At 34.1% G+C, this 72,089-nt stretch overlaps 4 protein-coding genes across 4 annotated transcripts; 2 read left to right on the top strand and 2 right to left on the bottom strand.

Annotated features, from left to right (window-relative positions):
* Positions 1-16,391: 16,391 nt before the first annotated feature.
* Positions 16,392-22,446, bottom strand: LOC108484171 (potassium channel AKT1-like). Its single transcript, XM_017787863.2, has 11 exons — positions 21,892-22,446; positions 20,678-21,043; positions 20,522-20,579; positions 20,109-20,429; positions 19,700-19,945; positions 19,498-19,596; positions 19,346-19,378; positions 19,075-19,260; positions 18,693-18,887; positions 18,524-18,599; positions 16,392-17,569 (listed from the first exon to the last, which is right to left on the bottom strand). The coding sequence occupies exons 1-11, from the start codon at positions 22,080-22,082 to the stop codon at positions 16,701-16,703; spliced, it is 2,640 nt and encodes an 879-aa protein (XP_017643352.1). The 5' UTR covers positions 22,083-22,446; the 3' UTR covers positions 16,392-16,700.
* Positions 22,447-28,413: 5,967 nt separating this feature from the next.
* On the top strand, positions 28,414-29,144 carry LOC108484111 (uncharacterized). The gene has a single exon (XM_017787777.2). It carries the CDS (start codon positions 28,568-28,570, stop codon positions 28,946-28,948), a length of 381 nt encoding a protein of 126 aa, XP_017643266.1. The 5' UTR covers positions 28,414-28,567; the 3' UTR covers positions 28,949-29,144.
* A 964-nt stretch (positions 29,145-30,108) lies between these two features.
* LOC108484112 (uncharacterized) lies at positions 30,109-32,674 on the bottom strand. Its single transcript, XM_017787780.2, has 4 exons — positions 32,454-32,674; positions 32,242-32,324; positions 32,040-32,130; positions 30,109-30,366 (listed from the first exon to the last, which is right to left on the bottom strand). Exons 1-4 carry the CDS (start codon positions 32,480-32,482, stop codon positions 30,336-30,338), a joined length of 234 nt encoding a protein of 77 aa, XP_017643269.1. The 5' UTR covers positions 32,483-32,674; the 3' UTR covers positions 30,109-30,335.
* A 21,174-nt stretch (positions 32,675-53,848) lies between these two features.
* On the top strand, positions 53,849-56,321 carry LOC108486138 (GTP-binding nuclear protein Ran-3). Its single transcript, XM_017789981.2, has 8 exons — positions 53,849-54,244; positions 54,357-54,426; positions 54,778-54,834; positions 54,939-55,056; positions 55,347-55,436; positions 55,517-55,696; positions 55,790-55,867; positions 55,964-56,321. The coding sequence occupies exons 1-8, from the start codon at positions 54,242-54,244 to the stop codon at positions 56,031-56,033; spliced, it is 666 nt and encodes a 221-aa protein (XP_017645470.1). The 5' UTR covers positions 53,849-54,241; the 3' UTR covers positions 56,034-56,321.
* The last annotated feature ends 15,768 nt before the right edge of the window (positions 56,322-72,089 follow it).

Here is a 72,089-nt window from a genome sequence, read left to right on the forward strand (position 1 = left end):
TAACTGTCCTCATCGAAACATCCGTATTGGCCAATCTTCACAGTTTGGAAGAAATTGAATGTTGTACTCGATTTTTTTTATGGTATTATGGAATTAAAATTTGTAATCATGCTTGGTACTTTGAAAATGAATTGTTTTCTTTAAGTTTAATTCAAAACTATTAGTGTTTAATGTTAGTTAAAGTCTTTAGTGTTAAGTTTGTATTTAAAATTGGCTTATATTTTTAAATAATTGTAAACACATATACAACTTTCAATATTTTAAAAGGATATTATAAGTTATACAGAAAAATCAATAAGTTGAACGAATGTGGAGTTATAAATTAATTCAACAAATATGATATAACACTTAAAATTTATAGGTATCAAAATTGGAATGAACCAAGAGTGGTATCGTCATTCGAGGTGTAACGGTTTATGGGCCTTCGTTGGCGGCGTAGATGTTGGGCTGTATTGAACACATCAAGAAGATCAGGCATCGAATCGAATGTGGCCAGAGGCAGGGTGGACTACATAGTATCATCGATAAGTGTCAATCCAAACATATCAAACATCATTGGTGATTGTGATTGATAGTAATTTGAACTGCAACTGCTCATCTCCAAATGATATGTGTTGCTGTAGGACCCTTCCCCAAAAGCGTCAACCCATTGATCCGATGAAATGTGTGGGTTCGGAGGTTGGATCTTAGGATCGAGCTCCACAATAGGTTGATTCCCTCATCTATACCCATGATCTGTTACTATCATTAGTTCCCCACCATATATAAAAAGCGCCATTTGGCCATGTACCAATGTATGTACTCTTCTAAAGGACTAAAGTCAAACATACAAGAGTGTATCTGAGGTCGCCTCTTGAATCGAGTGTTCCATAGTACTATATATAGTTGATGTTCCACAGCCCAATCCGCTCCGTCTTTTCCCTTATTGGTCTTACCGTGGACATCATCAAATCGTTGTGAAATGTCCGGCACAAATTGTATTTATTAACTACTTTTAATATAATACATGCACATCAAAATATATAGTTTACATACCTTAATCGTATTTATTAATTTCGAATTTCAAATAACACCAACTAAAACAAACACAACAAACTTAGATTAGAACTAATAAAAAAATTAATTTGCTTTTCATCCTTTCTTCTATTTGAAATTTTAGTTCTAAAATATGGCGGACCAAACCAAGGGCCCATCCCCCTTTTATATCTAATAAGGAGCTAAGGGAAGGAGGCAACCTCAAGCTAGATAAGTGCGTTTTCCTAAACATTAAAAGCCAAGTTGACCTCCAGACTTGCCACATCACTGATGTTACTTACGCGGCTAATGTGGTGGACCAGTCAGACATCTTTATCCATTTATTTATTTTTTGGTCCTTTTTTTTATTTTTTAAAAATCTCCCTTATTTTTTATTTTATGCGTAAATACCATTTTTCATTCTTTTTTTTCAGCCAACTCCTATTACCACTTTTTTTTTCTTTCTCATTTTTCCCAAACTTTCATTTTTCCTTTATCCTTTTTAGTTCTGCCCTTATATTTCTATTTTTTTAGTTACACACCTTGTCAAACAGTTATTCACATTGCAAAAATAATTTAAATGAAAATTATTTTATATTGCCAACATTTAAAATAACTATTAATATATATAATTCAAAAATTATATGTAACACCTCAAACCCAGCCTAGAAGTTAATACCAAATCTAGATGAGTTACATCAACACATCGAAAACTAATTCAGTAATTATCCAGAAAACATTCAAAACTTCACTTAATTCGTGGTAGAAAATATTTTTGGAGTTTAACATTGAAAACCAAAATCCGTTTTGTCGACTTGAGTGATCCTGTAGTTGTGCATTAAAAATTATTAACTACTGACAAATTTAGCAAAAATTAAGACGAGCTCAAAAGCATATTTCCAACCCTGAAGATTAGGAATATTTTTACATTATTGTAAAATAATTTGAGCTCTCATACACCATCCGGTCCTAAGTCAGAGGCTTACCTGAAGACACAAAGATAAACCAAGGGTGAGCTATAAAGCCTATTGTATAACCAACATCAATTACAATTAACAAAACATAATACATAAATCAGAGTAACACGGAGAATATAATAACGACTATAAGAACAGAACGAAACAAATCAGGTATCCCAGAGATTTCCATAATGCTAATGTAATAGAACAATACAAACCAACCAGAACAGGACAGAGCAGAACATAACAGAGAATAATTGAACAGAGCTACGCAGAGTATGTATGTTCATGTAGATGCAGTATTTTTCAAACAGATCAAAATACAGATTTATCAAAAAAAAAACATCCTAACCAACTCTGTTACACACCAAAATAGAGTTCCATCAGAACTCTCCCAGCCAAATCATACCAACAGATAATTGTGGACAGTGTCACCAGAATATTTGCAGTTAAAACTGCCAGATCAGATATATGTGGTCAAGCCACTATATTGCAGCCAAGCTATCAGAACAAAACTGTGGATAAACCACCAGATAATACAGACCATTAAGCAATCAGAAACTTCCTTCCTTCACAACATCCCAAGTCCCATGCAATGTGTTATGGCATGCATATATATAAGCAGTGAGATGAGCATGTAAGTCATACTATCTTACAGTAATAGAGTCAATAGGCATAGGAGTTCATGCGTTATAAACAGATTTTCAAACTTAACAAAATATCATATTTGCCATAAAGTCACATGCATAGTTATAAATCAGAATCAGTACCAACAACTTAACAGAATATAGATCATACATGGATAACTCGCATACATTATACAATAGCACTTTATGTTCTGACAAATCCTACGTTCTTAGGTTCAACATAACAGACATACGTACAGTTCACAAGTTGTTCATCATCAGATCATCAGATATCAAGTTGTATAGTCTAATTCAGATCGTACGGACCCTACAGTAGGCTTGCATTCATCTCAAATGAAGCTTGTGGCGCTAGAGTAAAATTCCAATAATGGTCCACACGCCCGTGTGCTTTCCCGTGTGTCCCACACAACTTGACACACACCCATGTCACTTGCCCATGTGGTTCTAATTCACAAACATTGAGTTATACGGCCTGAACACACACCCGTGTCACTGGCCCATGTAAACCCTGCACATCTCATAACCACACACGGTCTGAGCATATTCCCATGTGCCTTTAATTTTTATGAACAATGAGTTACACGGCCTAACACACGTGTGGCTCACATGGCCTACCACATGGCCTGACGCATGGCCATGTGGCGTCGACAATTTGTTTTCCGACAACTAAACTTAAAACAAAAGTTGGCCTTTTGGTACCCATCTGATACGAATTCGAAGCAGAAGCAACAAGGATAAGTTCTTGTCCCTAAACGACAAGCAATTTTCCAACAAATGATTAAGTCGCAATCAAATCACTAAAAGTTAACATTCCAAAATCGAAGTTATGTCAAAAAATTTTCGACACCAAAACTTTAAATCGAACTTACCTGCCAATGAACTAAACTAGAAGGAGAAGTCAAACTCTGTACAAAATTAGTTCGACATAACATAGTAAAAAGAAGGTAGTTTGAAGAGAAGAACCAAAACGAAGAAAAATAAATAAAGAACGGAGGAATGACATAAAATAGAAATGAAAAGTAAAAAAGAAAACAAAATAATTTCATCAACCCATGAGGTTTAATTAAGCACCCGAAACTGACTACCACACAAAGAAATTCAAAAAACAATTCCCTACTGCTTCCACAACGATTTGAAAACCAGACCACAGAGTACACAAAAACTTAACCATCAAACTAGCAGGCTCATTCTTGTCATCAATTGGCTGAATTTAACTAATAACTGACATGTCCAAAGATAAAGATTTAATCAAAAGTAGCAAAATTTCAAGAGGTAGGATTCGAACCCAGAACCTTACACATATAACCAAAACACTTAACCACTGAACCAAATCAATTCACTTGTCAAAAATTTTCCAAAATCTAAACTCAAAATCGAAAGATGACCACTCTTTGTTTCCAACTTAATTTCTTCTAACTCGGTTTCTAAGATGTTACATTATATTTTACAAAATATAATTTTACATTGGCAACATTCCAAAATAATTTCATACAACTTACTTTGTACATGATTTACATTTTCCTACATTTAAAAAAAATGTTGAAATTTGAAGCGTAAAAATTACGAAGGAACATAAACGACCAATTTTAACGACAACATGAGCAACTTTCTTAATACTAATAAAACATAATCAAATGATGATTTCAATTTTGTTTAAGACTAACCTATTATTGATAATCTCACCCGTTGATTGTATAACCAATTTGAACCTGTTATCATTCTACTACAGCCAACAAAAAGACTTACATAAACAATTTGAACTCGTTACCGAATAAATCACTGGCAACCGAGGCCCTTATTTTTACTTGAAATTGTCACCGCATATGAAATTAAATAATCAAATATACACTTTCGAAAAGGATCATTAAATTTGTAGGTGTTGGAGCTTCTCTAGATTATCGTTAAATAAAACATACCTTCAAATTATAAATTTTCTAAATAAACAGAAACACAAAAACATAAAAATCAGCTTTGATCTCCTTCCCATTCATTCTCTAACTTAATAATATTTTAAAAGAATTTCTTTACCTTAACTGAACTTCATTGGTGTATATATAGTCATTTGGTCACGCCAAAAAATTATGGCTCGACCAAAATAAAAAATTCATTTTTTACTAATTTTAAAACAAAACTAAAAAAAAATTAATTGCAGCATGGTAGTCACGCCATCTATGACTCCACCAAATAAATTAACACTTTTAGTTTTAAAATAAGTTAGCCCATATCATTGCCAGAACAAGTCTCAGAAAGAAGGAAGAGATTTAACTGCTTGGTGCGGTTCCGGGTATGCCACACACCAACCGGAACTGGACCGACCACGAGAGCCAGACTGACATGAAGCGCCGGATCGCAGAGAACGAGGGTGTTGAGAGTCCCTTCATAAAAAAACGTTCTTATTTTCTCTCCTGCTTTACCTCCGTTGAAATTGAATCGACATTTTGGAAAAGGGAAGGTGGGGGACAGGCCATTTACAACTGATGAGGATATCAAAGTTTTCAGGCGTTTTTATTTTTTAGTCCTAGAGTATTCTATTTGTTTTTTAGTCTATTTTTATTCATTTTTTAGATGTTTACTTTTTAAAGTTAATAAATATCCCTGGTTGCATTAAAAAAAATCACTTTAAAAAAAAATTCTAACATAATAAAGGTGTTGGTGCCACCTTATTATCTATTTGGCTCCACCACTATTATTTATTTTTTGGCCTTCGAAATATTCAAAAGTACTGGTATTGGAGTAGTATTTATACAGGTCATGCCAAATAGATGGGCTCCACCCAAAAAATTGATTTTTTAATTCTAGCAACCAATGATTGGCTGACGTGGCAAGTGAGTGGCTCCAATCACTTTGGCTCTACCAACTTTCATTATTCATTTCAGGTCATTTACGTACATAATAAAAGAAAATGGATTTTTTTTTATAATTAATAAAAAAGTCAGATTATTTTTATAAAAAAGCCAAGTCCAGTTCTCTCTGATAGTTTCATACTATTGATATGAATGTATGATTCTCTCATTGAATTGCAATTCATTAAATTTTTAGAGGATAGTGGAATAAATTTTTTATAAGCGGGATGTTTTACTTGTATTTATAAAAATAAATTTATGCATGATAATATCTTAAAGTTACTTGTAATTTTTTTATTTCATTAGTAATTTATAAAATAATTATAGTTTTATTAAAATTATTAAAATTAATAATATTAATTTGATCCCAAAATTATGTTTTAGCTAATCATATATTATTTCATTAAGGTGTTTTTCTTTTATAATTTTATCTCATCTCGAAGGTACATTTATCTTAAACTATAACAAAATAATAATAATAACAACTTGTTATACCATTTTCTCATGTCCCCTACACGTGTCCTTAACAGGTGATCTACATACCATGCATATGTCTCCATTAGACAAATCTTATGTCCATTGAACCTTAAGTATTAATCAACTTCGTAGCAAACCCTTCCTAAACCACCTTCGCAAGGTGCACATGGGGTCTCAAGTTCATTAATTATCCAACTATCCTAAGATGTCATATCATCGACCTAAAATGTCATATCATTTCCACTGCAATGAGACAAGATATAAATTTGTTGTCAGCAAGTCCAAAAACGCATAAAATCCTTTGTCTCTCATATATAAATCCAACCACAAAACTTGATAGAAGACTGAGAAGAAAATAGTTAGAACCTTCTTCCCCTTACCAACCTAAACCAATCCCTCTAATTATTTTCTAATTCACCAAGAACAACAACTCTCAGCCCCAATCCAGGGTGAACCGCCTCTATCATAGCCTTCTCCTCCTTATTGGTTCTACCTATCAACAATTTGGTGTTGTAATACCCCATACCCGACTCGATCATCGGGGCTGAGCTACGGGATGCTATATTTGTAGTTAGAACAACTATGACTAAATTTAAAAAAAATTCATCATTAACCATTTAGTTAAAGTATTACCAACTTAAAACTCAATATATAATCATTTTCGGTTCATATACAAGCTTATGAAAGCTTAATACCAACCCAAGATTGAATTAAATCTAAATTGAAAAGTTTCCAAAGTATTTTAAGTGGCTGTCGTGACTTTCACGACATAGTGTCGCGAATTGAAAATAGTAGTCAAACTTCCCAACTTGAGGACCAAATTGTAGAGTTTTCAAAATAAAACAAGGCCAACATTGTAACTTCAAGCTAAGGACGTCACGACATGATGGCTTGATGTCACAACGTTCAAGATGTGAAGTCGCAACATCTATAGCAAACTACTAATCCTTTGTTTTTCAAGGTTTTCCACCTAACAAGTTTAATAACATTTGGCCTTAATACCCCAATTCTCCCAATCAACATAATTGACATGTATAAAATACCATTTCAAGCCATTAATATCAATTCCATACATGACCAAAACCATTATATATATTCAGAACTTAGGAACATTTAGGTGACCATCTCAAAAGTTAGACCAAGAATTTCCTAAGTACATGTCATTGATATAATAAAAAAGTTATACAAACCTAAGTTGAGTTTATTGTGGCAGTCTGGATGCTAACTTTACTTTCCTTAGGCTTCGAGAATACATGTACCTACGCATGGAATAAACAAATCGTACACTGAGCAATAAGGCTCAATGGTACATTCATGATTCAAGATATATATAACAAAAGAATTAACAGTGTGGTTCATGATAAAATATGCATATATGCATCTAATATCCAACCAATTCATGTTCTAAAGTGTCAAGCCTTTTCAATCATCAATTTGTATATGTAGCATACTTATATCAATACAAAAAAGAAAAAACAAAAAAAAACTATTGAATATTGTAACATATATAACCAACTCCAACTTGTTTAACAGTTAACAATCATTCAATACATATAAATTCTATATCAATCGAAAATCAAGCATTCATTTATGCATCTTTACGATATGTCTTTAACATCAAATCATTCATGTTCCATGAAACTTGTTTCTTTTACTTTAATTTCATACCATTTAACTCATTTCTAGAGTCTATCAAATTATTTGTATTCACTTCTGTCCCAGGGCTCGTTTTCACTTGATTTGCTTAATCAACAATATAATTCTAGTATTCCAATCACATTTATACATAAATCAGCCCAATAGCATCAATTGATATCACATTCATATTGTTTACCAATTGTATATTTTACAAACCCTATTAACTCGGATGGATACTTGGATTATCCAACCAACACACCAAACTGGCACCAAAGTGCATCATTAGATAAATCAAAGTAGGGTAACTGTCACGTAATGTGCATATTGGCACACAAAGTGCATACTAGCACACGAAGTACATTCTTGGCACACAATGTGCATCTTGGTGCACGAAGTGCATATTGGTACATGAAGTGCATCTTGGTGCATAAGCGCATAACCTATACACAAACCAGTCCTATAGCATGCCAACTATATTTGACTCAACCCGACTAGTTAATAGGGTACTAATGTTCACTTCTATTTATAATCTAGTACATATATCATTTCTCAATCAAATTCACTATCACAATCCAATTTATTAACATGTCACATATATCTCATATCATTCAATACATTTCCACTTCATAACATATATCATATTTCAAGCAGTTCATGTTATTTTACATTTTATTCATTTTAATCCTCTATCTTGGCAATTCACATTCAATCTCAATCTAATAGTTCAATTTATCACTGTATACTCACCTTAACATTCCTATATACAAATAACATGAAAATGCAATCAATTGATATGACCATAAACCATAAATGTACAAACCAGAGTTTTTGGTTACTCGTTGACCACTTTCGCTTTTCTTTTCCCTCTTGAAGGTTCCACATCAACCTATCTCGAACATCATCATGACAGGAAAAGACCTATAATGTCATGACGAGACAAGAAACCCAGTCATCTCGACGAGGCCAACACAGTAAGTGACGTTACGACGTCGAGGATGAACGCTTCATTTAATCAAAATTGTAATAAATATTTAATCAAAATTGTACATTTAACCTTATTTAAAGTAAGTGACATATCCTATAATAAACATTTAATCAAAATTGTACCTTTTTTATTTGGCTAGGATGAATGCTTCAATCAAGTAGTCTTCTTCGCTATCTTTAAGCTCACATTTGCTGATTATGGGCTCGCTTCGAATTAGAAAATTTTTCACAAAATTACCAGTAGGGCAATTTCGCAAATTCTCTATACTTCTAGGTCAAGTTGTAAATAACAAAAAAAAATCTCTAGAAATCTTCTAAAATGATCTCTTTAAAGAATTTTGTCTCTACAACTTTCTTTTAAATTCAAATATGCAAAAAAAATGACTATTGACTCTCTTTTTATATGGAAAGTTTAGAGAGTTCAACTATAATTAAACTTAATCACTTTAATATTAAATTAAATTTAATATTAAAATTATTAAAATAATATTATTTTTGGAATAGTTAATCTAAAATCAAACTATCCAATAAAGTCTCAGTAAGAGTGTAATTCTTCTACTGCTCAACTGTTGAAGGACCACTTGTTGGCCATCGAAATGCTGTCATTGTTCCCACCAACACCGTCGTGTCTGGTGATGCCATCACAGGTGCGACACTTTCACGACACCACAAGCCAATTCAATCTGAGCTAATGACGACTCAACTAGTCCGGTCTAGCCATCGATTGGACCGTTGACCCAATTTTACATACCAAGCCTAGTTCAATCAATTTTTAGGTCTCAGTCTCGATTTTGGGTTTTCGGGCTCAATTTTCATTCTCAAGTTTAATTTTCAAGTTTAATTACCCATTATGCCAATTGTCTGACTTGAAAATTAATTTTTAAAAATATCATATTTATTTAAATTTATTTGATTAATTTAATTTTACTTTATCAAAATTAATTTTCATTACTAATATTTTGTAAATTAATTTTTTAAGAAATTTCTTTATCCAAATTTTCAAGTCGAACAATTCCCACGACTGCTTAATTTAATTCCACATTGAATAAATCGACTCAATTAAATTATTTCTAAAGTCGTAGAATTTTCTTCTAATTCAAATGCATTCCGATTGAGCTTTTGTTAAGCTAGCGGAAGGATCAATCGAACATATACAATTAGGCTCTAGTAATTGCAATTATGTCTAGAAGCATCGTTTTGATAATTTACAATTTACTTAATCATGGAGTCAGTCCACAAAAAGTATCATGATTGAAAACTCCTTACTGTATATTCTTTACGAAAGTAATTCATCCAACTACTTTTTCCAATGACCTCGTCATGTGTGTTACCCTCATATGATATCCTTGATTCCTTTGAGTTAAATTCGTTCACTCAATACAATCATATTTTATCACAATCATATTTTATCGCATGGTCACCATTGTGTCTTCTTAATAATTAATATGATCATTGTCAACAAATAATTGTGATAAATTGTTTGTTCGAGAACAAGCAACCCGTGTCTGTCGCGTGTGAAATGATATGCGAATTATGTAAGTATACACATCGAATCAAGTAATAAAGTGATAATTAAGACCGTCTCCACAGGGATTGGTTAGGTATAAAATGGTTGAGTTATTATAATGAAATATGATTAATATTATGACAAAAATAGTGATAAGAATGTAGCGGTAATTTGAAGGAATAATGATGTGTGTAATATGAATAACTAATAAATAATGGAAATGCTATGACAAAACAAGAATAAGAATGCAATGGCAAATTCGAGAATAATCACGTGAATAATACGTAAGAGTAAACAACTAAAAATGCTATAGTGAAGATACTATGGCAAAGGATAGAGGGTTTATGATATTGTTTAGAAGGTCGGGATTACTAAGAATATACCCTTACTAACAATAATGCCTCGACAAAATCATACGTAATATACTGTCTAGAAGAGTTCTAAAATGGTATGCTTCTTTCGAGAACAAGACCTTAAGTTACCTTGCCTTAAGCGATATATGTATATAGGCCTTCACACGGTACCTTAAACTGTATTATTTTCTTTTTGTATAAACGTTGCTCTATGTCTAGAGGCTTCTACAAGTATTCGATCGAACACTTGCTCATATCATTCAATTTCAATCTCATTAACCTAACCTTATCAGAATTAGATTAATGTAATGAACATGTTGTACATCCATCTATGTCTAGAGTTTGTAAACATGCAATTTAGTAAAGAACCATTGAATGAAACAGTGTATTAAAGCAGATCTAGGCTTCAGTAATTAAAGAAAATAAGAATTTCATCAAGTAATCTCAACCCTATAAGATTTAGCTCATGTGTTGGCAATTAAAATTCAAATCCAAAATATTATTCAACATCGTTTTCATTAAATCAATTTACGAAGAGTAATCTAGAAATAAAAGAAAAACGTCAGGAAGATAGCTTCATCTTATCCAGCCCACACTCCAGCAATGCAGTGTCCTGTGGTGGATGAAAGGGATTGCATTCGTCTTCCTCTTCTCGTCTCTAATCAGCTGCTACCTTTTATTTTTCTGCCTCAGGATCTTCTTTTTGTTTTTTCGCCTCCTTTAGGTTTTCCTCCTTTGGATTTTATAATCGTTTTCCCTAGGTAAATCCAACAGTCCCTGATTTTCTTCCCTCTTTTTCAGGGAGTTATATCTGGTACAAGTTCAACTGGAAAGATCGATTAGCTTTAAATGTTGACTAGACATCTTCCCAGCATTGTCATGGCATTCATGTTGACAAACTGTCCAACCTTTTGCCCTGGCAAACCTTCACTCATTTATTTCTTTTTCCTCATGCTGCACCTACCAATCCACTATCACACACAACCCTTCTATAAGCAATTAAAAAGAACTAATATTTAAGTACAATTCAAGCTCCTAGTGTAAGTTTAAAACAAGAAAAATACTAATAGACTGTCTTAAAATGCAATTAAAAGTACCTAAGCACAGATAATTAGCTAGATCTAAAGGTATAAAATATAACTCTTTTCAAGAGTTATCAGTGTCCACGTTTCATATTTATCAATCCACTTAATGTCAATGAGAGGATATTGTTAACTCTTTAATCGAGCTATGAATTCTATTGTTGTTAGTAAAGCCATGCCATACACAAGTCATGTACCTAATATACTGTGTAACACCCCAAACTTGGCCAAGTAAGTTCAATCTGAATCTAGTGTGACATATTAGCCACTAGAGTGACTATCTGTTAACTCCCAACCTAACCTCCAACACACTACTGATTCACAACATGGAAGTTGTGCTAAGTTTCACACATTATAGCGAAATGCCATAACATCATGCATATAACATAAATCATGCAAGCTTATTGAACAAATAGAGGAAGTGCTTGCATGTCAGCCTGCAACATTTTAAACGTTCACAAACATCACTCAGTAATAAGTTCACATAGCAACTTTCAACGTAAGTTCGCATCACACAGAAAGTATGAGTTCACACATCATCCTAAATTCGCATACAGTAATATAGGTTTGTTAAGTAAAAAAACTTTGCAACAAAGGAATCGTGCATGCATAGGTTGTCATACTATAATAGGGTTCACATAAACATATGGGTTCGCACAATTTACCTGGGTTCTCTAAGTAGTAAAGCTATTGTTAATAAGGGTACGCATGTAATTTTGTTCAAGTTTGCAAACATACAAGGGTCACAAAAAACAGTACCTAGCAATAAATTTGACTCGCATATTTTGATAAGAGTTACAGTAATACAACGTAACACTTATGCATGAAAAACATCAACTTTATTCATAATGAAAAGATAATTAAATATTTTAAGACATGGTTTGCAAAAGCAAAATAAACTTATAGAATTTAAAGAAATTGTTCCATTAACTGAATTAAATCGTAATAAGTTTAAACTCATATAAATAAAACCCCATTGCCTATTTTTCTAGGTTCACCAATATCTATTCAGGTATGAGTCTCGCCAAGTCATCTACCTCGCCATTGCCCTCCACGACCTACTTGCCTACAAAGTAAGAGAAGAGTGAGTGAGTTCATTGCGAACTTAGTGAATTATTAGGAATTAGCAGAGTATGCTTAAAACACAGAGTTTAAAATAAAAAGAGGACTTAGTCTGAAAATCATGTCACAAGCTGGGTTCATCTTAACGATGCGAGAACTAGTTCTCCGTTTTGCCTGCTTGTCAGAAAAACATATAAGTTTGTGAAAATAGTTTCATTTGTTCTTATAGAAAATCATACTTGAAAACTTAGCTTGTTTGAAAATGAATCTTGTATAACATGAAATATGTTCACATACTTGTCTTATCAGAATGATAAAGGAACATAAGATATGTCATCGCCCATATTTGTCTTATCAGAATCTGTTGGATAATGTGGATCTTCTTATAACACCTCAGAATGACTCAAAGAGTTTTAAACATGTCTCTTAAGTGTAGCATCAGCTAAACACTCTTCTGTACGCTAACATGTCTCATTGAATAGAGCATAGCTCGACATTCCCTTATTTTCACATGTCCCAAGGCTTCAACGCCCAAATCATAGAAAAATTATGGTGAGTACTCACAATTCTATGGCATGTCATTATATCCAACATAAGGGCTCGAAAAGGAGCACGCACAAAATACTATCACATAGAGCTCGCATAAAGAGCTTGCTTGAAAACACTTGCTCATAGAGCTCGCACCAAAGTGAGTAAAAACACAATTTATAAAACTGCATGTTAAAAATACATCTCAAAACATAAGCTCTTATAGGAGCACGTGTAAAACTTATTTTTAAAACATAGCTTTAAAAACATGACTTCAAGCCATATTTTAAAAACAAAGTGTCTGAACTTAAAAACAAAGTTTCAGAAAAACTTATTCTTGGAGCTTAGTTTGGAAACCTTAAAAATTTCAAAAAAAAAAAAAGAAATATAACAGTTTGCACACACATGGTAATTCTAAACCACTCAGCAAAAAAAAAGCTTGAGAATTTAAACGAGTTTAGCTTTGCCTTTATCATTGTTGATTGATGGTCCGACTGGTTCACAACACATATAGACACACAAATTACTTAAACAGGCAAAGCTTATAGAATTCACATATGCAGGCGAGCTTAGTTTTCTATACAAACAACCCTAACAGGATAAAAGCTTACCTTGGTTGCTATGAACTTAATTCGAAACAGAGACTTGACAAATAATATCGATGAGAGAATTCTCATGGAATAAGGGTCGTAGTTATAGCATTAAGTCTCTTAGAAATCTTAGGATGCCCTACTTGCTTAGGAAATGTGTTACTTGCACAAAAAGTATTCCTAGATACATCATATATTTATTTCCTAATTTGAGTCTAACTTCGACTTTGACTAGCGAACCCCTAGTTCATAACTTACCTGGCGAACCCTGGTTCACCAAACAGATTGGCAAACTCCAGCTTACCAAACAAACTAGCGAACATGATTTCAATGAATCTGGAAAAATCCCATTGTATCTTTTAGCATATATTGCTTACTGATTCTTACTAAAACTCTTTTATCAAACTTCTTACTGATCCTTCTGACGAGCATCAGTTCACCAAAACACTGTTGAACTTTTTTGCTGGAATTTGTTTGGGAAACTCTTAGTTCGCCGAAGCATCAACGAACTCTCACTAGTGTGGCTAAAACTTTCAAGCCTTATCTTGGGATGTTACATACCAGCTATGGGTTTGATCATCTTTAAAGTATAAGCTTCCACTTATATCCAAGCACATGAGTTACATACACATGGTCAGTGACTAATTCAGGATTTAGGTAAATCACACCATGAACGTCACAAGTGAATTAATTTACAAATGGATTCAGAATTAATTCATCTTAGGTCTAGTCCAATGTATCATTCTTCTAATGAATACATCTATGTCTCTACCTGTAGAATCAACTGCTCCGGTAGCCAAGACTAGTCATACCCCCAATTGGAACTATAGATGACATAATAATCCTTCTACGTATTTGAATCAAATGCTCACTTTAATTCTTTTACGGGATTACGAACTCATTTAGATTATCTAGTGAAGTAAGTTATCTTTTTCGTAATGTAAACGTTCTTATAGTGCCACTTATCATCAGTATGAACTTAGACAATCAATGAGCTAATATTTGTTTATCACAATTTCGCTATGCATGCAAAACATGAAAGACAGAAACACAAAAGACGTAATAGTGAAATGTGAAATTAACTTTATCTATTCATTCATTGTTCAAAAATATAGAAAATAATTAAACGTTTACTACAATGTGGGCACATTTCCCAACATTATTCCCCCCAGAATTCGTATAATTATTCTTTCTTCAATTCTTACATTTACTCTTCCAAAAGGGTGTCATTATCACAGAGACCTCTGCCTTGAGAACCTATCAGGAAAACATTGTCATCAGAGGGTCATCGAGTTACCTTTGACCCTGTTGTCTGTAGAGAATGAATTAGGCAGTTTCTTCCTCCTAAGGTTGGTGTCATGTCTGGTTGGGTCCCTACCTGCATTAAACTCTTTAATTAGCTGTCTATTTTAAGCATTTTTCAAGTCTAACAGGTGTTGACGCTCCTGTTATTCTTGATATAGGCATTGCTACTCAAATAGATAAGCCTCAGGGCACTGCATCTCCTCTTGCATCTTAGTGAACTGTTGTTGAGAACTGAAGTTAGGGTGTGGAGAGGTTTGGTCCACAAAAGTGGTGGTGGAATTGCCTTAAGGAGGTTGAGTATACCACCAAAGTGAAAAAGGAAACTAGTTAGTAGGGTAGATAACAGTAAATATCTCAAGGGAGAATGGAGGAGGTTCCTGGTAAAGGTTGAGAGTGGTGTTAGGCATTTAGTTAAGGTTAAAAAGTGGTTCTTTGGTGATTTGAACATGTGGTTGAGTTTGCGCTTGGGATGGAAGGAGCTTTGGGTTAAGGTTTTCTTGACTAACAAGTGTATCAGCTGAAGAATGAGCCATGGTTTTCGGTCCATGCTTATCATACCAATTGTATATAAAGTGAATTAAAAGTAGAGGAAACAATGAGGAGGAAATGGAGGTTGTAATGAAGCTGGTTCACTTGTGATAGGCGAAGAGCCAGAGGAGAGAACTAAGAAAGGAGGAGGATGAGAAAGGAGAAAGGAGTGGGGAAGATTGAAGAACACTGAGTTATTAGGTGGGAATGCTTGGACGAAGATCCTTGATATCTTGTATGTAGAGGTATATATAGGGGGTCCCTTTGTCTAGTAGTTACATGTCACCGACAATACAAATGATAGGTTACTTGGGTGGTCGACTAGGTGGCAAGACCATTACATGTCAGTTGTCGTCAAGCGTAGTACTATATGGTCCTATCTTGACATTCTCCTTGCTATAGTAGTACGAGATTGTTATGTATTGGTGGTCCTTCAATGGTCCCTTTGGAGGATAAAAGCAAGTGGCCTATTGGAGACCCAAAGTGAGTGGCTAATCATGTATGACCAATCGGACAATCATCACCGAGGGCCAACTAGATGGTCACTACTAAAGATACAAGGTGATGGGTCATTCCACATGCTGTCATGTATCCAAGCTAGAGCACGAATATAACAAAATGAAAGTTTGTGAGAGATATTTGAACCTTCTAAATAATTCTGCGTACAAGGAAAATATATATAAAAAGCTTCTGGATTAGCATTAGCATTAGCATCCAAGAATGTACAACCTGAAAATGTAAAATAATTGTTCAAATAATGTAATGGAGGCTGAACCAAGCTGGACATCTTGACATAGCATGGATATGTTTACAAATTACAAAACCTTATTCAGTGCACGCACCAAGGATAAGCTCAGATTTTTCAGATTCTAAATTTGAAAAATGTAAAATGTTTATAAATATTATTGCAAAGTAGCGCTCAAGCTCCGCCCAGTGGAACCCCCTGTTTCCTGATTTTTCATTTTTTCCCCTCAAGTACTTGTATCCCTCACTTGGATTATTTTAATACATGTTAGGACATGGTATGAGAGGATAATCCTTTGAATATATGAAAAGAACATGCAAAATTTTGAATATACCCCTGTTGGACAAACATATATCCGGTACTCAAACTCAACCAGGATAATATAAGATGGAACTTGGAAGAAGAAAGTGCAGCTATGGTCTCTGAAAACGCATCGTATTAGGAGCTTTGGTTGTTGGTCTCTTGTAGCATTTCACCATCATTAACAAAAACAAGATGGTCACCATCTCTAATCACCTCAACATCACCAATTTCAGCTCCTTTGCACATAATTTTAGCACCAAAGATCCCAAATTTCTTAGCACCAATGTCAAGTAGCTCCTGAAAGCTCCCCGGAAGTAGAATGAGTTTTCCGGTGGTTTCTCCCTTTTCCGGGCAACTAATTACCACTCTAGCAGAGTTAACAACAGAATGCTTCACAGCCTTGGGTTGATTAACTGACAGCAATAAATCACTCTCCACGTTGTGTGCAGATGACATTACCCCAAACAGAGAGTTGTGGAAGTTACTAGTCCTACGCCTCGGACGGGATTGGCTCCAGGATCCATCTGTTTCCGTGGTTGCTGCAGGCAGAATGACCGGCTCGCTCGTAAACCTCCCAAGATAACGTGTTTGCTGCTTCTCTGGAACCGACATGACAGATTGGGGTTTCTTTTCTTTACTTGGTTCAAATATCATCTTTATTTCTTCATGTCCTTGTTGCTCAGCTAAATCCCTTGGGGTCCAATGATGAACATCAGGTTGGTCGATATCAGCACCTTGTTCCAAAAGGAACTTGACTATTTCAATGTTGTCTTCACAAACAGCAACATGAAGAGCTGTGTAACCATTGTTCCTCGGGCATGTGACGTCGCCCCCATAACGAACAATTTCCTTGAGCAAGTTTAAGTTATTCTGCTCGGCAGCAGTGCACGCAAAGTGGCCTACGTCTCCAGCATTGATGTTTCCCCCGTTATCCTTCAGCAGTTGGGCAACTTTATCATGGCGAGCTAACATTGCTTCCCATAGTGGGACACTTCCTTCCGAATCTGCATAAAAATCAAACAAATCAGTGGAATCATAAAGTAAAACTCAAAGCATTTCCTATTGCTCGAAGAAACGGTTGACCGAGTATCTTGAAAGGTTCAAACCAAATAAGTATTTTGGCTGTTCTATCTAATGACGAGTGCAAATTTATATCATGAAGTAACAAACATGAATTCCTACACCCATAGATTCATAAACAGTGACATGTTATAAAACAGAAAAGTCAACTATAAAAACACTTGACAAGATAATCTTGTTTGACATTTTTGGGCTCTTTGTTTATATTTATATATATATATGACTTCATGTTAGAACAATAACCATGTTAGAACAATAACCGACTTAAAAAAATGAGGATGATATCAAACAGTTGTTGGGCAATATTAAAACCAGAAGAGCAGAATTCTGAGCTTAGCTCAATTGGTTTATACAATTGTCTTTGAAAGGTGACATCCAACAGGTTTGGGGTTCAAATCCCAACATCCGCAATTGCAGCTCTTCCCCTATCTCAAGTTGCAGTTTCATTTGTACAAAAGATGAAAAAAAAACCCAAAAGGTATTTGTACCAGACATTATAAAGCAAAGTAAAACATTTCTTTTAACTCCTTAGTTATTTTAGGAAACCGGCATCAAAGTAGAAGAGCTTTTCAGTTTTGGAGGTGAAATGTGGGTTAATAAATCAACATATGGGGTTTGTTTATTTGTTTGGATAGGTAATATGATTATTTTCCCCCTAGCATGTGCAGAAGTCAACACTTAACACCATTATTCATCTAAATTATACAAATAAATAAATGTTAAAATGAATTGACAAGTAACTGATGTGCATGCAATGATTTAATATTTGTTAAGAATTTCCACATTAGCTATCAAGGGTACCTGTGAGAGTAATGAACTAAGAACCGCAAGAATTGCCTAGAGGAAAACAAAATTCAACAAGACAGACTGGAGAGTACCTTTGCCGTTAGGATCTGCACCATAATCCAGCAAAAGAAGAACACAGTTCTCACTTCCTTTCGATGCTGCTATATGCTAATTTTATAGAAAATAAAATAAGATTAGCGCTGCTGCAGTACTAAAGAATTGAGGAGATGACCAAATCAATAGCTGAAGAGTGTAACAAACCAGAGCTGTTCTTCCGCTGTTGTCTGACTCATTAGGGTCAAGCCCCCTTTTCAACAGCTGATGCAACAACAGATCATCTCCCCGGAGTGCCGCGAAGCAAAGATTGAGAGGTAGATCCATTCTCCCACGAGCTAGCATGTTTTCCGTTTCGATTAAGACTCCTTGCATAATTGGATCATTCATGTCTTTCAAATGCTGCCCAAAAAAGAATTTCAATAGTTCGGAACATGTAAAAAGCTTTTTCTTCATGAGGCCTTCCCCATTCCATCATAATGGAACAATATTTGATAATTTACTGCTTACATTGTTCAATGACATTAAGATTAAAGCAATTTATTGGATTATTTTAGTCAGGTTATATCATTAAGTACATGAGGTATACCTGAAGGAGATTATTCATGATTATGGTCCCATCTCCAACATTGGCCTGAATGATATTAAGGAATGTAGTACGGTTTAGACGTAGTAGTTGGCACAATCGTTTTGTGCGTATCGTGAAGAGCTGCGGTCTATAACAAAGTACACCTATCTCACCACAGATATCACCTGTATTTGCCTCTCCAACAACCTGAAACCAGTTGGCATTTGATTCAGTTGGCATCCATTAATCGATTACTGATCGATAAGGCTAGTGTTTGAGCAATGCAACTTGCCTGTTCTACTCCATTTTTTAGAATCACTAGATCCTGGGGAGCAATACAAAACATCAGTGACTACTTTGAGAAACAAAATTAAGTTTCAATAGGATATCATAAATCCTGAAATGGAATAACCAGAAATTTGAACAAGAAACAAGGCTTTTTACCACAGCACCGGTGACAAGGATGTAGAAATCTGTAGGTGCTTCATTCTGCAGGATAATGTCTTCTTTTGGAGGAAAATATTCAGCTTTCATCTCTGATACCTTAAGACATTTATTCATAAAGATGGATAAAGATATTGAAAAGAAGAAAACTAAAGAAGAGAATTTCAGTACAAAAGCATAAGCATTGTTTCCACTGTATTACCAGCTGAAAAAGTAAGTCATTAGAAACGCCACGAAACAAGTACACCTTATCCATAAGAGAGTAGAAAAGATAATGTGAAATGCTTGATCGGATGGCTTTGGGAAGGGCATCGAGAGTCTCTTGCTGCTGCAGCCCCTCCGAATCTGTCCTGAACTTCAGACATAAATGTGCAAGCATCTGATCTTGCAGGCGGGGAGGCAATTGATTTCTTTGAGCAAAACTTGTGGCAGCTTGAATGGTATCCCTCTGAGAGCCAAAAACACAAATAAAACTATCAAAGAAAATCCAATATCGCCAAGAACAAAATAGCAGAACTAAGGTAACTCAAAAGTTAACACACCCACATCGAAAAGAAAAAATAACTCGAAGCTAGTTGATTAGCTAGATAAACTATAAAGATGTCACTCACAAATCTTCTAGTTCGGCTGGTTCCATGGACAACCAAGTTTGTCATGTTACCAATCAAATATGCTGTCAATCCGAGGTTGAAAAGCATGTAGAAAATGTCAAATATCATCTCCCTAGTATTCACAGGATGCAAATCCCCATAGCCAACAGTAGTCAGTGTAGTGATGGACCAGTAAATCGATGTCACATATCGAATAGACAAGCTCTGTTCGAGGAAATTTTCTCCCAGAGATGCTCCAATCCATGTTCTTCCGGGATCATGATACTGTGCAGCTATAAGATAATAGAAACATCCGGCACAATGAACAGCAAAAAGTGTAACCTGCAAAAGAACCATCCAGAGCCTCATGAATGCTGCATTAATAGAAATAAAATTCAGGGTTAATTGTCTCGTATCTTTTTTGTTGTACTCACACAAACAAGTTTAGCACATCGAACCCAAAAGTAGTTGTAGTTCTTGTCCTTCTCCAATCTATTGAAAAAGCAACAATAAGACATGCCACAATCAAATAAGTGGAGAACAATAAACAGAGCTCTCACAATTATTGAAGTTAGAGAGTTAGGTGATACCTGGAAAACAAGGCACTAACTCTACGGAGACGCCAAAGGCGAAGCATATTAAATAAGCCATAAGAGTGCACTCGCCTAGGGAAGAACTTTTGAGCTAATTCAGATGGTATTGTGGATATAATATCAAAAGCCAACCAGGAACTAGCATATTTCCAAGCAATCTTCTTTGGATCATCAATGAGTAGATAGGTAGCTTTATCAAGGTATGCAACAAAGAAGGTAAGGACAATATCCAGGGCAAAGAATCCATTAACAACGTTATCAATAATGGAGAGTGGTGCTTCTGGTTTTCTAATGAATCCAAATTCAAAGGGTGATACCCAAGCTGTGTAGACTACCAGAATAATCAAAAAAGTCTCCCATACCCTGCAAGAGTCAATATAATTATATAAATTCCAGTCATCATTTAATCCTTTTTATGGACTTTGAATTTGCTTATTACCTTTCAAACCAAAGAAACAAATTAACATAACAAAGTAGTATCAGTAATATGTTCAACCATTTAACCACAGCACCATTAGAGATTCTGATGTCAGACTAGTCCTTTTTCATATATACCCCCCAACAACAAGTATAACAAAACCATAACAGTACTAATAACAACAACAAAACAAAATAAAATAAACGATATTAAGGATAAGAATAAGGAAGAAAACAGATGGCAAACAAGAAAACAAAAGGCAAAAAAAGTCAAGGACCGAAAGAAAATTAAAATAGTGAAAAATGAAAGACAAATAAATAAAAACCCGAAAAGGAACAAACTTTAGTAAGCCAAGATTCCAAAGAATGGCGTTAATGTAAAAATCAGCCTCATAGTCGCATGGAATATTGTGAACAGAATACTCTCTTTGCTTTTCTCGCTAAAGAACAAGTGTAAGCAAGACGTAAATAACATTGAACAACTCAGCAAATAAGATGGATTTGTTTTACTTTGTATTTTCCAAAACAAGTTTTACGAGATTCAATGTCGTGATTTTCCCGAAAACAAAAAAGGAATTTATTATACGTATGATGATCGTAATCCCCCCATAACAGACCCCTTAAGTCAACATTAAGGGAATTTAAAAAAAAAAATAGAAGAACCCAGAGTTCTAAAACTTTTAGAGAAGGTGATGAAAATGAATCATGAAAATTAGCTCATCAATAAATAAATAAATAAAAACCCAGAATCACAAACAACAGAAGAAAAAAACGAAGGTTTTTGTTATATGGACCTGTAACGGCGATCATAAGGAGAAATGATGGAACTCCTGAGCTTGACCCTACGGTTACTTCGGGCACCAAGCGAAGGAAGTATGCCGGTGGATAGACTGTAATGGCTACTCTCTCTAGAGAGATGTTCAACCTCTTCTTGTCCACACACTGACACCCGAAATACGCCTTTGTTCCTAATCAGACTATCCATAGTTGATGTCTTCTCTCTCTCTCTCTCACCCCCCACCTTCTTCTCCTTCAAAGACGCACTCTCTTCTGGCCCTTTCCTATAATGTTTTAAATCTCTAAATTATTTATAAGCCTTTTTTTTTTTTTTCTGACTCAGTTTGGTATTATTATCAAATCATATCTACTTACTATTTATAATAAATAATCAATTTAAAGGATTCAGTTTCACGATTCAACAGTACTCAATTAATAAAATTAGATTACAGCAGTGTGTGACTCTTTTAAATCCAAAAAAAAAAATTTTAAAAATTGTAATGATTAATGAAAAACCTGTCAGAGGAATAAATTTGTGACATCTAATATAAATTATAAATTAATTTATTTAAAAACTTAATTCAAAATCAGTTTTATCCACTTATAAATATGCACATAGGCGAGAAACTTTTTTTTTTTATCACTGTTGTTTTCATATATGGTAAGTGTTAGGTTTCCTTTTAGGAACTGATAAGTGTCACATTTTAAGTAATTTGTCACCTTTTCTATTCATTTATTCCCCTTTTTAGACAAATTAAATCAAAAAAGTAATAGGTATTTCAATACATTGACATACGAAGCTTAAATTAGAAAATTGGTATGATTTACAGACTTAACTTTTTTTATTTATAAAATTTTAGAATTTACAATATATTTACTTGGCATTTGTTGAAATTATTAATAATATTAAGGTCAAGCATGGCTATATGACTCATGCCCTCTCAAGCTGTCCAATTTTCTAAGTCGAAAGGCAAAAAAGAGTTGACTATCTCCTTCCTGAAGAGAAATTTCACAAAATATTACAAGTCCTTCTAACAATAAACGCTATCCATACATATTTAATGGATGTTTATTTAAGTGTTCCAACATGTAGATGTGAATTAAGTTATATAATTACAGAAATAAAGTCAACGTGTATATATATATATATATATATGGGGAAATTCATGACATGTAAACACATTAGTGGACTAATTAATTATTCATTCATTTATACTTTATGAATACAAAGAAGGCCCTTTTTTTTCTATATTAAGAAGGTCGGTTGGTTAATCGGATCTTGTAGGTATTGTTTTTTTATTGATCTTGTGATCATTACAATATTGAAGTCCAAACGGCTGTGCTAATTTTTTTTTATCATTCTATTGATTCAGATATTCCTATATATAATAATTTTAAAATATTATTTTTTAAGTATTTGATTGAATTGATATCACTCGTAAGGGTGATCAAAATCTTATTTGATTTGAAAAATTCGATAATTTTTTCAAATTTTGAATTAAATAGTTTGAGTTATTTGGATCAACTCGAATAAAAAATTAAGTTTTTCGGTTTAACTCGAATATGAATTATATAATTCTATTTATCCAAAAATCAGAATAAGAAAAGACAAAATTACATCGTTTTGATAAATGTTTACCTTTTTTAAAGTTGAAAGTCAAAACCATTAAATTAAAAGGCAAAACTACATTATTTTGATAAATGTTTACTCATTAAGTTAAAAGTCAAAATCATTATATTGTCTATATAGTTAAATAATTTTGTACTTCGTTTACTAGTTAAATAATCGGTTCATGTAAACACAACATTGAGTATAAATAATAAATTTCGTTAACTCTACTCAACTTGACTTGAAATTTTTTGACTCGACTTGATCCGATTCGAACAAAATTCAAATTGAGTTCAGTTACTAAAATAGGATTCGTCAACTCAACTAATTCAAAATTTTTTGACTCGATTCGACTCGACTCGATCGAATACTCACCCCTAATCACTCGTCGATAAAAATTATTCTTTTTATGAATTATGAATTTTTTTTATATATAAAATCTAGAAAAATATAGCTATCGGATTTCAATTTCTAGATCTTTCACCCTTGTTAATGCGTATTCCCTAGCTCTCAACCGGATTTCAATTTCTCCTCGTAACTGCAATCACTTGTGGTCCTCTTTATGGGAAGCTAAGCTTCCCCTCAAGTTGAAGTTTTAACTCTGGAAATGTTGGCACCAAGCTCCCCCAACAAAACAGTTCATTGCTCAGCATGGTTTAGATATCCCAATTTTGTGCCCTCTTTGCGAATGTGCCCTAAAGAGTATTCAACATCTCCTCCGAGACTGCCAACGATCAAAGCAATTATGAGATTCTATTTATGCTCACTTTAATTTCATCCCTCTTTGTTTTAATACTTGGGATAATTGGATTCGAGCTAATATCCCCTCCAATAAATGGGTTTGGAGCTCTCAAGTCCCTTGGCCCATTGTATTAACCTTCTCCTCCTGGAAAATTTAGCTATGTCGAAATGCCCTAGTTTTTTGCCAATCTAGACTCTTTGAAGGATTTGTTCAGAGATTTGTTGCGAGAGTTGGTGAATTCATTGCACTATCTCCTCTAGGTATTAAGTAAATTAGTTTATGCTAGCAAATGAAAATATCCAAAATACAGTATAACCATAAGAAATAAAAAAACTCATGATAATCTTCAAAGAAATCAAAAGGGAATCTTCAAATTTGATGGAAATCTGCTTTAGAATCAGCTTCAATGGTATTTTTTAATTTGTTTTCTTGAATATTCTATGACAATTCCCTCATTTCTTCTTATTTTTTCATAAATAGGTCTTAAAATGCCCGAAAAACTTAAAAAATGCACTTTCCCGCAAGTTTGGAGTGCGATTCACAATTTTCATATGGTCTGGCACATGGTTGTGTGACAACCCGTGTATCCAGTACGTGTGGAAGGGTCCAGCCCGTGTGGCTCTTGTAACTCACTATGATTTTTTGATTTTCACTCGTTTTTCGCTCATTTTACTTCCAAATGCTCTCCTAAGTATAAAAACATGAATTTAAAGGATTGGGAGCATAAAATTCACAATTTACATCGAATAATCACCAAGAACCGTATTAAGAACAATATTAAAACATGTTACTTTTAGCACCTATCATCCCTCTTAAGCTTTTCCCTATTTCTTGGAAACCTCTGCTAGACGAATAGTTTAAATTGAATATGAATGGCTCATCCCTTGGTGCTCCAAGGAAGGCCGGAGTAGGGACCCTCATTCATGACCATTTTAGGGATTGGATTTTCGGATCCTATCTTTTTATCTTGAGAGCAACCAGTGTTGAAGTGAAATTGTGGATCCTTCGAGATGGTCTTTGATTACTGATAGAAGTGGATGCTACCACATATATACACTTTATGAAAAGTAGCTTTGCTACTAATATTTTGTTTTCTCCTCCGATTACTCATTGCAAGATGTCTTTTATTCTATGAGTTCTAACTCATTAATTCATGTCTTTCATAAAGGGGAACAAATGTGCAGATGCACTTGCTTGTTTGTGGAGTAATTTTCAACCTTCCTCTCCCTCGGATATTCTTGTTGTGAATGACTATTTTTGTTTGTTTTCTACCTCACTCGTTTGTTTAGCCCATTTACTTATAGATGATACTTAGGGGTACCTATATATCAAACTCTTATTTAGTTTAATTTAATTATCGTTCCATTTCTCAACAAAAGAAAAAACTTAAAAATTATAAATTTAAACATATTTAAATACATAATATCTTTTAATTTTAAAAGCTTAAAAGATTATATGTCTTTCAATTTTAAAAATTGGGTCTTAACTTGAATGAAATGGTGATCTTGTCAAACATTTATTTGATATGTATTCAAACCGTATTACTCATTTTACCCCTAATATTATATAAAAAGAAAAGTTGAGAAGGATTAGAGTAAATTTAATTTATATAAAAGAAAACAAAGATGAAAGGCAGGAGTTTGGTCCAAACTGATTTCATGATCCAACATATTGGAAACGTTTGGAAAACATGTGTTTTCCTTGATAGATTCTTCTCCGCCAATCTAATATTAAGACAGGGAAGCCAAATCGTGCGAAATCGCCTGCTCCACAATTGCATGAATTTGTCTGATTCAATGAATGTTAAAATTGGCTTAGCAATTTCTGTTTTTTAAGTTTTTATCCACTGTCACATGACGTCTTGTCTCAAGGTTTAAAGCTACATATTTAAAATATTTAAATTTCATTAAATGTATAAAACGTCACACCCCATTTAAACGGTCAATTTAAATGCAAAACATTATATTTTATTATCGAAATAACTCAAACTATAACCATTCATTTTATTAAAAATTAAATTGAAAAGTGTAATAAAATTCATAAATTTTAAGATATAATAAATTAAAAGTAAAATATGCCCATACGTAATGACTTGTGATCAAATAGAAATAAATATAAAGTCTGAATACGAATTCTAAATCAAATTAGTAAAATTAAAGTATTTTTTGTCTATTTTAATATTTTTATTTCGAATTAGACTATGGTTACTTGGGACAATATGTTTTGAGCTTGACCTTATAAAATTCATTAAATGTGAGCTTATTCATTATGAATTATTTCATTAATAAACAATGTTTTAAGTCACCTAATTTAATTACTAGAAGTTTATTTCTTTAAAAAATATTATTTTGAGGAACCTATCTTTTATATTTTAATAAATTTAAAAATTTTAAAATATTTAAACTCAAAACATCATATTCTTCATTAATTTAACTTCACCATTTAAATCAAAACCACCTACAATTTTTTAGAATTTTATTATATAAATAATAGGTATTAGGCCTAAGCCCGAAACCGCCACAATAATTTGGGCCAAAACATGATTTCATCACATTGCCACTGTCGCTAAACAGTTGTTTTCCAATATAATGTGACCATCAATCTATTGGGGATAACGTCAGAACTTATGTCAAGATCCCTTGGCAGGGTGATAATAGATGCTATACTCCTAAGCCTACCTATTAGAGGATCTTCGTAATTCAAAAGGTAGCTTCCCATCAGTCCAACAGTGTTGTACCCTCCAACCGTGTCCTATCTCAACGCACTTCCCATTATATACCCTCATATCCTCCCTACGTGCATTCTATCACCTGCCAAACTCCCTAATGTTCTAGATAACATGGCAATCATAGTGGGTATCCTAATATATAAATTATTTTTAATCAAAATAGAAACTAAAATTTAGAATATAAATATATATGTGAAAAATATTTAAATATATATAATTTATCAAGAAATTAATATTTATATTATAAATTTGTATATGCAAAAAACATTTAAAAACATTAATAACCCAAAACGGTACACCAAAATATGCCAATTCTGGTATATACTAGTACCAAAACAAAAACAATACACTCTCCAGTACAGTACTTACTACCTTGCTTAACAAAGATAAAAACAATGACATACTAATTTTTTTTCTTTATTCCTAGGTTATTCTTTGGATATGGTGAGGAATGCTTATTATGGGAGAAATTGTAATAAGAGATAAATGACGATTCTGTAGAATGAATGATTTGGTGAATCAAACGAAGGAATCACTAGTTATCACTGAATTGAACAGTAATGGAATGACTATTACAGTAGATCAAACATGATGTTAGTTCCTAAGCTTCAATCAAGCCGTTCACCTCTCCTTTCCTTACCTGAGACTTCCTGTACTTGACGAATCAGAAGCCCATCACCATCTCTAGGAGAACTGCAATTCTGTTCATCCCTCATCACAATCGCCACTTGACGAATCAAGCCATTGGATTTTTAAATTGTTTTTATACAATATTTATTAAGGGTGGGATAGGGTAACAATTTAAACCCGTGTCAAACGAATGTATGATAAAAGTTTTAATTAGAATTTTAATTTTATTTGGTCTCTCCTTGGCCCAATTATCTAATGCTTTCATGTTTTGAGAATGCGTTTTTAAAGTTAGTTGCCTAGTGAGAGAGTAAATACTGCCTTCTTGCTCATAATTTCGCATTTGTTTTTTCTTTAAATCAAATAACAATATTACGTTTTCCTTAATTAAATGAGCAAAGGAAAACCAAAGAATGTAAAGGAAAATGAAGTAATCTAGTGTATGTTCTAAACTCAAATGGTTGCTTAAGATATCTCACAAGACATGTTTGATGTTGAATAGAATAGGCTAAACATAAAACCAAACCATAACCCATAAACAGCGGATGAGGGGTGCAAGCTGGTTTATAAGATTTTCTCTACACTCCTCGTTTGAAATTGTAAATCAAACAAATGCAAATACAAATATAATCGAAACTAGACCAAAATAACATTACAAAAGACTTACACCACTGAAATTTAAGTCCGAACAAACATAAAAGACAACCTGGTGGTCCAAAGTCACTATTGAAGTCTTCTTTCTTTTAGAAAAAAAATCTTATGCAAACTAATTAAATAAAGAAAAGAAAAAAGAATGCTAAATAAATAAATGGTAATCCTATTCCTATATCAAAAAATTGGGAAACAAAGAGGGTAAAATCGTCAACGCCATCATATAACATACGAGGACCTCCGCCATCTTTTTTGTATATAACATCTTCATTCTCATGTTTGACTTTTCACTTTCACTTGCAATTTCTCGCTATTCCCATTAGCCCACGCTTGTTGATGGCTACCCATCTTTTCACTTTCCGTCCCTCCAGAACCCACGCCTCTGCTATTCCTGCTCACCTTAAGCCGGACTCCGACCGCCGGAGAACTACTACGTTATCTACCCCGACCAACTGCTGGGCACCGCTGTTTGGATTACCGTCCGACCCCGACTACATTGATTCCGATAACAAAACTGAGGTGAAGCAAAGACGCCAAGTCGAATCGCTAACGGACGTGGGACAAAAATGGGCCAGAACAAAGTTTTACCCGGCTCGCTTCGCGGAAGATAAGGCCAGGCAGCTCCGTATGATGACTACCACCACCTCCTCATTTCACGACATTATGTATCATTCATCCATCGCTTCTCGACTCGCTTCCGATTTCAAGGATCGCTAGGCTCTATGGCACTCTTCCGCCATTCACCGCTAAAATTTGTACCTATTATTTATTTTCTTCTTTACGGTTGTATGTCCATTTTTCAATATTCTTATCAAAGGACTGAAATTTTTTTGTTAGATAATGAATATTCCAGGATGATGATGTGTAATTACTGAATATCTGATATGAATCTTTATTTTGTAAATTGTGAATATGATTCATATATGTCACGACCTAATCTGCAGATTTCACTTGCTCTTAAAACAGTGAAGAAATGAAGGATTAAAAATGGTGTTAAGATGTTGCATTGCTTTATTGTTGTTCGGGATCCCAGACCCACGGTAGTTGTCGATAAGCCGTCAAAGATTCTCCAAATATGCTAACTAAGACCCATTCAAGTATCAAAAATAGGTATATGCTTCGTACCCAAAAAGAAAATAGGAATATGCTAAGTTCTCTTTCAATTGTTCCCATTATATTTGTGGCTGCCTCGTAGGGATGGGATAAAAACAAGAGGAGAGCAGAAAAAATTCATATCAAAATCCAACATGTCAAATAATATTTGATTCATCATGTAACTATAAAGTTGCTTTCTTTTTTCACGTTTAATTTAACGGCAAATAATGCATCTCTTTCTTTGTCCATTCTAAGTTTTTATGGTTAAACTTTGCCTTCTCTTTCAAACCACCCTTGCATACGCAAATAAGCACCAGAGGTAAAAAAAAAACACAAAAAGGGTTGTCAAAGAACATCCCTTTGGCATCGTCAAGGGTTTCTCTTTAAAAGATCCAAGTACTACTTGCAAATTTCTCAAGCATGAAAATTGCGTGTGACAATGAAAGCAAGAATCATGCCAAGGCCACTTTTAACACTGCTCCACCACACAACTACCCACCCACTTGTTTTCCTTTCCTCTTCAAACCCAACCTACACACCCAAAAGTTAGATGCAAAGCAATTCATGTATATGATACCACATAACTACTTGCTTGATAATGATGCATATCAGCAATGAATAATGTATGGATGGTAGTTTTTTTTTTTTTTTCCCTCTTTAAAAACGTTAAAACCTAACGATTTCACCTTGTAATATCAGGCAGAGTTCACAGCATTGTAGTTCCGGCTTCTAATGCATAGACATGACCTGCACATCTATCACATTCGATAAAGAAATTACAGTTTAACAAAAAAGCAGCTCACTCAATCTTATTTCTCTTTAAAATTGAAACTAATTCCGTAATATGAAGCTTTAAATCTTACGCCTAACTTAATTATAACTGTGAGATACAAATTATCATCCCACAATGAAAGGAATGAGAAGAATACAATTCAAGCTTGTTCTAAGGCATAATAGAAGAATAATTATTAGAGGGGTAATCAGTTCCTCAAGCCAGACTCTGCAATGTTCACTTGCTCTCAGCATCATATAGATCCGAACTGCAAATTTATCAAGGAAAAGAAACCAGAAGAGGAAAAGCAGAGAACAAGGAGCATAACTAAATGACAAGGTTAACTAATGCAGATGTATTTAATGGAACAAAACAAAACTCAATTATAAACTGACTCCAGATTTCCTAGCTTGTTGTAGAACCATGAATTATTATATGAGTGACATGTTTTTAAAAGGCATATCATAGATTACCCGATTGCCTACTCCCACCACCCAATCCCCAACGAAAGGAAAGAAAGAAAGATGACTGGTAAATTTTATATCTCATGTAGCATGTAAGTATGCAATTTTATTAGGAGGCAGAGTGAACAAGTTCTATATATAGAAAATGTTCAGCATATAATTAATATTAAGCAAAACAAGGCTGTAAGTTAAATGTCAAATAAATTGAACAATTAAGAGAGTCAATATTGTAATTCTCAATGCATGTCTCTCTCTTGCACAGTTCTCACACATCTATATTGAAATGCATTTTACGTTTCTTGTTTGTTGTTCAGTTAAAAGGAAGAGAAACATTCCCTTGAAACACATTTTAATAAGTAAAACGAGGATATCACAGTACAATTAAACCTTTTCCTTCTCTTGGAGAGATGCCTCACCACAAAATAATAGGGAACACAAAGGCATTGCTTTTACAAATGTGATTATTATAAGTTTGCAACTTAAAGTGACGCGAGATAGGTTGTAGAATGACTTTTAAAAATAGAATGCACTGCTTCCGAAGGACAGAACATCAATGAAGGCATATTAGATTCGTAAGATAGAAATCAATCATCGTCCGCTTGGTTATAGAGCCTTATTTTAGCTGACAGCATAAGCATAAGGCATGAATCTTAACATTTAGATTACTTGTCGCTATTTTCATTACTACTGGTGAGAAAATATGATCTTTTCATATTTCTTGGCTCTTGCACCGCACATCTACCCCCTTATAAAAAATTCTTTAAAAAAATCTCTATATAACCAGAAGCAATGACACTCTTAACAATAAATGAAACGAATTGGAGTTCACGGGAATCAATTTTCAGTTTAAAACATTTGAGAAACCAATGTACTGATGATTTAATGCTTTCCCTTATTTTTCCTCACCAAACAAATTCTTCAGAGGCATAAAGAATCCAAATAGAAAGCCCAATCTTGCTTATATGCATCTCCATTCTTTACAATCAAATAAATTAATCTCTCAAAGGCAACATCTGCATGATGCATTGTAGAGACACATGTATTGTTGAAAACAAATGACCTCCTATTGATAATAAGTTACATGTAGACATCATTGCAAGACATGTGGAAAGCCAACTTTTTAAAGCTGGAATATACATGCATCTATCATTCAGCCAAATACCCAGGTCCATGATTTATCAATACATTAGCGTTGAACCAATTTTATTAGACAACACACATGCCATCATTGAACTCAATACTTGTAAACAGTCAAAACTGGGAATACTGATGTAAGTGTACACCATACAGCGTTCAGATCATAGAAAATGGAACAAGATTCTCCAATTTACATAAAGACTAGGAGCACATAAAAGAATATGCAGTAGCAGGCACTCAACAATTTAAGCACGAATGATTAAGAGGAAGGGGGAGAAACAGAGAACCAACAATCAGGTACAGTAATTAAAGCAAAATAAGGTAAAAATAATAAGGATACACCAAATAAGAACCATGAATAAAAGCCCCAGCCAACACAATAGTAAACAGCCGGTCCCTTAAAACTGGGTTCTTCCTCAAAGAAAGTCGAACTGACAAAGGCAAAAAGAATTAAGAACCCATAAAAGACTTATATCTGAAAAACAAAACCCAGGTATCAAAATCACCCAAAAAAGGGAGGACAAGAGAGATTGTAGACTTACTTAAAGGGAGAACAGGGGCATAGACTAAAGGGACTAGGAACTTGAAAGGGGGTCCTTTGTTCTGCCTCCTATAAACAACTTCCCTGTGAATAGATATTAAAAACAAATATTAAAACGTAGTGGCGAGAATCAGAAAAGAAGAAAATGAAAGATAGTTAACAAACATATGGGGGAAATTTTAAGAAAAATGGAGAATTTTCGAAAAGACTTACGAATTAGAGTGATCGGAAGGGGAGGCCATGGAGGGGTTTGAATAAAAAGTAAAATTTAAGAGGTTTGAAAGGAAATTTAGTTCTGCGGGAACTGAAGATGGCGGGTTTGGCGATGATCTGATCTGGATGAAAGAAATTAGAGTAGCGTATCGTACGTCTTGCTTATGACTTTTTCTTGTTTGGAGTCGCCCACCGTTTTGGGAGGCTGTTTTAGGTTTTTTACTTTTGTGCGGATTAATATATACAGAGTTAAACTTATACTTTGTAACTCTATATTCTTTGGGTAAATTGCACTAACAGTCACTCAACTTGTGAGTAGTTAATAAAACAGTCATCTGAGTTTCATTTCAGTCACTAAACTTTAAAAAAATAACAAAACAATCACTAACGTTATTGAAAAGTGACAAATTAGTCACTCATTAACATTTTCCGTCACAGGCTTAAGGGGATAACTGACGTGGCCAGTTAATTAGCTGATGTGGCCAGTTAAATTGCCACATTGGACGAGTAGTCAAAAGGTCAAAAAGAAAAGAAAAGATGATTGGTCTTTTTTTGTCTCTTTCTTCTTTTTCTTTTCAACTTTCTCTTCATCTTCTTCTCCCTCAATCTTTGTCTTCTTATGCTTTTTTTTTTCTTGTTCTTCTCTCCTTTCTCCTTCAACCTTATCTTTTATCATCTCCTAAATTCGGGTCTTTTTCTTTTAATCCGAATGTGCTCCCACCTATAGTTGTGATGCAAAGTGTTTAACACTAATAAGATAGTGATAAAATTTACAAACAGCTAAAAAAATTGAACTGTTGGTTGTTGGGGATGCAAGAAAAATACAATGTACTGCAGCTACAAGGAAGCAATTTAGTAGGCACTCATGTACAATGGTATTTGAGGCACATGATAAATGCATTTTGGTTCTCGAGAACCAAGCCAACCAGTTTTCAGCTTGGTTTCAACCATTGCAAATACAACTTTTGTTGGCTTCTTCTTCAGCTTTAACCTACCAGTATCTTCTTTTACACCCTTTTTTTTCAAGGACTAATTCCTAAGGCAAGAGGGACAACAGGCTTGGGTGTCTTTATTTTCTCTACTATTATAGCTTAAGTGGTTAGAACTACCCCAGAAACAGAGACAGCAGTTTGTAAGGCCAGCATACAAAAATGTCAAAATTTAATCCATGATCTATCTAATAAGACCAAAAAGATAATGAAAAATCAATAGACAATAACTTCTCAATACATGCAAATAGATGGTTGACTCCAAAATAGAGTCATATTTTTGCTACAATATCAGCACCAATCTGTTCATTTGAATCTTCCATTGAATTCTTTATTGTGTGAATCTGCTCTGACAAATGTATATAAGTTGCACCACCACCAAGTACTATCCCTTCATCCATGGCAGCAAATGTTGCATTCTGTGCATCTTCAATTCTTAATTTATAGTCTTCAAGTTCTATCTCATTATGTACTCCTACCTGCAATTGCGATACAAAGTGTTCAACAATTCTTAGTTTACGGTCTTTAAGTTTTATTGCAGAACAAAACTCCTTCCATTTTCTCTTCTTCTTTTCCTCTTCTTCTCCATTTTTTCTCTTATTCTTCTTTTTCTCTTCTTCTTCTACTACCCAGGGCTCTGAAATGGGTTTAGGGTTAAAAATGACTGTTTAAAATGACAGCTAGTCCACAGTTAAATGCCATGTCACTTTTCCGTTACGTCTGTAACGGAAAATGGTTAAAATGATTGTTTTGTTATTTTTTCAAAGTTGAGTGACTGAAATGAAACTCATGTGACTGTTTTGCTAGTTACTCCAAAGTTGAGTGACTGTTAATGTAATTTACCCTTTTTCTTTTTAACTTCAACTCACACCTAATCTTAAGTAGAAATTGGTAACTCATCTTGTTATTTTTTTAGTTGATAAAATATTTATATAGTGTTGAATAATATTATCGACCAATAGTAGGTCATTTTACGTATTCTAATGATGTTAGTTAAGTACATAAAATAAATATAAATTGACTTGTAATTTTTACGTTTAGGTATTAGTTAAATAAAAAAATTTTAATTACAATAGATATAAATTTAGATATCTTCGTTTGTACTAACCCTTTGTCTAATTATCTATGTTATATACATAGACTCAATTGCATAATGATTAAAATCCAGGCTAAAAAGTAAAAGAAAAAAAAATAAAAAAATTCAATTCATCTCTTATGAAGAAAATGTATACAATTGAACTTTCAATGATTAAAACAAATTATTTTGCATTTTCCATTAACCTTCATTTGATAGATTTAATCGTTAATGGCGCTAATGTGACTCAAAAAAGCCACAGATAAACTACTCCAGACTTTTCCTTCTCTAGAACCAACAACAATGACTGAAACAACTACGCCATCAGTTTGAAATTAGCTCATCATTCCAAGCTTTGTGTCCATTACTCTAATGCCTACTTTCATGCTCATCAAGACTATATGGGAAAATAACCTCTTTTTGGTGGTTTTCAAGGCAAAAGAAAATTGGATTTTTTGGGGTTTTAAAAGAAAAGAAGATTTGATGGAGAAATGAGGATACTTCTTGCAACAATGGCCTAAGGAAGTGATAAAGAAGCAATTGGCAACAATCTTTCGCTTATACGGAAGAGTACTCTTGCTGCCAAGAATTTGCTTGTGAAAGGAATCGGATGGAGATTGGAGAATGATACTGATATCCTAGTGTATAACGATCCATTGTTGCCTGATGATGCTAAATTTTTCATGGAATCGGCTCCTTTAATGGGTATGGAATTTATTATAGTCAGTGAGCTCTTTTCAAGAGGATAGCCCTACTTAGGATAAATCAAATGATCAACTGGTATTACATTTCAGTAAAAAAGGGTTACTCTAGCTTTGCAAACGACTACCACTACAGGAAAATAGACTTTTAGCGGCGCTTTTTTTAGCCTTTAGCGGCGCTTTTAAGCGCCACTAAAACTTTTAACGGTGCTTTCTAAAAAGCCGCAAAAAACGTCGCTATAGGTAACGCCACAAAAATTTGTGGCGTTTATTGAAAAAAAACTCCGTTAAAAGTCAAGGCTTTTAGCGGCGTTTGTGGAAGAAGCGCCGCTAAAGGTCAAGGCTTTTAGCGGCGTTTGTGGGAGAAGCGCCGCTAAAGGTCAAGGCTTTTAGCGGCGTTTGTGGGAGAAGCGTCGCTAAAGGTCAAGGCTTTTAGCGACGCTTTTTCTACAAACGCCGCTAATTTTGGCAGATTTGTAATATTTTTTTTCACCAATATCCAACCCTTCCTGCATTAAAATCCAACCAAATACAACAAATATAATATAAAATGCAACCAAAAACAGCAAATTTAACATAAAAATACAACCAAAAACATTAATTCTAAATGATACTTCAAATTTAACTAAAGATATATGATATAATTAATAAATAAAGTATAATTTAAAATATTTTTACAATAATGTTAAACGTGACAAAACTTAAAAACATTCTTACAATAAGAAAACTAATGTCTAAGGCAGCGGCTTTTGCGATTCTTTGAAACATATGCATCATCTCTTTGAAGTCAGAATGGAGGTCATCGTACTTTTTGCTCGCTCGCTACCATCGCTCGTGCCTCGCCTCTCTCGCTTCTGTATTACCGCCTCCCTTTCTGCTTTGCCTCTGCTTTAAGTTGTTCTTTGGAGTTTTCATATTTTCATTGAACCTCAACAATTTGCTCAACCATGTTCGCTTGTATTTGAGCTATCTGGTCTCTTAACCTCGAACTTGACTTGAGCTTGACTTTGGAAGGCATGAATTCTTTGGGAGCAGATCCAAAATATTGGTCTGGGTAACACGGATCCTTGAAATCGAACCCGACCGTACCTTTCGGGACCCAAAACTTCGGTGATAATTCTGTTATCAATGTTCTCAAGATTAGCGAACTATCACTCGAAGCAATCGCTTCATATTCCGCCTTCTTCTCCTTTAGTTTCTCCTAAAAATCAATTAAAGAGTTAGAAACGAAATATATAATAAAAAGGAATGCAACATAACTTAACATTATTTAAAACTACTAATGATGAATTGAATTAAATAATTATAATTAAAGATTATAAATATTTAAAATAAATCAAATATTATTAAGTGAATATACCATAATTTCTCGACTTGGATATCATAGGAGATCCATCTTTCTTCCTATCGTAATCTCAAAAAGTCAAGGCGTCCAACTTTTGTCCGGATTTGACTTCCTACAATATAGTAGTAAGAATATTATTTAATAATAGAAAGTTATTAATATTTGAAAGAATTAATAAATTCATAATACCTCGGCCTCAGCTACAGAAGTAAAACTTCTCGACCCTGCCGTGTGCTTGAATTTTTATTTTTTCCTGCTGCTTGTTCCAACTCGCTCACGGTTTTACATAATAAAATTATTATTACGTATATAGTAAACACTATATATAAGAGTTTGGAAATACGCAATACCTCTCCTTTCTTTGAATTCCAAAATCTAACCGCATCTTCCCATTGATACCTCAGCATTCCCGGTGGAACATTTCTCAGTTTTTCCTCGAGGCTTATGTCTTTCTTAAAATATTGTTTCTTTAAAGTGCTTTTATTGTCTCTCCATCTTTTACCTAATGCCTTCTTGATATAATCATCGGAGACTTCTAAGGCAAATCTCTCCTAAAAAAACATAAGTTTAGAATGTAAATATAAATGAAACTTAAACCAAAGTATTATAAATTGCATTCACATTTTGTTACCTTAATATTAGCGAGAGCCTGATTTTTGTTGCTATCAGGCATGTGATGCTATGATTCGTAGTTGATGGGCAACATATTTGCATTTCGTGCTAAAATGCCTAAATAGCCTGCTAAAAGTCGAGCTTCAGATCCGACAGGCTGACCATGAGTATTTCTACTTACTTTAACACGCTCGATAGGATCTAAGCCGTATAAATCTCTAAGTAGCGTCGTCCTCGAACTCTCAGCGTCCCACCACTTTCAAATTTGAAAAATGATATACTATTATTATATTAAAATTGACAAATAATTCAATAATAAAAGTCAACACATGTAAAATGAACATAACATTACTTTGAAATTCTTCAAGCTCATCAAGTGTCTCCGGCACATTCGAAGATCCAACAACTGTCTGCTGTTCACTATTTCTTTCTTCCGAATTTGGAGTATTCTGGACAATACTTAAATCTCGTACTCTTCTTCTATGCATTTTTCCTGCAATACACATAAAATAGTTAAAGTTTTAGTAACAAATTACAACAATAGTAGTACATATAAAATAGTTAAATTATATAACATGACAAAGATTAAAATTATAATATTACATATAATTAAAATATTGTAAAATCTTACTGCATCATTATTCGTAAATATCTTCATCCACATCATGTCGAACCCATTGATGTTGTGTATTAGTACTAGGGATATTTTCATTTAAGTTTTGTTCTGGAAAAGGTAATGTTTCTGATCTTTTGACGATGTCATCTCTACTTCCATTATCCATTTCAAACAAGTCTCTAGGGTGTTCCGGAGTACAACATACCAACCCTTATCAGTTAGATCTTTCAAATAAAAAACTTGTTTCACTTGAGAGGAAAATACATATGGCTCGTCCTTCAATTGTTGTCCAGTGTGAATCAAGCGAGAGAAATTCAACATTGTAAAACCAATTTGATCTTCTTTAATTCCTCGAGCAGTATTAACATCAGCCCAATCACACCGAAATAAGACAACTTTCCATCTGCCATAGTAATTCAACTCAATAATGTCGGTAAGAAGTCCGTAATACTCCACATTACCCTCAACCAGATTACTGTCCCTAGCACTAGCATAACTTGTAATTGAAGAATTAACAATAACTCCACAATTTTGAGTTCTCATCATTCTCTCACGATACTTTGTATGAAATCTGTATCCATTGATGAGGAAGGCACTATATCTTTTTATTATTCTGTTCGGACCTTGGGAAAGCCATTTAACTTCGTCATTGACGTCCTTTCCACTCCAAACCTATTGAATCGAAAGTAAATTGAATAATTAACTAAATTTCGGGATTATATGTAACTTATTAACTTTAGTTACATACCGTTTGATTTAACCATTCATGAAAAGATTTTATGAATAACTTATTAATCTCTCGATGTTGCAATCTTCGAGAGCTTGCACGAGATCTCAAAATTTGTTTGTACTCACTATGTTAAAAACAAGTGTAATTGGTTAGAAGATAAACAAATCAAAACGACAAATATGTGAGGAAATTTTAGAACTTACTTGCGTAATGGTTCAACTAAATCGTGGTGAAAAAGTACATATCGATGTGCTTGTATTCACGATATATCATCTAATTCTGCAATTTCAACTTTGCCGATTGGTTCTCCATAACTTTGGAATAAATAAGTTTCGGCCAAGTTATGATCATTGAGCCCAGCATTTCTATTATACTGAGTTTAAATTTGATTAAGTGGACGTCTTTGATAAATCAATTAATCGTGGCGTTGAGATATTTTAAAAACAATTATCGTTTTGAAAACACGTCCTAAGTCTAGCCCATTTGAATAATTATTAACCAATTTTAAAGTTATTAAAATTAAAATAATCCCGAAAAGAAATAAAAGAAAAGTTAAAATTGGCCTTATTACAACCCAAAAATAAATAATAATTAAAGGAAATTAAATAAAAACCAAAACTTATTTAAAAGCCCAAAGACGATCACCGTGGCCACTCTGAATCCCCTCCGGCCCAAGTCCCCACATCAAGGCTCACTGCAAGGTTAAGGAAAGGGGTGAGTTTGGAAACTCAGTGTGCAACAAGCCCTTTCGAGCTCAAAACAATAACGACTGTTGGGCTGAGCCCAAATCCAATCTCAACATGTCTTGGGCCATAGCCCTTTTTCATATTCATAACACCTGGTCAAGCCTTTTCATATTTCATATTATTGGGCGAAGCCTTTTATCAGAAAGCAGTATGGCCCGTAGGCCCATTTCAATATCACATGTAATGTCAAATGAGAGAATGCAAGCCTAATTGGGGAGACTACTCAACTCACCATCCGCTACTCTCCACCCGTACCAACCAACACACCATGTGGGGATTAACTCGACCCACCCCGCCACAACTCTCCACTGGCAGCATAGCTGCTTTATCATATAACTGGAGGCCTAGCCTCTTTTAATAACTGGGGCAAAGCCCTTTTAACAACTGGGGCATAAGCCCTTTATCATAACTGGGGCATAAGCCCTTTAATAACTGGGGCATAAGCCCTTTAATAACTGGGGCATAAGCCCTTTTGCACTTCCTCCATCCATATAAAAACCCAACCCAATGCATTTATGAACATCTCGTGTGCATATCATACATATCATGTGCATATCATACATGTCATGTGCATATCATACATATCATGTTTATCAAAATCCCATGCATTAAGTTCATGTATAAACCCTAGGGGTATAATGGTCATTTTTACCTAGGGGCAAAATGGTCATTTTCATATTATAAGGGTAATCTTGTAATTTTACCAAAATTAGGGTTTCCATGTTCATTAACGGTTACAAACAATTCATGGGTGCAAACAGTGATTACGGCCCATTTTTAGAAAACGAGTTATTGGGCCAAAAACCCCTAATGGGCCCTACTCAGCTGATTTTGTCATCTAGGCCCATTTAGCCTATATCCATAACAATATTAACAGTCTTAACATGCAATTTAACATATTTCCGTTCTCTACCAATTTTACCCAAAGCGGGCTGAAAGCCCAATGGGCCCCACTTCTACCCTCGAGGCCCAACTTACCAAGAACGCCAAAAATCACATTCTTACCGTTTCCATCGTTCTCGATCATCGTCTCATCGATTCTAACTAACTAGTGAGCGTTCGCTTGCTCACAAGTCCTCGAAATGCCAAGATTTCGGCATTTCGACTTTTCAGCATTTTATCGCTTTAAACTATGAAAAAGGGTTCGTTACACACCTGTTTTGCGATATTCCTTGACGAGATCTCCTATGCGATTTCTCCTATAATCAACCACTTAAAGATTATACCATGTTAATATTAAACTAAATCGAAAACTTCCTATTATCGTCACTTACACATTCGGCCACCATCCATAATGGCCTTAGGAATCTTACCTTTGTCGCGATTGATGACTAGGTCTAGCCACTCCGGTGATCCAAGCTACTCCAAGTCGACACTACACCTTGCTGCTCCTCCACTAAATAAACCACAAAATATTAAAAGAAGACCCCATAAGTCTATACCCATATTGACCATCTCCCTAAATTTGGGGTTTGACTTTTGGCCAAAGTTACACTAGGAATTGTTTAGAGTTTGAACACTTACCACAGTCTTTCTCCTCTTGAATCCGGATGCCTAAAAGGTAAAGAAATCGAACGCCAACTATTGAAAAGGAAAGAAAAGATTGCTGGTCACAAAGAATCGGCACCCCTATCTTATTTGATTTGACTTTTTGCGGACTTCTAGAGAAATAGAGATAAGGAAAGAAATAATAAATGAGTGGAGGAAAGTAATGGGCTGGTTTTGAAAAAAACGGAGAAAAGATGAGAGGAAAGATGGTAGATTCGCTAGGGAAGAAAAGAAGAGAAGAAAAGAAGAAAAATAAAACTAAAACAAAGGAGAAAACGGCACAGCTAATACCCTTCTGCCGAAATTACTAACCTAAAACCCTTCTGCTGAATTCCCCTCTCTAACCCCTTCCAAACGGTTAAGCTCTATCCTTCTCTCAAATTCCTAAAATCTCTCCCCTTATCCCTCCTTAATTTATGCATTTGACTTGATCCAACTCCCCTCTTACAGAATCCACTTAGGTTCCAACACTTACCCTTCCTGCACATGAAAATAAATACTCTTATTTGCCAACACAGGGAATCGAACCCATGTCCTCCTCTATGCTCCACACGCCACCTTTTTTAGGAGCTTAGTGGCGTCACCCTTGCCACTTCACCAAAGCTCTTTTTGTGATACATTTTACCCACAACTTAATATAAGGGCACCTAGCCAGAACCCCTAACTCCTAAGTCCAAAATTTAAAAATTCTACCGGGTTTTGGCCAACTCATGGGCCTTCCATAAGCCCATTTACATACCCAAATTATGAATTCCATCATCACATACCAAATTTTAGAAATTTACTTAAAATATCAAGAATCATGAAAAACACGAAAATCGAGGATGTTACAACTCTACCCTCCTTAAAGAAATTTCGGCCTCGAAATTTACGATCAAACAGTTGAGGGTATCACGACGCATTGCCTCTTCGGTCTCCCATGTAGCTTCTTCCTTGCCATGGTTCCTCCAAAGTACCTTCACTAACGGGACTGACCTCCTTCTCAACACATTGACATCATGATCAAGTATTTGCACAGGTTCCTCTTCAAAGGTCAAATCCGACTGTACCTCAATTTTTGCAAGCGCACGATATGAGTTGGGTCGAACGATATCGCCTTAGCATGGACACATGGAAGACATCGTGAATGCGATCCAGTTCTGGAGGTAACTCTAGCTGATAAGCCACCGGCCCTATCCGCTTGATGATTTGGTAAGGCCCAATAAACCGTGGGCTCAACTTACCCTTCTTACCAAATCTCAAAATCTTCTTCCAAGGCAAAACTTTCAAAAAGACCATGTCCCCTACCGCATATTCAATATCCTTACGCTTCAGATCGGCATAAGACTTTTGTCGATCCGACCTCTTTAACCGCTTCCTGATCACCTTAATCTTGTCTTCAGTATCTGTACCAACTCTGGTCCAAGTATTTGCCTTTCCCCCAATTCTGCCCAACAAGTAGGCGAACGACACCTTCGCCCATATAGTGCCTCATATGGAGCCATCTGAATACTTGCTTGGTAACTGTTGTTATCGCGAACTCCGCTAATGGCAAATGGTCCTCCAAATGCCTCTAAACTCAATAGCACAACCCTCAACATATCCTCTAAAATCTGAATAACCCTCTCTGACTGCCCATCCGACTGAGGGTGAAAAGCCGTATTGAAATCCAATCGCGTTCCCAATGCCTCATGCAACTTCTGCCAAAATCGAGATGTAAACCTTGGGTCTCGATGCGAAATTATCGATCTTGGCACACCATGCAACCGTACTATTTCCGCCTCATACAATCTGGCCAACTTCTGAAGTGAGTAATCGGTTCGGACAGGTATGAAATGAGCAGATTTCGTGAGTCTATCCACAATCACCCAAACCGAATCCTTCTTAGAAGGTGTCAACGGCAACCCACTCACAAAGTCCATAGTTACCCTTTCCCACTTCCAAAGTGGTATCTTTACCGGTTGTAACAATCCCGAAGGTAGTTGATGCTCGGCCTTCACTTGTTGACATGTCAAACATCTTCTTACAAATTCGGTCACTTCTCACTTAAGCCCAGGCCACCAATATTGCTCTCGCAAGTCGCGATACAACTTACTCCCCCCTGGATGCATAGCACAAGGTCCATTATGTGCCTCTTTCAAAATCATCAATCTCAAGTCGAGTCTTTCAAGATACAAATTCTTCCTCGAAAACAAAGAACTCCTCACTATTTAACCCAAAGTCGATTCTCCCCTTCTCAACTTGTCAAACCGAGAAACCAACGCCTCATCCTCCAACTGTTGCTTTTAATTTGTTCTACCCAAGTCGGTCTTACTTGCAACTCCGCCAATAAACTTCCGTCGTCATACAAACTTAGACGAGCAAACATCGCCTTTAATTCCGCCACAGCTTTTCGACTTAGCGCATCAGCCACGACATTCGCCTTACCTAGATGATACTCGATCGAACAGTCATAGTCCTTTAACAACTCTATCCACCTTCGTTGCCTAAGATTCAGCTCCTTTTGAGTCAGCAAGTACTTAAGACTCTTGTGATCCGTATATATGATGCGTTTCTCTCCATACAAGTAATGCCTCCATATCTTAAGTGCAAAGATTACCGCCAATTCCAAGTCATCGTAGGGTAGTTCACCTCATGTGGCTTAAGTCGTCGTGAAGCATACGCGACCACTTTACCCTCTTGCATCAACACTTGACCCAAACCTACATGTGACGATCATTGTACACACAGTGAAATCCTTACCGGACTGGTGAATCAAAGCGGTGCTTCCGTCAAAACCTTCTTCAACTTCTCAAAAGCCTTTTTCGCTTATTTGTCCAAACAAAAGGTGCTCCCTTCCTTATAAGTTTAGATTAGCGGGTCGCCAACACGAGAAAATCCTTCCACGAATCTCGATAATAACCCGCCAACCCCGAAAACTTGAATCTCATATCGACTCGGTGGCTTCCATTCCAAAATTGCTTCAATCTTTCGAGGGTCCACCCGATCCCCCGGCAGACACAACATGCCTCAAGAAGGTAACTTCCTTCACCAAAACTCGCACTTACTAAACTTTGTATAAAGTTGCTTCTCCTTAACACTTGCAGCACTACACGAAGATGCCCATCATGCTTCTCTTCCGTTTCCGAATACACCAAGATATCATCAATAAAAACGACTACGAATCGATCCAAGTATGGCTGGAATTCCCGATTCATCAAATCCATGAATCTTTGCGGTGCATTAGTCAACCTAAAAGGCATTACCGAAATTCGTAATGACCATATCGAGTCCTAAACGCCGTCTTATAAATATCCCCCTCTTTAACTCTTAATTGATGATATCCCGACCGAAGGTCGATCTTAGAAAACACCGAGGCTCCTTTTAATTGGTCGAACGGATCATCGATTCTTGGTAACGGATACTTGTTCTTGATAGTCGACTTATTCAACTGCCGATAGTCAATACACATTCGCATAGTCCCATCTTTCTTCTTTACTTAACAAGACTGGTGTTTCCTCACGGGAAACACTTGGTCTTATAAACCTCTATCCAATGACTCTTGAATCGAGCTTTCAATTCTACCAACTCCTTTGGTGCCATCCTATAAGGCGAATGGACACGAGAGAGTATTCGGTAGTAAATCGATTCCAAACTCGACTTCTCTGTTCGGGGGTAATCCAGGGAGTTCATCTGGGAATACATCCTAAAATTCCTTAATAGTCCTAACCGACTCTACCGTTATCTCCTCAAGTCCCGTTTGACTTACAAGGGCCAAGTACGCCTCACAACCTTTCCAAATCAACTTCTCGGCTCTTAAAGCCAAAACAACATTGGACAAATAATCCCTTCGTTCCCTTATGACCATTATCTCCTCATCTTCGGCAGTTCTTAGTACCATCCTCTTTGCCGCACAATCCAACGTCGCCTTGTGCTTAGTTAACCAGTCCATTCCCAAGATAAGATCAAAATCCCAAAATGGCAGCTCCATCAAATCTCCTTCAAAGATTTTATCTTGTGTCACTAACTGATCGCCTAAAAATTTTATCTACCTTAACCGAATGTCTCAATGGACTTATCACCGATACCCCACTCACGTCTTCTCAGAGCAGATCCAAAGCCCCAGATACATCACAAGCAACATACGAGTGGGTAGAACCCACATCAATCAAAGCAGTATAAGGCATGCTATGAATGAAGAACGTAGCAGTTATAACATCAAGAGCGTCACCCTCCTCACGACGTCGTGCGGCATAAACCAACGGCGGTTGTCGAGCCAAGATGTCCAAGACCTCGCCAGTGCCCCACGTCCTCGTCCATTACCATTGCCACCTCTACCTTGCCCACGACCCCTCGTGGTGGTGGTCCTCCTCGGCGTGGTTGGACATCCCTTTGCTCTACCGCTAGCTCTCGAAATGTCCTCCGAGGACACTCTCGAACTTATGCTCCTTAGACCCACATCGAAAACATGCTCCAGTTCGTTTCTAGCACTCCCCCATATGCACCTTACCACAGTCCCTGCAAACCTGCGGTCTATAAGTATTCTCGCACCGCCAGACTTTGGTTCCTCCATTCTTGCTCTTTTAACATTTCGATTCGCGGCACTTGAGGGTCTAAAATCCCTCTTGAATCTGGGTCGCTCCTTCTCACGATTCTGTCATTCAGTCAGCTTCACCTCCTCGGCTATCTTAGCCTTTTCTACTAATGCAGCAAAACCACGCTCCCTCTGTGGAGCTATCAATATCCTAAGCTCATCGCGGAGACCATCCTCAAATCGGACATGCGCTCATATTCGGTTGCCACTATGCCACTAGCATATCGACTCAGCCTAAAAAATTCTGCCTCATATTCTCGCTACTGATCTTATCACCTTGAGTCGATTAAGAATTCCTTCCGACGAGCATCCACATAGCTTGCTCCAACATACCTCCCTTTAAAAGCGATTTTGAACAATTCCCGTGTTACTTGCTCAATCGGGTACTCTCCTTACGGTGATCCACCATCGGTATGCCTCGTCACGTAGCAAATGACACGACTCCTTTCACTTTTGCTCCATCGAGCGATCTAGATCGTCCATGATCCGCTCTGTTGTCTCCACCAATATTTCGCCACATTTGGGGCTACTCCAGATACACCCCTAAATACTTACGCTCCGTTGGCGGAGTCGCTCCGATATAGACCCCTATTCACCGTCCCAAGATTAGCTCCACCACTCTTTCTAAAACCCTTAACATGGCTTGGGATAAGCGTCATCCCCGCACTCGATCATAAGACCCGATCTCCGTTGCTTTTAAGACAGATGGCCCTCACTAGCCTATGCCCCGAGGATGAAGATTCACTTGCACCCTTCCGCGACCACGTCCGCGGCGCCCATCCTGAGCCCTTATTGTACTCATTTCAATTTTACATTTACGAGTTTTATGAAATTAGTATAACGTTCCACTGTTTATTAAGAAAATATCTTATGAAGATATAGCAGTTCAAGGATTGTTTTCGTATCGTCGTAGCCTAACTACGCCTCTCATTCCTACTGTTTACTGACTCTACCCTAGCTAAAGTATCATAGTAGGGTCTCAAAGACTATTCATAATATCATATATCGTAAAGAAAATATACTTACAGACTTGGTGCCGGGATTCAGCATGCCACTTCTTTCTCCAATCTATTTAGAACTTACAAACCATGTTTTGATCATCGAAAATAGAAATTTGAAAACTTTGATTTGAAAACTCCCTTTATTTTGAACTCTTGATTTAAAGCAGAAAAATCGGTACCTTTTAACATATATTCTCATAAAACATCTTTAAAATAAACTTTTCAAAAACCATTTCCAAAAATACCCTTCTTAGGCTTAAACTTTCAAAAAATTTTCGGACCCGATCCACAGCCGAGTTGTTGCAACTTAGCTCTGATACCACTAAATGTAACACCCCAAACCCGGCCCAGACGTTATGGCCAAATCTGACGTGCCACATTGGAGTTAAAAATCCGTGTTTCGTTTTAGTGTTTTAAAAGCCATATATTTTCTTTGAGTTAACAAAGTGTATGGAAGCTAGGCACCGGTAGGTATCCGAGGCAGAGGAGGTGAGCCATGAAGGTCGCTTAAGTACCAAGCTCTTTGATTGGATCCAATCTGAACATGCCCACAACCATAGCCACACTTTGTTATCTTGAGTTTAAATTTGATTAAGTGGACGTCTTTGATAAATCAATTAATCGTGGCGTTGAGATATTTTAAAAACAATTATCGTTTTGAAAACACGTTCTAAGTCTAGCCCATTTGAATAATTATTAACCAATTTTAAAGTTATTAAAATTAAAATAATCCGAAAAGAAATAAAAGAAAAGTTAAAATTGGCCTTATTACAACCCAAAATAAATAATAATTAAAGGAAATTAAATAAAACCAACACTTATTTAAAAGCCCAAAGGCGATCACCGTGGCCACTCAATCCCTCCTACCAAGTCCCCACATCAAGGCTCACTGCAAGGTTAAGGAAAGGGGTGAGTTTGGAAACTCGATGTGCAACAAGCCCTTTCGAGCCCAAAACAATAATGACTGTTGGGCTGAGCCCAAATCCAATCTCAACATGTCTTGGGCCATAGCCCTTTTTCATATTTCATAAACACTGGTAGAAGCCTTTTCATATTTCATATTATTGGGCGAAGCCTTTTATCAGAAGTCCAGATGGCCTGTAGGCCCATTTCAATATCACATGTAATGTCAAATGAGAGAATGCAAGCCCAATTGGGAGACTACTCAACCCACCATCCGCTACTCTCCACCGTACCAACCAACACACCATGTGGGGATTAACTCGACCCACCCCGCCACAACTCTCCAATGGCAAAGATTTGCTTTATCATATAACCGGAGGCCTAGCCTCTTTTAATAACTGGGGCAAAGCCCTTTTAACAACTGGGGCATAAGCCCTTTATCATAACTGGGGCATAAGCCCTTTAATAACTGGGGCATAAGCCCTTTTGCACTTCCTCCATCCATATAAAAACCCAACCCAATGCATTTATGAACATCTCGTGTGCATATCATACATATCATGTGCATATCATACATGTCATGTGCATATCATACATATCATGTGCATACCATACATATCATGTTTATCAAAATCCCATGCATTAAGTTCATGTATAAACCCTAGGGGTATAATGGTCATTTTTACCTAGGGGCAAAACGGTCATTTTCATATTATAAGGGTAATCTTGTAATTTTACCAAAAATTAGGGTTTCCATGTTCATTAACGGTTACAAACAATTCATGGGTGCAAACAGTGATTCTGGCCCATTTTTAGCGAAAACGAGTTATTGGGCCAAAAACCCCTAATGGGCCCTACTCAGCTGATTTTGTCATCTAGGCCCATTTAGCCTATATCCATAACAATATTAACAGTCTTAACATGCAATTTAACATATTTCCGTTCTCTACCAAATTTACCCAAATGGACCCGAAAGCCCAATGGGCCCCACTTCGGCCCCTCGAGGCCCAACTTACCAAGAACGCCAAAAATCACATTCTTACCGTTTCCATCGTTCTCGATCATTTTCTCATCGATTCTAACTAACTAGTGAGCGTTCGCTTGCTCACAAGTCCTTGAAATGCCAGGATTTCGGCATTTCGGCTTTTCGGCATTTTATCGCTTTAAGCTATGAAAAAGGGTTCGTTACACACCTGTTTTGCGATATTCCTTGACGAGATCTCCTATACGATTTCTCCTATAATCAACCACTTAAAGATTAGACCATGTTAATATTAAACCAAATCGAAAACTTCCTATTCTCGTCACTTACACATTCGGCCACCATCCATAATGGCCTTAGGAATCTTACCTTTGTCGCGATTGATGACTAGGTCTAGCCACTCCGGTGATCCAAGCTACTCCAAGTCGACACTACACCTTGCTGCTCCTCCACTAAATAAACCACAAAAATATTAAAAGAAGACCCCATAAGTCTATACCCATATTCGCCATCTCCCTAAATTTGGGGTTTGACTTTTGGCCAAAGTTACACTAGGAATTGTTTAGAGTTTGAACACTTACCACGTCTTTCTCCTCTTGAATCCGGATGCCTAAAAGGTAAAGGAATCGAACGCCAACTATTGAAAAGGAAAGAAAAGGTTGCTGGTCACAAAGAATCGGTACTTCTATCTTCACCGATTTCGACTTTTTATGACTTCTAAGAAATAGAGATAAGGAAAGAAATAATAAATGAGTGGAGGAAAGTAATGGGCTGGTTTTTGAAAAGAAACGGAGAAAAGATGAGAGGAAAGATGGTAGATTCGCTAGGGAAGAAAAGAAGAGAAGAAAAGAAGAAAAATAAAACTAAAACAAAGGAGAAAAGCAGCATGCCTAATACCCTGCTGAAATTACTAACCTAATACCCTTCGTCAATTCCTTCTCTAACCCCTTCCAAAGCAGCTAAGCTCTATCCTTCTCTCAAATCCTAAAATCTCTCCCTTATCCCTCCTTAATTTATGCATTTGACTTGATCCAACTCTCCTCTTACAGTAATCCACTTAGGTTCCAACACTTACCCTTCCCGCACATAAAATAAATACTCTTATTTGCCAACACAGGAATCGAACCCATGTCCTCCTCTATGCTCCACACGCCACCTTTTTAGGAGCTTAGTGGCGTCACCCTTGCCACTTCACCAAAGCTCTTTTGTGATACATTTTACCCACAACTTAATATAAGGGCACCTAGCCGTAACCCCTAACTCCTAAGCCCAAAATTTAAAAATTCTCTAGGGTTTGGCCAACTCATGGGCCTTCCATAAGCCCATTTACATACCCAAATTATGAATTCCATCATCACATACCAAATTTTAGAAATTTACTTAAAATATCAAGAATCGCGAAAAACCTGAAAATCAGGATGTTACAGGACGACGTCGTTTCAATTAAACATTTAGTGGTGTTTTATAAAAGCGTCGCTAATTCTCAGTTTTTGCGGCGTTTTTTACGAAAGCGCCACTAATTCTCTATTTTTAGTGGCGTTTTTGTAAAAACGCCGCTAATGCCTCTACACACAAATCATAAAACGACTTCGTTTTGCCTTATTTGAATTTTTTTTGCGGCGTTTTTTACAAAAACGCCACTAATGCATTTAAATTTTAATAGTTTAATTATTTCTTAAATTCCTTTTAAACTAATTTTGTTTAGTTTCAAACAATATATCTAATTTGAAAAAAATTAAATTATATTGAATAATTATTATTTAAATATTTAATATTTAAATTTTAGGTAAATAATTTCTAATAATTATTTAAAACATGAAATGAATTCAAATAAAATATATATATATATATATATATATATATTCAAAACCATTTATGATAAAAATGAACTTGACAACCTTGAGAAAAAATGAAAATTTTTAAAACATTGGGTTTTTATTAAAAATATTTTTAACTAGGTGTGACCAATACTTATAAAATTACATTTCATAAAATAAATTTTTTTTTCTGTCCGTGAGGATCCCACCAGAGCGCCTTCTACTTCTAATAGGCCATGAACTAGATCAGAATCATTCTCAACGAACCCATAAGAAGTGATCCCATGCAAGAAGGCCCGCTGGATCTATCAAAATTCAAAGCCCATCAAAGACTCTCCTACATGAAAGGATCTGAGTCCATCCAAATGATATTAAGCAAAATCCTATTCTGGAAAGAATGGCAAAGTAAGGGATTTAAGTCTGCTCAGAGATTTCATATCTCTCCCACGTGTGATTCATCCTAACAACTATCGATTAGGTTTTTCTACCAAAATCAAGATCGAGAAAAGGAAGTTTTCCAATCATTGACTCAAACCCATTGGCGAAGTCCACTCAGCGAAATAAGGGGGTATTTATGGCAGAACGGGCATTATTATCTGCATCTTAAAATTAAAGTACTTAATTAAAGTATTTAATTAAAGTATTTTAAATTATCTGGGAATATAAACATATACATCGTAAATACATGTATAAACATGAGATCAAGTATTTAATTAAACCACACTACGAGCACTCCAAAACCTAGATTCAACCAGAACATCATTTAATCAATTAACCCTTAAACCCTAGCACTAACCCTTATAGCCTTAAACATTAAGACCCTAAACCCTAAATACTTTAAAACAGTACCAAACCACAAACAACAAACTAATTTAAAACAATATACCCCAAATCCAAGATAACAAACCCGGCCCATACCATTAACTTAATATATATACTATACCATTGAACCGGCCTAAACCATAAACTTAAAATATATTCTACCATTGTACCCTAAACCATAGGCTTTAAACCTTAAATATTAAACCCTAAACCTAAAAATAAATTTAATCAATATTAAGTACTGCTTCCACAATTTATTATAAACATAAGCTTTTACATTAATATCTATATATATATATACACATCAACATCCATATGATTTTTTTGGGGGGGTTGGGGTTTTGGAGTTTATGGATTAGTGTTTATGGTTTATGTTTTAAAATTTAGGGTTTAGGGTTTAATGTTTAAGATTTAAGGGTTTACAGAAAGCCATACAACGTCGATTTTAATGACTTAGTAACTTAAATAAAATTTGTAAATAGTTTAGTTATCAATTTGTAACTTTTCATAATTAAGTAACAAAATGAAACTTTTTCATAGCTAAGTGATGAATAGTGTAGTTTATATTTTTTATAAAGTTAGCTTTAAATCTGAAAATAATTAAATTGAATTCAAAATAAAAATAAGAAAATAATATGAAAATTAAATCAGATCAAACCAAAACGAGTGTCGGTTACCCTATTAAAAAATGCCTGCTCAACTTTTTGCGGCATTTAGACCAAAAACGCCGCTATTGATCAGTGTTTAGTGGCGTTTTGGATAAAAACGCCACAATTGATCAGTTTTTAATGGCGTTTTGGAGAAAAACGCCACAATTGATCAGTTTTTAGTGGCGTTTGGGATAAAAACGCCGCAATTGATCAGTTTTTAGTGGCGTTTGGGATTAAACGCTGCTATTGATAAGCTTTTAGTGGCGTTTGGCGAAAAACACCGTTATTGACCAGTTTTTAGTGGCGTTTTGGCCAAAAACGCCGCTATTGACCAATTTTTAGTAGCGTTTTTGCCAAAAACGCCGCTATAGTTTAGTTTTTAGTGGCGTTTCGGACAAACGCTGCTAATGTTTATTATTTGCGGCGTTTTTTGTTAAAATGCCACTAAAAGCGCCGCTAAAAGTTTATTTTCCTGTAGTGTACTAATACTTTGAAACATATTATCGAATGTCCTTGGTAGAAAACCTAGAATTTAAAGCTACCTACGGAAGTGAAAGATTTTGTGTGGCGATGTTTATGCCGATTTGTTCCATGTAAAAGTTGATTAATGGACAAGGGTTGTAATATCGATCTTAGTTATACGAGATGTGGTGCAATTGAGAGTCTCGATCGTGTTAGTCTCTAGTGTCCTAAAGCTGTCCAAGTGTGGAATATTGCTGGCATAAATTTTTCGTTTACATCTAGTGCTGACGCTAATTGCAGAGATTGAGTACTGGTTATTGCATAGAGTTACGGTTCCATACAAGTTTTATCTTCTAAAATTATATTGTTTGCTGAACAATTTCTGCAAGATTGGAAAGACACTCAGGGGACTTTTCAACGGGTGCAGTATTCCTGTACGATGCATATAGCAGCTCTTGTGGTCTGGGAGAAACTGTCTGCGGAGAGGGTAAGATGCAATGTCGATGGAGCAATCATTATAGACAATACTGGTAGCTTTGTGAAAAGTTACACTAGGTTTCTATCATACTGTTCTGGAGCCCCATATGATGGACGTTATGGCTATAGGATAAGCTTTATATTGGTTATGATCTTTGAATGTTGACTATGTATTCTTGGCAAAGAGGTTATAAATGCATTGATTATGCTTAGGTGGAACATTTTTTGAGTTTGATATTTTAATCCAGGATGCCTGTGGTTGAAATCACAATTTTAATATTTGTCCTGTGGTTCATTATCTAGTTGGAGCCACTTTTATCTCATACAACTTGTTTTTAAAGGGATTATCCTCCTTTTATCTCTTCATGCAATTTTATATTTTGATGTTTCTTCTACTACTTCCGATGAATGTCCCCCAATCTCATTGGTAAGGCTTCTTGCTTTCTTTGTTTTTTTCATCAAGTCTTATTTTAAAAAAGATTTTAGATTGGGTTATGAGTGAATTTTTAGAAAGTCTCTTGTTTAACTTAGAATTTTATTTATAAAAATAATATTATAGTAACAATCAATAGATTTTTGTATATATTTCATGAGAAAGAAGTTTATTTTATAGTCGAACTGTTTATTTTTTTAAAAAATATTCGTGTAGAATAATAGGGATGAAACCAAAAATTATTTTAAGAGGGATCAAAATTAAATTATAAATTTTAGGATAGTAAAATTTAATTTCATCATTTTAATAGCTTTATATCTTTATATTTTTAAATAATTAAATCAAAATTTTATTAATTTTAAAAGTTAAATTATAATTTGAGAAAAAAAATTAATGTAACTAAAACGCCTACCAACCTCTCTAACTACACCGCCCTGTTCGAGAGATTAATCACCTTACAGCAACAAAAAGAATGGATATTTAAAGCTTAGTTGGAATAATATTATTTGAAAGATCTTTTAGATTTCAGTTTTGTTTTCTTAAAATATTAAAAAATTAAAGAACAGGTGTTTAGTTAAAATGTTAAATATATATATTTTGGAAAACGAAAATAAAATTGTATGATTTATTATATATTTCATTAAAATGTTTTTAAAACTAAAAGATTTGTTTTTATATATTTTTAATATCCGTTTTATTGTTTATTTTAAAGAAATTGGTGATTGTTTACTTCGAACAATATTACTTTTAAACCGTAAATTTAAATATGGATTTGAAATTTTAATATATCTTGCGATTATCTAAATCATTTTGTTGATGAGTGTATTACTCTTTTCGAAATTATATAATAACTGAAATGGGAAAATTGAAAAAATAAAAAGAAAAGAAGGTTTGAATTTGCTTTGAAATTAAGCTTGAGCTGGCATACATTTCTATCTACGATATAAAAAGGAAAAAGAAATTAAAAAAGAAAACCCTTGCTTTCTTTCCTATGGTATTCACCAAATTACCATCCACTCCCTCAAAAACCGGAAAAAGGCAGTAGCGCGGCATAATTGAAGTGGACCCCAAGGGAAACATGATTGGGCGGTAGATACGAGATGAGGAGAGGTGGGGAAGTAATCCAATCCAACGGCAGATAGAGTTGCGTCAATTTAAAGCCGGGGGGGTCTAAGAGTAAAGAGCTTAGACTCTCAAAAGCCCTCGCTCTTATAAACCCTTTGGCTATCGCCGTCTCCCAAATCGCTCTACTCCGATTTGCTCTGCTTTCGCCAAACAAACGCAAGATTTGTAGATTCATTTCTCTTGTCTATCTGCCTCCGTATCAATGGTGAGCCCCTTGCTCTTTCTCTTCTTTTTTTGTTGTTCTCGGTTTCTTAACTATAATCTAGGGTTTTAGTATCGAGATAGATCTTTATTTTTTTCCTTGATTCGTGGTGCAGGCTTTGCCAAACCAGCAAACTGTAGATTATCCGAGCTTCAAGCTCGTTATCGTCGGCGATGGAGGAACTGGTAATTTCATTTTTCTTTACTCGTAGATTGGACTTTTAAGGTTTTAATTCAATACGTTTGATTATGATTGTTTATGAAATTGTCGGAAATTCGAATTTTCGTTTTATTTTCTCTTCAAATCGTTATTATTTGACGCTGATAACTTCATGTTTTGAATTTTATAAAAATAAAGTAAAAAAGAGTATCTAATACGGTTTCATTTCCGAGGTTTGTGATCTGAATTTGTTTGGGATCTCTTAGATGTATATTTTTTAACATTCTGTTTTTGTTTTAGTTATAAAAAAAAAGTTTATTTTGTTTAAGTGAGCGCATTGTTTCGGACTCTGCTTGAACTTTCTGTGATGGTTGCAGGAAAAACTACCTTCGTGAAGAGGCATCTAACTGGAGAGTTTGAAAAGAAATACGAGCGTAAGTGTTTTAACAAGCACTGTTTTCTGGCGTTAGTCCTGTTTGAAGCAAGACGTGTTTGATTAGGTGGTTACGTAAGTGATTTTATCTTTTTGAATGTACAGCAACCATTGGTGTGGAGGTTCATCCCTTGGACTTCTTCACTAACTGTGGCAAAATCCGTTTCTACTGCTGGGATACTGCTGGACAGGAGAAGTTCGGTGGTCTCAGAGATGGTTACTAGTAAGTGATGCTATTGCTTGTACTTTTTCCTATAAATTGTTGAATTATCTATAGTCATTGATGAGTAATGCTGATGAATGTTTTTTCTTTAAATTATCGTTATATTGACATTGTGAAGTAATTCTTTTTTTACTTATACTACAGCTTTTTCATGACCTTTTCTTTTATGAACCTAAGATGTTATACCTATTTATTATGGCTTATCGTTTTATATCTGTCAGGCATCCCAGAAACTTAGTTATTGCTTTGTTGAGTGTTTTTCTGACGTTTTAAATATTTATGCGTTGCAGCATCCATGGGCAATGCGCCATAATTATGTTTGATGTAACTGCCCGGTTGACATACAAGAATGTTCCAACATGGCATCGGGATCTTTGCAGGTGTGTTAGAAATGACAGTCTTTACCCATTGATGATTTTGTGTAACAGCTTTGTGTAACAATGTTGTTTTGGTAATGCAGAGTGTGTGAGAATATTCCTATTGTTCTATGTGGAAACAAGGTTGATGTAAAGAACAGGCAGGTTAAGGCAAAGCAAGTCACATTCCACAGGAAGAAGAATCTGCAATACTATGAAATTTCTGCCAAGAGCAACTACAATTTTGAGAAGCCTTTCTTGTACCTTGCCAGGAAGCTTGCAGGGTAATATAGAACATTGCTTTTGTCGTGCAATTGATGATTTAATGCCGATGCTTCGATCAATGTCTAAAATGGGTGTTGTTTTGATGATATTAGTGATCCTAATCTTCACTTCGTGGAGTCTCCTGCACTTGCTCCTCCTGAAGTACACATTGACTTGGCTGCACAGCAACAGTAAGATAACCCTCACTGCAAACTGATTTTGTATCCATCATTTATTCTCACCCGCATTCTATTGAAAACTGATTGGATTGATTGGTTTGTTGTTAGGCATGAGGCTGAGCTTGCAGCAGCAGCCAGTCAGCCCCTTCCAGATGATGATGATGATGCATTTGAATAGAGAGGGGTTTGAGTTGCCAGAGAACCATCAACAATTTCTGCTGCTTTTTCATTTTCACTCCTGTCTGGATGTGTGCTCTCTCATTTTCGTATTTAAATTGCAAGTAGGGAGGAGTGACGGAGGATGAATTTGTAGTGTAGGATTTTACGAATATAATTGTTGTTATGGTGGATCTTTGGTCGTGTTTTCGACTTTTGCTTTTTGTTGTTATGGGTTTTGCTGCCTTTAGTGAAATCTTTATGTTATAGTTACTCTATATGTTTTTGAATATGAAATTCTTGAGAAGAATATTGGAATTCCCCTTTGCTCTCATTGTCATTCGGTTCTTCATCTTCCCATTTCCGTTCCTATGTAATTTGCTTAAAAATGCCGTGAGGCCCTCTCATCCTTTGAATGAACATCGGCCGTTAAAGCTCCATTTTGGCTTAATCTATTTTGTCATATTAGTATATTTGCAGCATTAGTATTATAATGTTATATTGGCCCAACACCTTAGTAAAATAGGTTTACGTTTCATGGCCATTGTATATTCTTGAAAAGATTAAAAGATTTAGGGTCATTACTAATTAAAAGTATTTGATGTTGATTGGTAATAGGCAATCAAGTAGATTGAGGCGGGTTCGATCCTCGACTTCTCTATATTTCGACAAGAACATCCAGTTAAGCAATTCTCCATGGTTTCTGGAAAAATGCTGAAATATCAGGTTTGAACTTCTTTACCATGAATTCTCGTATGGCGTTTTTCTTCTTTGATTTCTTTCGTGCTACGTAAATGTGGATATTAAAATAATAAGTTATCATTTATACTATTTATTAAGTATTTTATTATTAATTCGTGTGATCCTCAATCGAATCGCTTATATTATCTAAGAGTATTTTAAATTTTTTAACGAATTAAATTAAAATATGTATATGTTAATTGGATTAGTAAAATTTTAAATTATCACTCATTCAAAGTTTTATATTAAAATGTTTTATACATTTTTTAATTTTAATATGTATAAATTATTATCTCCATTAGTTTGTTTTACTCAATAGTTTAATCTATTTTTATTTTAAATATTGTATATATTCCATATGTTATTATAATTAATTAGTTTCAAATTATATATTTTACTATTAATTATATCTTTTTTAAATACACACTTATATTCTAAATTTGTGGTTTTCATACGCTTACGCGTGTGATAATATTTCTAGTATTAATAATGTATTTGATTGAGTTAGTGTCACATACTAACTCAACACCAACTCAAGATTAATGACAATTCCATAATAAGCAATCTAATCTAATTCTTTTCATCATAATGACTTTTTTGCCCTTCAACTTTATAAAAAAGTTATTTTAGCCTTCTATTTTTTTGTCTTTTTTAACCTTTAAACTTATTTTTTTTAATCAAATCACCTCAAAATCAATAGAGAAGTTAATATTTTTTAAACTTTACTGACATTGCATACACGTAGATGACACATCGACATTTAATTGATTTTAAAAATTTTAAAACTATTTTTAAAATTAAAAATTATTAAAATTATTATAAAATATTATATAAAAATATATTTTTAATATTTTAAAATTTAAAATAATAATTAGTGGCAATTGTGGGTATGCCACATTAACAAAGTTAACAAATATTTACTTTCATCTATTTCGGGCTAAAAAGTCATTATGCCTTTTCATTTGAGTAATATCTAAATTTCATGTGTTATTATTAGTTAATTTCATATCATAGGTTTCATAATTTATTGTATGTTATTTTGAAATACACACTCATATTTTAAATTTGTGATTTCTCCACGAATATGTGTGTGATAAGATTTCTTTAAAATATTAAATTTTAATGTTGAATTTTTTTCACTAACTTGATAACTTTTTGATGTACTATAGAAAAAGATAATATCATGATAAGCAATTGGAGTAAATTTAATATTATTAAGATGATGTATTTACCTATTCCAATTTTCTTTTCTTGACAAGTTAAACTATTTTTTAATTTCATAAATCATGTGATAAAATTTCTAGTAGTATATTAATTTTTAATTAAAAATTTAACAAAATAAAATTAACTTAATTTATACTACTTTGGTATATGTATTTTTTAGTCTATTTTGAACTTGAAAATTATGTCCATTTTGATCATTGAATTTGAAAAAATTAAAAGTTTGATGATGTGACATTTTGAGATTTGTTACATCATCACTTAAAAATAAAATAAAAACTTTTAAATGATGATGTGGTAAAATATCAAAATGTCATATTTAGTGTTTTAATAACTTAACCAATGGTTAAACATGTTAGATAACTAATTCTCTATTCAACCATCGAATCAATAATAATCAAATAATTAATTAAATATTCATAAAAATCTAAAAAGGCAAGTAAAACCGGTTTTATCTTTTTATTTACTTTTTTTAAAAATTTTAAGAATTTTTAAGAATTTTTAATTATGGTTGGTTCTATGGTCAAACTGATTGAACTGGTTGAATTGAGAACTGATGGTCTAATCTATTCAACCATGGGTTCGATTATTGAAATACTGAATATGACACTCTGAGATTGTATCAGATCATTATCCAAAAAAAAATCAAACTCAAAGTATCACATCATTAAACTTTTAAAAATTTCAAGTTCATGGATCAAAATAGATCCAAAAAAGGTACAAGTACTAAAGTCAATCTAGTTGTCAACTTTAAAGGCAAAAGTTACATTATCCTTTTTTTCCATGGTTATTAACAGAATGGGCTTAAATGAAAAATAATTTTCAAGTTCAATGATCAAAGTGGATAAAAAAAAAAAGTTAAAAGGTCAATGTCGACTTATTTGCCAAGTTCAAGGGCTAAAAGATACATTATCTCTTTTTTTCATCTTCTACCTTCCATCACGAATTGAGAAACACTAAAAGAAAAACATTTGAACTCTTACCCATCACCATTATAAGTTTTCTCCTTTGATTTTTGTTAAACTATGTTATAAAGACGTTGAATTTAGCTAGCCTAAGTGTTAAAATTGTTGATTAAAAAGCTTTGGTTTAGTTTCCATTGTTGGAAGCTTGAAAAAATTGAAGATTTAAATATTATTAGAACCTTGAAGAGCTTCAAAATATAGTAAATTATTTGAAGAAAGATTTTAAGATGAAAGATCTTGAAAAAACAAAGTTTTGTCCCATTCTATAGATCAAACATATTAAAGATAAAACTCATATCCATCAGTCAACTTATACGGAAAAGATTTTAAAGAAATTTTACATTAACAAAGCACATCCATTGAGTACCCCGATTGTTGTACGATCATTAGATGTAAATAATCGTCTTTGTGAGAATGATGAAGAGTTTCTTAATCTTGAAGTACCATATTTAATTGCCATAGGGGCATTGATATATCTTGCGAACTACACAAGACCTGATATAGCTTTCATTGTAAACTTGCTAGCAAGATTTAGTTCTTCTCTAACACGTAGATATTGTAATGAAATTAAACATGTATTTAGTTATTTCAGAGAGATCATTGATATGAGGTTATTTTATTCAAATGATTCAAAATCTCTATTAGTCGGCTATGCTAATACTGATATTTATCGGATCCACATAAAGGTCGACCTTAAATGGGATATTTATTTACATGTGAAAGTACTGTCATATCATGACGTTCAACAAAGTAGATATTAACTACCACTTCTTCAAATCATGCAGAAATAACTGCAATGCATGAGACAAACTGAGAGTGTGCTTGGCTAAGGTTATTAATCCAACATATTTAGAAGATATGTAATTTGCCTTTACAAAAAAAATATGCCAACTATTTTATACGAAGATAATGCAACATGTATAGCTCAATTAAAGTGTGGTTACATCGAAGGTGACAGAACGAAACATATTTCACCAAAATTACTCTTTACTCATGATGTTGAGAAGAAAGATGATATAGAAGTTCAACAAATTTGTTCTAGTGATAATTTAACATATCCTTTTACCAATGCATTTCTAATTTCAATATTTGAAAGATTACTATACAAGATTGAAATGCATTAACTCAAAGATGTAATGTGATGTTGCCAGTAAGAGGAGTCAAAAAACACGTTGCACTTTTTTCTTTTAATCAAGGTTTAGTCCCACTGAGTTTTCTTGGTAAAGGTTTTTACCGAGATAACTTGTAATAATAGATTATGTACTCTTTTTCCTTTATTAGGTTTTTATCCCATAGAGTTTTTTCCTAATAAAGTTTTTAACTAGACAACTTTTAATAATAGATTATGGATATCTAAAGGGGAGTGTTGTAAATCCATTGATAAATGAATGTCCATACCCCCCCCCCCCAAATTTATCATATTGTAACTCTTAAAGAATGAATGTTCATAACCCCTAAATTCATTATCTTGTAACCCTTAAATCATTTATAGGGTATCTTAATGTTGGTCTGTAACACCCCTTAACCCTAGACTATCGCTGGAATAGGGTTGTGAGACATTACAGAACATATCAAACAATTTACAATTAATTCAAAATAAATGACATACATATCTTGATTTAATCATAAAGTCCTTATAATGGACCCTCGAGGTCCAAATCACACGTTAGAATCGAATCGGGACTTGTTCGGGTACTCCGAAAATTTTTTGTAAATTTTTTAACTCAATATAACCCATTTATAAATATCTAACCTTCCCTACAAGCTTCAAACTGATACCAATCCAAAACCATTTGCACACTAAATATAACTAAATTTTGCCTATAACTTTGACTTAACCATATAATCAAATTACATTCACAAAATCATATAAAATTTTACTAACTAGCTTTATTCATTTTTCTTCCCAAGTTTAATACTAAACTTACCAAATTTGTCAAACCATTTCATTTAACTTAGTACCAAAACACCAAATATCATTTATTACAACCAAAATCATAAAACATTTTAAAGTGGCCATTACAACACTTATGTACATGCCACTTTCATTGAAGGAAGAAAACATCACCAAAATTTTTGTGCAAGAGTCGAGATTGTTTGGATGCTGGATCGGGACTCTAGACTCCTATTGACCTGCGCACGGAAAAAACCGTACGCTGAGTACTTCATACTCAGTGGTATTACCATAATTCAAATTATAATAATAATGGAATATAATTATTAAGCATATAACTATCCAATTTTTCAAATATCAATTCATTCTTAAACTTTCATTAATTAACAATAACAATATAATTTTTTTAGCTATTCTTCAATTTCATTCACAAATCATATGTCTCAATTTCAATCACTACATGAACATTTAGTTCATGCCTTTCATTTTCAATCTCAATTTCAATCCACAATTCAACTTTTTCACATTTTCAATAGTACAATTGATAAGTCATAATATATACATATTCTTATCCCATGCTTGGCATATTTTTGGATAATTTATCATAAGATTTAGTGAATTTGATGCTCCTAATCCTTTAATTTCATTTTTTATACTTAGGTGAGCATAGGAAGGTGAAAAGAGCAAGAAACGGGCCAAAAACGGACAAAATAGGCTTATCTCAGTATTTCACATGGCCTAGACATTTTCACACGGGTAAACCACACGCCCGTGTGTATCACACGGGTAGGCTACACGCCCGTGTGTCATGGCCGTGTCGACTAAAAACCAACTCAGAATTACACACGGCCTGAACACCATTACACATGCGTGCCATACTGCCGTGTCCCTATCGAGCCCAAGTCTAATTCTACTCGAAAAAGGCTAAGTTTGAGGGTTTTGAAGCATTCCAAAGTCTATATAAACACCCTAGAAAATGATTAAAGGGGATACGCAGAGTAGAAGGCAGAAAATACTCAAGGACAGCCATTGGAATCAGCTCAGAAACAGGATCTACTTCAAGACTGAAGATCTCCATTCAATTTCCTTAGAAGTTCTTTGGGTTCTTTCTATTTTGTTGTTTTCCCAATCTTAAGATGTTTTCCATTATTATGAACTAAACTCTCTAAATACTTAAGGGAGATGAAACCTAGGACGAATCTTATTACTATTTGAATTATATGATAAATACTTGTTCTTATTTTTAATTATGAGTTCTAATTCTAGTTTTAATATTATAGGATATTAATTCAGGTTTTGATGTGCTTATTCAGTGGATCAAAAGTCCTTGTTTAATAGTATATTCTTCATAATTAAGTGGAGTTGCATACAATCCTAGAGATAAGACGACATAAATCTGTCGGATTAGAGTCAAATCTAATAAAGGAATCAATAAGTCGAGTTGAAAAAGATTTCAGTTAATCAACCTAGAGTTAGTTGTTTTTAGTCTCGAGAGGGATTATAACATAAATCAGGGATTTCTACGGATTGAGTCAAGTGAATAAATCGTCTAATTCAGAAGTAAATAGTAAAGTCTAGGTGGATTCTTCATTGGGTATTGTCTTCTCCATAGGTTTTCCAAAAATTATTTTCCAACTTTTACTTCTGTCGCATTCTTAGTTAATTAGATAATTAGTTTTAGTTAAAAATATTCCTTTAATTTTTAGGCTAGATAATAAAAAGATAGTAATTACTAGTACTTTTAGTCCTAGTGGATACGATATTCCCGGTCTCACCATAATTATACTACTGTTCGATAGGTGCGCTAGCCTTAGTCGAAGTTTTAGTTAGTTTAGCGACCATCAACAATCAATCAAATTCATTTAATTTTTCCCATTTCGGTTATTCACCCTATTAACAAACACCGACTTTGACGGATACACGGATTCCAATGCAAACACACTAGTACGAAACATTGTGCCAAAAATGGTACAAAGTACCTGATCAGTATACGACACATAAGTGCCTGAAGCGACACACGAGGTGCCTGATATGACACACGAGGTGTCTGATATATGACACATAAAGTGCCTGATCGGCAAAGCCGATAAACCCCTTACTCTTCCAAATCCTATTGTAACACTCCCTAATCCTTTACCGGTCAGTACAGTTCAAACATGAATAATACAGAAATAATTATTAAGCAATTCAAGAATTTAACCTACTGTCTCTGTAATGGGCCTTCGAGACCTGAATTAGAAGATAAAAATAAATGGGGACTCAATCAGGAGCTTATAAGATTTTTCGTAAAATTTTAAAATTTCTTTTAATGAACAGTAACACACGCCCGTGTGGTCTAGATGACACGCCCATGTGTTCCATAACACACCCATGTGGGCACACCGTGTGGCTCACACGGCCTGGACACGCCCGTGTCCTCTACCCTTAGAGCTCTCTGACTTATTACCCATGAATAAATTGATTTCACACAGTCAAGTCACACGCCCGTGTACTTAGCCCTTGTGGATTTATTTTCCAATTCAAATCTAGTGCAATTTTCACACGGCCGTATCGCACGCCCATGTTTAAGACCATGTCATCCACAAGGCTGAGACAAACGCCCGTGTCTCTGCCCGTGGGGAAAAAACCTGGACATACTGAATTGTAACATTTTAGATATAGGGGACACACGGCCTAACAACATGCCTATGTGCAAGCCGTGTGTCTCACACGGTCTGGTCACACGCCTGTCTACTAGGCCGTGTGGACTCAATAATGAGCCTTTCACACTTTACTAGCTAACCCTGCAAATTTCAAACCACAACCAATACAAAAACCAATACTAAACCAATCCAAACACATTTTATATATTATCCAATACTTGACTTAAAACACTTTTCTTGTATCATTATCAATTGTCAATTTACTTATTTTACTATTACAATCACAATGCAAAATAACACACTTAAGACATCCTAGGTACATGTCATTATCAACAATTAACATGCTTTACCTTATTGAATTCGGGATCGGCCTAAGATGCTGATTCAATAGTCTCGCCTTAACCTAACTTGCATGGAAACAAATCATGACGTTGAGTATGAACTCAATGGTATTTCTATAAACCGATACTTAAATCAAGAATAAATCATATACCAATGAACTTTGAGATTTCAATCTAATAATCTTAATAGTTCAATCATTTGTTTTCATTTTATAATACTAAATTCTTAACTTATTAATCAATTTCAATAAAATATATACAGATTTGATGTTTGTTCAATATCAATCGATTTTTCATTATCATTCAACCAATATTCAAGATCATTTAGACATTTAGTAACTGTCCAATATTCAGTAACAATCAATTGATCTTTATTGTTCAGTAACAGTCAGTCATCAGTAATAATCAATTATTTAGTAACAGTCATTTATTCAATATCAATCAATTATTCAGTAGTAGTCAGTTATTCAGTAACAGTCATTGATTCAGTAACAGTCAATTATTCAGTAGCGGTCAATTTTCAGTACCTTTATTTACCTCTACTAACATGACTCGGACCTGGACGGATATGCGGATCCAACGCACACACCAGGATAGCACACAGTGTTTCATCAGCCGAAGCCGGAATACACCGTGTCAGTAACGGTAAAAGTAACAGTAGTAGTACGGTACACAGAGTACCTCATCGGAACAAATCCGGAATAATAACAGTAACAATAAGGTACGGAGTACCTCTTCGGAACAAATCCAGAACAGTAACAGTAAGGCGTCACTTATGATGTCTCATTGACACAAAGTTGGAATATCCCTGAACACTTTCAATCCTATGGCATGCTAACTATATCCGACTTAGCCCGATACTGTTAATAGGGTATTTAACCAATTTTCGGTTTTCAATCAATATGTATATATTTCAATTAATCACATAATTTAATAAATCAATAGAATTCAATATAATTCAATTCACTTTTCATTAACATATAATCAAATTCCACAATAAACACTTATTCATAATTATTTCACCACAATTTCAAATTAATTCATTTCAATAATAAACACGATACCAATAATTCACACTTTAATTATTTACCATAACATTCATTCAAAATATAACAATTAATAATAAAATTCACTCTTTAATTCCAATCAATATTTATTCCTATTCAAATATTTAGCTTTAAATACTTACTATACTTATCAAGTAATAAATTCAACAATTAAGTATTAAGTTCGAATTATAGAAATACTAACCGTAATTTCCGAGCTATCCCTCGTCGGCTTTGTCTTTTCCTTCCCTAGCTGAGATTTTCCGGCACAACACTAGCTATGGAAATCAATTAAATATTGTCAATACATTACCATTCAATTTTCATAGTAAATATTTCAATTTCTATCCAACTTTTGCCTACATTCCAATTTAGTCCCTAAACGAAGACTAACTTTTATTCTTCACATTTAACTCAATATTTTCATTCAATTTTCACTTTAAACTAATTTCAACTCTTTAATTTCATCATAAATCCATAAATTCAAAATTCTTTCAATTTAGTCCTTACTATTCAAAACTTATAATTTATTTTACAATTCAATCCTTATTTCACTTCTAACTTGAATTTCTATCAATTTAGCCTTTAATTCATCATTTTATTCATCATGAGCAATGTCTAGAAATCTAATAATTTTTAAAATATCCACTTAATTTAATCAAAACCTTGTTCCAAGGCTTCCAAAACATCATAATTAAGTAAAAAGGGCTAAATTGACTTACCTATTAAAGTTTGAAGCTTTTAAATCCTAATTCTCCCTTTTCTTTTTCTTTCCCCTTTTCGTCCTTCTTTTCCCGTTTGCTATTTTGTTTCTTTTTCTTTTGTTTCCTTTCTTTCTTTTATTTCATTTACTATTTATATATATAATAACTTAATAATATACTTATATAATAAGTAAACATACATGTATTTTACAAATGTATATATATTAATATTACACATGTCACCATATATACCATACATTTGTCAACTTTTAATTTATTTATCACATAAAATCTTATAATATAATTATTTAATTAATAAATATCTTTTGTTTAATAATAAATATCTATTAATAATTAAATACATGTATTACAAATGTATGTCTTTTATTTTTACACTTGTATCAAATCATTGCTATACACTTGTCTTTATTTAATTTATTCATAATATAATATAAATTTAATAATAAAAATCATAATAATAAATTAATCAATTAATCTAAGAAAATCTTAATTTTTTTATTCATTGCTGTGCCTATTTGGTCCTTTTATTTTCTTTTAGTCTATAATTAAACTTTTACACTTCATTCAATTTAGTCCTTTTTCTAATCACTCGTAATTAAGTTAAATTCACTTAATTAAACTCTAATTAACCACTCATTTTACGTCGTAAATATTTTTAATAAATATTTACAAATCTATTTTTCAGAAATGGAGACTCGAAAATTCACTTTCCGATAACAGTAAAATTTGGGTCATTACATTTCTCCCCCTTTAATAAATTTCGTCCTCGAAATTTACCTGAAAGAGAGATGGGGGTTCATTGATCTCACTGTTTCTTTCGGTTCACGTGTTGCTTCCTTAGTATTATAACTTTACCTTTCAATCTAGTACCTCAATCGATTCTTTTCCTTCATACAATGAATCAATTCAAATTTCAATATCCTTTGCTGAGGTAACATGTGGAAGATCTGATCTATATCTTCTGAGTACCAAATCCTGAAAAAATCTTATAAATTTTCTGTAATTTCAAAGGCGATACCAACCAATATGTTACCAGTCCGACCTTTCTACAATTTCACATAGCCCAACAGAATGAGAGCTCAATTTCCCTTTTTCATCCAGTCCTCAAAGTTTTCTTCCACTGTGAAACTTTAAAAAAAAAAATACCTTATCATTAGCAGAATACTCGATATCTCGACATTTCAAATTCACATATGATTTTCGTCTGTCAAAAGTTGCTTTCAGTTTATCTTGAATCTTCTGACAGTATTCCCTGTTTTTTGAATAAATTCTAGCTCAATCATTTTTCTTTCACTTAATACCCATATAGAATCTCTGACAATCAAATACCGTCTTTAAACTATCTCGAATCACTTCCACTTTTTCCTCGATTTCTCGAATCAAACAACTCTGCATATTCCTTTTTCACCATATTCAATCAAATACTGTGCAATTTTTCATTCATAATCATACGAAGCTTCATACAATGCTGAAAACTGTTATCGCGTACCCAGAACTTCTTATACTCATTTTAGAATCAGAATGTAAACCATGTATCTCAATCAGAAATAATAAAAAACTGACATACCATGAAATCTGACAATTTTAGAAACCTATATTTCAAACAATTATTATGTAAGAAACTTATTCATACTGAGATAAAATATACAGATTTTTCCATACCTTCGATGATTATTCAAATATTATCTTTCCTTTTCGTAGATAAAGATAATTCCAATTCAAACCCATGAAAATTCTATCCCATTTCCATTATGATATCATTACTGACTGTAACAGTTCTGAATTCTTTAGTACAGCTTTTGTTTCTAAATAGTAGACAATCATCAAATCCAATCTAAAATTTTAATCAAAAGTCAACTGTATACTATACACATTTAATCGGTAACTCGTTATCACATTTCTGAACTTTGCAGATATGCTGTAAAAAAGTCAGTTTAACTTTTATCTCAATTAAAATTGAGTCATCTTCAAATGAAAACAGTCAGATGTTCATAGCTCATAACATAAAACAAAGCTTTCTATTCTGAATATACATACCTTCATTTGTCTTTCTCAAATGATAATTAATTATCATATCTTGATCTTTTAATGCAAGAACAATAACTACCATTTCTGAATCAGGTATCAAATAATTCTTCTCATGTGATTCTAACCTTTCGTAACATAAACCATTAGTTTACTTTCTTGTATCAAAACACTGCTATCCCTGTAAATTACAAGTTTCTTCATCGGATTTCGGGCTAAGCCAGAACTAGTGCTTCAGTTAACTAAACTCTCAACTAATCAAAACATTGCTGACATTTATCAGATCATTCCAATGCTATATCTTTCTATAGTAATCATATCATCCAAAAATCCCGTTTTCAAATTTCTGGTAATAATCGACTAGTTTCAGAAAACTTTTGATTTCAGATATGCTTTTCAATATCATTTCAAGCACAAGATCTATAGCACATTCAGCTTCTTCAATCAACAGTAGTTTGGGTAACTTTTCTAGAAACACATCAGAATTCTCTCGCACTATTGCCACAGATTTAAGCCTTAACTTGAATACTTTAATATCCAATACATAAGCAAAGTAAGTACCATAACCCTTTTTCCAGCACATTTCTGTTTTGACATGATCAATATCTCAATAGGTAAATCATTCAATCTTCTCTGATTCAAAACAAAACATTTCATCATCCTAACTTCACAAAATAATATACTTCTGCTTATAATTTACCACAACATCATACAGAATTAACCATTCCATTCTCAAGGTCACATCAAATAGTAATAACATCAAATCAAAAAGAAAACAATATCCTAGTATCATTATCAAACAGTTCCTACAGATCTTATCAGCCAATAAATACTAATTCAGAAAATTTGATACTTCCACCATAATTCAGTGAACTCAACAGGCAAGTCTTTAGCAAATACTGAATTCATGCAGTCATAGGAATAAGTCAAACCAAGATCAATTTAGAATAATCATACCAGTGTCAATAAAGAAGAAAATACTTGTAATGACATCTAGTAGAGATAAATCTTCTTATATACAACTAACATATGCCCTGGCTGATGTTCATTCTCCAGATTTTTCAGTGAAGTCCTTTGTCACGCTTCAACTATCACTCATATTTCTGAGGTTACAGGGTGATCTACCTCTAGTAACTGTGTTACTTAGTCTTGAAGTTTAAATAATATCCTTTTCAAATTTCTTCAAACAATCACTAGGATAATAATCAAAAGGATCATATTCAACACATGTTCCACTTTTTATTCTACATTTTCCTCACCTACTACAGATGTAGCTCAAGATCTTGGACTGAAGCATCCGGTATCTCAATCTTTTACTTGAAGTTTTAATTTCCATTTCAATCTGTCTTTCCTTTTTACTAAACTCTTCAACTTTATGTCTTCATTTAAACCATCTTCAAACCACTTGTACCTTACAGTTTCTGTCGGAATACTCCATTTGGTATATTTATTCAATCAGACAAATTTCCTTTATACACAGTTACAGTCATATAACTCTGTTTAAGCTTCAAGAATTCTTCACATATCTGATCAAGAAATCTCTGGTTGATATATATATTTCTTTCAGAACTCATTTTGGAAAATCTCCAAATAACCCTTTCTTAATCACAAAATAAATCGGCATTTTCCACCACTGGTAAGCTGAGTCTTTTAATAGAAACATCATACATTCCTAACATTTATTCGGTGAACAAAACAATTCATTCAAAACCCTGATAATGTTCTTTAACCAAATTTCAGTTCTTTTAAGATCATTTTCAGCTAGAATTCTCAATTCTTCCACACTATATTTACGGAGTATTAACAACAGATAACTTACCCGTTCAGACAACTCTGTACCTTGAAGCACTTCGAGAATCGATTGAGAAACAGGAAGGGTAGATGTCGTAGCAGATATAGTTTCTTCTACTCACTGAAGAACATCAGTTATAATTTTAAATAATTATGTACAATCTCTTTCTCTGTTATTTCATCAGTCAACATTCAGTAATTAATTACTCATTGAGTTAATACTCAATATTACAAATTTAATTTCTATCTAATTCACGAGACTCTTCGTCTCTAGTATACATTTCATAATCAATATCATTGATATATTCATTTAAGATTTTCAACTATAAAACAGAAACAAACAAATATATTAGCATCTGACCCGACTCAATTTCAACTCAACTATGGCATGTACCTTTAGACTCAATTTCAAGCTAGATTTAGTCCGAGAATCTACTAAACCTAAATAGCTCTGATACCATTAAATGTAACACTCCCTAATCTTTTACCGTCGCTGGTACAAGATTACGGAGTATTACCGGTCAGTACAGTTCAAACATGAATAATACAAAAATAATTATTAAGCAATTCAAGAATTCGCCCTACTATCTCTGTAATGGGCCCTCGAGACCCGAATTGGAAGATAAAAATAAATCGAAATTCAATCGGGAGCTTATAAGATTTTTTGTAAAATTTTAAAATTTCCTTTAATGAACAGTACCACACGTCCATGTGGTCTAGATAACACGCCGTGTGTTCCATAACACGCCCGTGTGTTCCATAACAAACCCATGTGGGCACACTGTGTGGCTCACACGGCCTAGACACGCCCGTATCCTCTACCCTTAGAGCTCTCTGACTTGTTACCCATGAATAGATTGATTTCACACAGCCAAGTCACACGCCCGTGTACTTAGCTCTTGTGGATTTATTTTCCAATTCGAATCTAGTGCAATTTTCACACGGCCATATCGCACGCCCGTGTTTAAGACCATGTCATCCACAAGGCTGATATACAAGCCCGTGTATCTACCCGTGGGGAAAAAACCTGGACATACTGAATTGTAACATTTTAGATGCAGTGGACACACGGCCTAACAACATGCCCGTGTGCAAGCCGTGTGTCTCACACGGTCTGGTTACATGCCCGTGTACCAGGCCGTGTGGACTCAATAATGAACCTTTCACACTTTACTAGCTAACCCTGCAAATTTCAAACCACAACCAATACAAATACCAATACTACACCAATCCAAACACATTTTATATATTATCCAATACTTTACTTAAAACACTTTTCTTGTATCATTATCAATTGTCAATTTACTTATTTCACTATTACAATCACAATGCAAAATAACACACTTAAGACATCCTAGGTACATGCCATTATCAACAATTAACATGCTTTACCTTATTGAGTTTGGGATCGGCCTAAGATGCTGATTCAATAGTCTGGCCTTAACCTAACCTTCGCACGGAAACAAGCTATACACTGAGTATGAACTCAGTAGTATTTCTATAAACCGATACTCAAATCAGTAATAAATCAAATACCAATGAACTTTGAGATTTAAATCTAATAATCTTAATAGTTCAATCATTTGTTTTCATTTTATAATACTAAGTTCTTAACTTATTAATCAATTTCAATAAAATATATACAGTTTTAGTGTTTGTTCAATATCAAACGATTTTTCATTATCATTCAACCAATATTCAGTATCATTTAGATATTTAGTAACTGTCCAATATTCAGTAACAATCAATTGATCTTTATTGTTCAAGAATGATCGGTCATCGATAATAATTAGTTATTCAAGAATTCGTTTATTCAATATCATCAATTATTCAAGAGTAGTCATTATTGAGAATATCATTGATTCAAGAATGATTGATTATTCAGTAGCGGTCAATTTTCAGTACATTTATTTACCCCTATTAACATGACTCGGACATGGATGGATACGTGGATCCAATGCACACATCGGGATAACACACAGTGTTTCATCAGTCGAAGCCAGAATACACGCGTCGACAAGCGGTAATGGTAACAAGATAAGATAAGAATAATAGCATTACGGTACACGAGTACCTCATCGGAACAAATCCTAAACGAATAAAGAAGGTGACACTTATAGTGTCTCATCGACACAAAGTCGGAATATCCCTGAACACTTTCAATCCTATGGCATGACAACTATACGACTTAGCTCGACATCATTAATAGGGTATTTAACCAATTTTCGGTTTTCAATCAATATGTATATATTTCAATTAATCACATAATTTAATAAATCAACACAATTCAATATAATTCAATTCACTTTTTATTAACATATAATCAAATTCCACAATAAACACTTATTCATAATTATTTCACCACAATTTCAAATCAATTCATTTCAAGAATAAACACAATACCAATAATTCACACTTTAATTATTTACCATAACATTCATTCAAAATATAACAATTAATAATAAAATTCACTCTTTAATTCCAGTCAATATTTATTCCTATTCAAATATTTACCTTTAAATACTTACTATACTTATCAAGTAATAAATTCAACAATTAAGTATTAAGTTTGGATTATAGAAATACAAACCGTAATTTTCGAGCTATCCCTTGTCGGCTTTGTCTTTTCCTTGCCTAGTCGAGATTTTTTGGCACAACACTAGCTACGGAAATCAATTAAATATTAT

Source organism: Gossypium arboreum, chromosome 6 (assembly GCF_025698485.1).
Source record: "Gossypium arboreum isolate Shixiya-1 chromosome 6, ASM2569848v2, whole genome shotgun sequence".
NCBI lineage: Eukaryota > Viridiplantae > Streptophyta > Magnoliopsida > Malvales > Malvaceae > Gossypium > Gossypium arboreum.

Coding starts and splice junctions, on each gene's coding strand:
- LOC108484111 (XM_017787777.2), top strand. CDS start 28,568: ATGGCTACCCATCTTTTCACTTTCCGTCCCTCCAGAACCCACGCCTCT.
- LOC108484171 (XM_017787863.2), bottom strand. CDS start 22,082: ATGGATAGTCTGATTAGGAACAAAGGCGTATTTCGGGTGTCAGTGTGT. Junction 21,044..21,891: donor CCTTATGATCGCCGTTACAG/GTCCATATAACA, acceptor TGACTCTTGCAG/GGTATGGGAGACTTTTTTGA. Junction 20,580..20,677: donor GTTAGTGCCTTGTTTTCCAG/GTATCACCTAAC, acceptor CTTTTTCAATAG/ATTGGAGAAGGACAAGAACT.
- LOC108486138 (XM_017789981.2), top strand. Junction 55,057..55,346: donor GGTCTCAGAGATGGTTACTA/GTAAGTGATGCT, acceptor TATGCGTTGCAG/CATCCATGGGCAATGCGCCA. Junction 55,868..55,963: donor GACTTGGCTGCACAGCAACA/GTAAGATAACCC, acceptor GTTTGTTGTTAG/GCATGAGGCTGAGCTTGCAG.
- LOC108484112 (XM_017787780.2), bottom strand. CDS start 32,482: ATGGCCTCCCCTTCCGATCACTCTAATTC. Junction 32,325..32,453: donor CCTTCCGATCACTCTAATTC/GTAAGTCTTTTC, acceptor ATCTATTCACAG/GGAAGTTGTTTATAGGAGGC. Junction 30,367..32,039: donor ATTCATGGTTCTTATTTGGT/GTATCCTTATTA, acceptor ATAAATTTGCAG/TTCGGATCTATATGATGCTG.